Source organism: Vombatus ursinus, unplaced genomic scaffold (assembly GCF_900497805.2).
Source record: "Vombatus ursinus unplaced genomic scaffold, bare-nosed wombat genome assembly UNPS02009573.1, whole genome shotgun sequence".
Classification (NCBI taxonomy): domain Eukaryota; kingdom Metazoa; phylum Chordata; class Mammalia; order Diprotodontia; family Vombatidae; genus Vombatus; species Vombatus ursinus.
Window position 1 is genome coordinate 27,337,324 of NW_020949351.1, and position 72,089 is coordinate 27,409,412.

General features: G+C 36.5%; 2 protein-coding genes and 1 pseudogene across 3 annotated transcripts in view; all 3 read left to right on the top strand.

Annotated features, from left to right (window-relative positions):
* LOC114036049 (glyoxylate/hydroxypyruvate reductase B-like) overlaps positions 1 to 4,046 on the top strand; it is a 21,316-nt gene extending 17,270 nt beyond the window's left edge. Inside the window, exons 5-6 of the mRNA XM_027852432.1 lie at positions 454 to 550; positions 3,234 to 4,046. Coding sequence (XP_027708233.1) covers positions 454 to 550; positions 3,234 to 3,390 — 254 coding nt within the window. The 3' untranslated portion in view covers positions 3,391 to 4,046. The remainder of the gene's footprint in view (positions 1 to 453; positions 551 to 3,233) is intronic.
* Positions 4,047 to 6,428: 2,382 nt separating this feature from the next.
* On the top strand, positions 6,429 to 14,897 carry LOC114036016 (annotated as a pseudogene).
* Positions 14,898 to 16,719: 1,822 nt separating this feature from the next.
* Positions 16,720 to 45,132, top strand: RBFA (ribosome binding factor A). 2 transcript variants are annotated; one of them, XM_027852306.1, is made up of 7 exons: positions 16,720 to 17,009; positions 19,392 to 19,434; positions 20,131 to 20,307; positions 21,621 to 21,733; positions 30,275 to 30,359; positions 35,558 to 35,628; positions 44,685 to 45,132. In XM_027852306.1, the coding sequence occupies exons 1-7, from the start codon at positions 16,765 to 16,767 to the stop codon at positions 45,124 to 45,126; spliced, it is 1,176 nt and encodes a 391-aa protein (XP_027708107.1). In that variant the 5' UTR covers positions 16,720 to 16,764; the 3' UTR covers positions 45,127 to 45,132. The 2 variants fall into 2 exon arrangements, with proteins under 2 accessions (XP_027708107.1, XP_027708108.1); XM_027852307.1 differs by lacking the exon at positions 16,720 to 17,009 and adding an exon at positions 17,162 to 17,187.
* Positions 45,133 to 72,089: the final 26,957 nt, after the last annotated feature.

Here is a 72,089-nt window from a genome sequence, read left to right on the forward strand (position 1 = left end):
TGAATCCTTTCTTACTAGAAAAGGATGAGCTCCTGGGAGAAATAGAAGTTTTTCTCTTAGGGAACTTAAAACAAAACTGAACCATCCCTTTATTCTCCCCTCCCACCCCAACAGATGATTGAAATAATAATTTTATCACTCTTTTAAAAAAAGAAAGAAAGAAAAAAGTTATGTGGCCAAATTTATTGTTTCTTTGGCTCCATTTTTATTTTTGTATCACAATCATTTGATTTTATGTAATTTGATATTTATGTGTTCCCGTCATTTGATCAGTTAGAACAGGAGTAACTGTGTAGTTTTAAAGTTATTGAAAGAGGTTGAAATGTGGACATTACTTCTCTATTACATACATATATAATATATAGGTTCTCTATATGTGTTATATATAGTCTAATTATGATACTGACAAAGATTAATTATGATGGTGACAAAGATACTGTTCCATTAATTCAGGCCAATTGGTTGATCAAGATGCCCTAGTTGAAGCTCTTCAAACTGGGATTATTAAAGCTGCAGGACTGGATGTGACTGACCCTGAACCCCTACCAAGGTAAAAAACAAAAATTAAAACAAAAAAAACTGTTCCTGCAAAAAAATTTTAAACAAAAACAGAAGCACAGTTTCCAGCCCACGTTTGAGGATAACAGTTTTCTTTGCTTGATGTCTCAGTCAAAGACTCACAGGGTTTTAGAGGTCTTCTAATCCTGGTTTCCTACTTGGCTGCCATCTTTGGGCCTTCTCTGACTTCTCCTTCATGCCCTCAGATCAAGTACCTTTTCCCTCCCTCCCAAACATACTTTCTATCTTTCTTTTCTTTGTTATCTTCCTCCAGTAGATAATTAGTTCTTTAGGCAATGGACTTTCTTTTTTTCCTCTTTTTATCCCCAGCACTTAGCAGAGTACCTGGCGCATCGTGGGCATTTAATAAATGTTTATTGCCTTTTGACTGTCCAATCTCCCAAGATTGGATAATCTTCCTATAGTATCACTGAGAATTATTTGCCCAGCTTATAATTGAGTATCTACAGTGACAGATTGTTTGGTACCCCTCTGAGTCAGTCTATTTCATCGTTGAACAGTTCTAATATTTAAGCAGATTTTAGTTCAATATAAGAAGGAACTCCTCATCACTTCTTCCCAATGGTCCTTGTTCTGCCATTTTTAGCAAAACAAATCTATCACTTCATCTATATACTCTTCAAATTTATGAACTCAGATTTTGTTTCTCTATTTAGCCTTCTCTTCTCCAGGCTGACTAGCTAGTTTCCTCATCTGCAACATGAGGATATTTGACTGGATCAGTGTTTCTCCACCTTTTTGGTCTTAGTGCCTCTTTACATGCTTAAAATTATTGAGAGTTTTATATATATACATATATATATATATTTACTATATTTGATATTAAAACTGATAAGATTTTTAAATATTTATTAATTCACTTAGAAATAATAATAAACCCATGACATGTTAACACAAATAACATACTTTTATAAAAAATAACTGTGTCTTCCAAAACAAAAAATTTAGTGAGAAGAGTGGCATTGTTTTACATATTTTTGCAAATCTGTTCAATGTCTGACTTAATAGAAGAGAGTTGGATTTTTTTTCCCTTACACCTCCTTTATCAATTCTCTACATTACTTATTACAGCAGCAGTTCCAAACTTAATCATCAGAGAGCTAGATTTTTATGTCTTTTGCTGTATTCAATATTTTGTTTGGTTGCTCCTCACGTATATGGAGTTGGAAAATGGAGGAGTACTTTAACAGACAAATAAACATCTTAATATTCGAATAGTTGTGTCCTTCTTTCAAACAAGTCTCAAGAACCCTCAGGAGGTTTTTTCGCTAGGTAGGAAAATCTTTCAGGTCCTGTCTGGTTGTAAGATTGGATGATTCTTCTATGAATCAAATAGAATTTTCTTGAATTCTTTTTTTATCTTTGTATTAGTATAAAACATGTAACTACACTTTGATAATAATTCTAAAAGAAACCAATAAAAGTGGAACAGCCTTTTTCAGTGCAGGATATTTCAGATCTCATCTCTTGTTAAAGGTAACAAAATTGATGCTAACACCTCATGTTTGAGCTCTTCCAACTCTACATCTCTGATTAACGTTTAACAGACTTGTCCCTTCCATCTATTGGTCTTGGCTTTGCCATCATTAACAACGTAAAACAAATGCATTACTTCATCTATTAATACTATAAATATTTGAAGTCAGATTTTGTGTCTCTATTTAGTCTTTTCTTCTCCAGGCTAATTACCTGCATTCATTTTAACTCTTCCTCAGGTGATAGGTTTCAGACCCCTGGCCCTGCTGGTCACCATGCTCTGGATACAGTTTGGTTTGCTGAAGTCCCTCTTAAAATTTGGCAGCCAGAATTGAGCATGTGAAGTGTGACCAATGTACTGTATGACAGGATGATCATTTCCCAGTGCCTGGCACTATATTTCTATGAATGAAGCCAATAATTATATTAGCATTTTAAAAAAATTATAAAAAGCCACATTACATTGTTGGCTTATTGAACTTACGGTCAACTGGAACTAGAAGTGGAAGCTCAGGTTTTTTCTTTTCTTTTCTTTTCTTTTCTTGCTTTTTGGTGAGGCAATCAGAGTTAAGTGACTTGTCCAGGGTCACACAGCTAGTGGGTGTTAAGTGTCTGAGGTCAAATTTGAACTCAGGTCCTCCTGACTCCAAGGCCAGAGCTCTATCCACTGCGCCACTTAGCTGCCCCTCTAGGTTTTTTCTTATGAACTCTTGACAACCTACATGTACTTAATCTGGTCTTGTGTAGTTGATTTATTGAACCTCAATGCAGGCCTTTACATTTAATTCTTTAAAATAATACCTCATTTTCACTTGGTGTTCTATTTTTTTTTTTTGAGGTAGTTTTGAAGACAGACAATGTGGTGTATCAGAGCCCTGTATTGGGAGCCAGGAGTCCTGGGTTCTAGTACTAGCTCTCCCATTAATTCATTCTGTGTCCTTAGTTTGGGCCTCTAGTTGCCTCATCTTTAAAATGAGACTATTGGACTAGACATTGTTTAAGTCCTATCTGGTTATAAAATTCCATTATTCTTCCATCAATGAAATGGAATTTTCTTGTATTATTTTTTAATCTCCTACAAATTTTTATCTTCTGTCAAATATAAAAGTGAAACTACAGTATAATAATTAAAAAAATAATGAAAACTGAATAATTGTTAAAATTCAATTCTATTTCAGATCTCATCCTTTGTTAAAGTTAAAGAATGTTATTTTAACACCTCATATTGGAAGCGCAACTCATCAAAGTCGACATCTCATGATGGAAAATATGGTTGAAAGCCTTCTGGCTGCTCTCAGTGGCCTTCCTATTCCTAATGAAGTACATCTTAAATGACTTGTTTGGGTGGAAAGTTCAGAATGATGGAAACTTGACAGACTAAATGACAAAGGCTTATTTTTGCTTTACATACTTTATACATGCTGGTACTTCTCTTCATGAAATTAAAAACTTATAGATTTTCATTTTATTATGTTTGAAGAGCTCCCAAAGAATATGTATTCCCAAGAATCCTTTATAGTCTAACACCACATGAATATAAGTAATATATCTTTGGTAGTCTTGTCTGTTATTTTCTTTCTGGATTAGGAAAGGAACAATGAAACCAAAAAGTGGAAGGAAATGAAAAAATGTTTGTTAAGCATTGAGTAGTTCAGGTGGACCTCTAAACAAAATTGCAGAGTAGGCCAGTATTTTTCCATTCTTATTTCTGCCTTACATGCTTTGTTTTATTCACCCTGCAGTGCATGGCCCTCATTTTGCCTTTTGGCTATTGTGGAGGACCCCTCCCAATTGTATAATGAGAATAATTATATTAACTTAGCATAACTGACTCAATTTTAAGTCTCTATTTTGTGATTGAGATGTTTTGAGTAAGCAGTTTTGCTATTAGAAATACTTTTCTGTACTGTAGATTGTTTATCAATAAAAAGATTAATACTTGTGATATAGTTTGGTCAACAACATTTGTGTTTCCAAACAAGTAATAAACAATATGTAAACCTTGAAATACGAAAACCCACTAATAAAGATGTTTTAACCTATTGTATCAACAACTTATTTAATTTTCTAACAACCAAATTATATGGGAAACTCAGTAATAAAGCCATCAGAAGTTCAGTATAACCAACTAACACCTCCCTCTACACCACTTAACTTTGTGATCTCATCAGCTCCCATGGATTTTATTACCATCTCTATGCTGACAGTTCTCAGCTCTATGGGTAGATTTTCCTGCTTCAGATCTCTCTCTATTTCAATCCATTCTCCATTCAGCCACTAAAGTGATTTTCCTAATGTACAGGTCTGATCATGTCACCACTTCCCTCCACCACACCATAAACACCAGTGGCTTCCTATTGCCTCCAAGAGCAAATACAAAATGCTCTGTTTCCCATTCAAATCCCTTCATAAACTAACCCCTTCCTGCCTCTCCAGATTCCTCATACGTTACTCCCTGATACATGCTCTTTGTTCCAATGATGCTGGCTTCCAAATTGTTCCATGAACAGAACACTCCAACTCTAGGCTCTGGGCATTGTCTCTGGCTATGTCCCACGTCTGGAATACTCTCTCTCCTTTGCTCCAACTACTGACCTCCCTGGCTTCTTTGAAGTCCGCATTAAAATCCCAACTTCAATAGGAAGTCTTCTCCAATCCCTCTTAATACTCATTACTGTTAATTATTTCCTATTTATCTTGTAGATAGCTTGCTTGATATTTGTTTCCATGTTGTCTCCTCCCTTAGATTATGATTATGAGTTCCTTGAGGTCAGAGAGTGTCTTTTGCATCTTTTTGTATCTCCAGTGATTAACAGAGTGCCTGGCACATTATAAGTGCTTAATAAATATTTATTAGTTGAATGATTGGGAAACTCTCATTGTGGAAATGCCCTCCAGCATGCAGTTGAACAATATGGCTGCCAAACAGAGTCACATGGTATACCGTGGTACTAGACGTAGCACTGGAGGTCTGGGCTTCTAGTTCTGAGGTTAGTTCTCGATCCACTGTGCCATGATGGCAGTTGCAGGCAGGATCCTGGAGGACCTGGAAAGGCTTGTTTTAATCTCTCATATGCCCACACCAGCCAGACACTGTTATGAGCAAGTATGCTGATGTGTAGACCTGAAGCAATTTTTGTTAACTTTGCCCTGAGGTGAACTGATCTAACAGCACTCTAAGGGTCTTGGTACAAGAAGAATATAAAAGTGGTCTTTAGTATTTGGCAAGGATCTCCTGAGTCAGAGAATCACCTTGCTGGTGGCCTTTATCTGATCTGCTTTTACCTGGGGTCATTGAAATATGCTTTTAATAAAAGGACTATTAATCTAAACTCTCAGGCTCTAAATGATCCATTGTGCCACAGGTAGAACAGGGATTGGTATACTGACTCTCTCATTTATGTTGTTCAGACTTTTTTCAGTCAATGTTTTCTTTTCTTTTTATAATTATCTTTTTGAAAGTAGGAAAAAAAACAGGGTAATCTTTAAGCAGTCCAAAGTACAAGACATAATCATTGCAATCACTTGTAAATACCTACATTATTACTTAGTTAAGCAGAAAGAATAAGTACAATTTTTTTCTTTTAAGTTTTAACAACATAACACAATGTCTCATGAATGAATGCCCTTATCCTTTGACTGTTAAAAAGTGACTGTATTTACTTTTACATATTGTTTAGCGCCCATTATTGAGCAGTAAGGAGACCATTGTTTACAGAGGAGAAAGACTTTCAGTCCAGTGGCTGAGCCAGAAGCCATATTGAAAAAGGGTGAAAAAATAAAATTAAGGGATGAGAAAGAGGCATGCACTGGGAGAAGGAGAGAGGTAGAATGAAGTATATTATGTTTCTATTATCTTTATCTCATGTACCCCTGTTATGTAAGATAATACATTTTCTTATTTTCCTCATCTTCCCATTATATTCTAATTTCCTTCTTCTGTTAAGTATATCAGAAGAGAATGAAACCATTCCCTGGCCCTTTGTTTATCTTATTTAAATTTCTCTTTGACTTTTAAAGAATTTGGTGTTCTGGGAGGATAGATGCTTGCTTATTTTCTTCCTGTTAGAATGTAAGAACATGTCATCATCCTAGAGTTCCATCAAGTTGTGAAATTGTATGTATTTACCTATACTTCTCATGGTTCCTGAATTTTCATTTCAAAGATTCTATTTAGCTTCAGTCTTTTCATTAGGAATCTTAGACATGTTCTATTCCATTAAAGCTTCATTTTTCTCCATAGAAATATACTCAGTCTGGCCAAATAGGTTATTCTCAATTGTAAGTGGTTAGTTTCTCCCTTTTGAAATATCATATTCCATGCTTTTCTCTCCAGAATTTGTGGTAACTGCTAAATATTGTGTGATCCTGCTATGGCTGCCTGGTACTTGAATGCTTTCTTTTTGATTTTTGTAAACTCAGGAGCAGATCTGGATCATCTACACCTGAACCCAATTGCTAGCTTTGGCGTGAAATTGGCCAACACCCCACATGCTGTTCCTAAGAGCATTGTAGATAGGGGAATGACCTTCTTTCTGGCATCAACCTGGAGAATACTAGAAGATCCTTTTAGGTCATTTAATTTCATGATGATTCATAATTGCAGCCTTTATTAGTGAAAATAGGGCTTTTCAAGTTGTCCTGATTCTTAGATAATGTTTTCCATTTTAAGTTAGGGATTTATATTATTCAGAATAAGAGAAGAATTTCACCAGAACCTGATATGACCTATTTTAAACAAATATGCATGAATATATTTTATTATTTGGCATCAGACATTTTTCCCTTATGCATTTCACTTATTTATGTAGAATCAATATGATGTAATGCAAGATGACAACCAGATGTTATAGAACTTAGTTCCAGTTTTGTCACTTATCAGCTATGTAATCTTAAGTGAGGCACTAAAGCTTTTCTTAGTTTCACCTTCTTCATTTCTAAATTGGGAATAATAAATATTACTTACCTATCTTGTCTACCTCATAAGGTTGCTTTAAAGATCAGATGAGAAAATATATTTGAAGGTGATTGGTTAATTGTAAAGTTTCTTATATTGTAAGGTAGTGGTGGTTCTTAATATTTTTTTCATTTTTGCAGAACAGTGAATACATTTTAAAATATTTTTGTCCAAATAATTTCCAAACCATTACAGAATGCTTCCAGGAGTTAAGTAGATGCTAGTAGTTTGGAAAGCAACTGAGGAATACATGTGATAATTGAGCCAAAGGTATCCTGGGCACGTGAATAGTGTTCCCAAGCACATCTGGACATATTCTGATGTTAGGTAAAGTATTAGTAGAAGACACCTTTCATCTTCCCACATTGGAATGTTGAATAGGGGTAAAAACTATATCTTTTTGTATGTTTACAACAACCTCGCTGTAAAGCACAGGTTAACTTTTTTTTTGGTCGTGAATTTCTTTCATAATCTGGCAACGTTTATAGAACCCTTTTCAGAATAATGTTTTTAAATGAATGAATTAAAATACATAGGATTGCAAAGGAAACCAGTTCTATTGAAATATAATTATCTAAATTAAAAAGGTTAAGAACCCCAGCCTTATTGTGACTGAAGATTGCTAGTTTAAAATAAATGTTACAATGTGACCCTCCAGGATATTCTGGTTTATACTATGAAGAAAACTAATACTTGTACCCATATGTTATGGTTTATTTCTTGCTGAAGCTTTTGTTCTATTTCATGGAGAAATGAATGAGTCATGTGTGTTCCAGGACAAGACTTCTCAGAACGACTCATTTTATCAGAGATTGTAAAGCAAGACGTAAATCACAATTTGTTCCTTCATTTCTTTGTCTTAAAAACATGATAGAATTGTTTGTGGAGACAGTTTCATGGTTCACTTTTGCATCTTGGACTTTTAGCAAATGAGGTAGTTGTTTCATCTGACACTAAGTATTTTTCTATCAATTGGTCAACAAGAAGTGACCAGATCTATTCTGGGCATCACAGGTATGGGCAAGATTGGCTATAAGGTTGCTCAGTGAGCCAAAGCATTTGAGAATGAAGATTCTGTATCACCATGGGAATCGCAGATAAAACTTCCAGAAAATGAACTTGTCAACTTAACTGAAGCTAAACCTCTTTAAATGAAACCCATGATTGCATTCCCTGCCATGTCACAGGGTAATGATACCATTCCTTCTGTTTCTCCCTCCATAGACCTTCAGTCAGATGTTCTCCATTATGCTTTTCTTCTTTCCTTCCCCATTCCAATTCCTGAATTTTCCCTCAAAAGTATATCTTCTTATTATACAGCGTTACTTCCATCCGTCTTTACCCATCCAGTTTCCCCTCCAGATAAGTAGTTGTAAAAAGAGAGGAGTATTTTAATAGGCAAATAATGTCTTGTGAAAATAGTTTTGACTTTGTGGACCCCTCCGAAAGGGTGTTGGGAATCTCACAATTTCTACAGGCCACACTTTGAGAACTGTTGCTCTAACTATAACTATAATATCTATCTTGGTGAGTATACATAGGCTGTTTTCTCTCTCTCCCATCTTTTTTATTTTTAAAGTCCCTGTGATTTACAAGACACCAATTGGAGCTAGTATTTGAACACAGGTTTTCCTAACTCTAAATTCAATGCTTTTTCTTCTATACCACACAGCTTCCAAGCTTTTTAAAATCCAATTTAAATTTAATTGACTGCTCTTCACCTAAATAATATGTCTGAATTATTTTGCCTTGTTTTAGGTTTTTCTTCACTGCCTTTTTCCTGGATTTTGTTCTTGGTCTCTAGAAGTTTCTTTGGGCATCTTGGGCTATTTTTGATCAGGAAACTCATTTTTTCTTGGTTTACTCTGGCAGGAAGATGGAAGAGGAACAGGCAATTGGGGCCTATTACTGTGTTTGCTGCAGCAATCACACTTTATATTGCTGATCCCCCCTCTTTGACACCTCAGACTCATAAATTGATTGGAAAGAGGGAACTAGGACTAATGAAACCTACTGCTACTCTTATAAACATTGGCAGAGGTAATGAATACTAGAGTACACGCCTACCAAACCGGTATTTTCACCTTTCACTGAAAAGACACAGCAATAAATCCCACACAATTGACATTCTCTATCAACTTCATTGGAAGGTTAAATATTTTGGCCACCTAATGAGAAGATAGGACTTATTGGAAAAAATCCTGATGTTGGGAAAGATTGAAGGCAAAAGGAAAAAAGGGATGGCAGAGGATGAGATGGATAAACAGTATGATGGAAATAATGAACATGAACTTGGACAGACTTTGAGAGATGGTGAAGGACAGAAAGGCCTGGTGTCATGAAGTGTTGGATACAACTGAATGACTGAACATCAACAAAATCAACTTACTTTTTTTGCAGGTCTAATGGTTTAAAGAATAACACAGATTGGTAAACAAGGGAGTTTAAATTTACCTTCTAAATCCAAGTGTTCTTTACCTTTTGTGAATATCTTTTTAACCCAAGTTTATAAGTCAGGAAGAACAAAAATGTTATTAATTCAAATTTTATCATGCCTTCTGTGGGAAAGAACAGTAACACATTGGGTACTTTTTAAGTTCAATTCATTTTATATTTTATGATTATTTTCTCATAAAGTCTTTCTATTTTTCTTCCTTAACATATTTATAATGCCTAATTTAAGTATCTGCACATAGTAGTTATCCCTTTTTCACTCAAAAGTAAGTCATTGAATTGAACATAGAATTTATAAAACTTGAGAACTATAACAGATTTTTGTACAGAGTGATGAAATTCCTCTGATACTGAAATGACCTGACTGAAATGAGTGGATTGCATATGTCATTAATAATTTACTGATGATCAAAGAGCAGATAGTGGAGTTTAGGTGCCAGAGTTCTACAAATGGCTTTATTACTAATTAACTATGGCCTTGTGTAATCCTTGTGCCTTAATTCCTTTGTGTATATAAAATAAAGATAATGTCTGGGATTTATAACTTATGGGTTTTATGTAATAGAGCTAAAAGTGCTTCAGAAAAGTAAGAATTCATATTTACATGCAGCATTGCCATTCTACAGGATATATCAGTATTTCCCCCTAGTGCTAGGGTGACCATCCTGGGGATCCTAATCCCCAAGGCAGATGCATTAAAGCACCAAGGTTTGTCCTTTGATAGCAGTGGCACTAAACTCTCGACAAGTAGATAATTCCTGTTCTAGAGATTAATATGACAACTAACAAAAGAACAGTATTCAGGAATCTTTTTTCAAAAATAAAGTATTCTGGGGCCAGGTACATAGTGCAGTGGGTAGAGCACCGGCCCTGATGTCAGGAAGACTTGAGTTCAAATGCAGCCTCAGAACAAACACATGACACTTACTAGCTGTGTGACCTGAGCAAGTCACTTAACCCCAATTGCCCCCCAAAAAAAAGAAAGAAAGAAAGAAAATATCCTTAGGAGAGCATCACACTAAGTTAGTTTACTCTAAGTTCTAGAGTTAGGAATTTACTGAATATTGATTGATATTTAGAAAAAGCATCATAAACCTTTCTGCAATTCTGTGAAGATTCTGAGTATAAAGGAGAAAAGTTTCTTTCTCAGCTTAACCACTGCTTGAGGGGACATGGGCATGTAATTTTTAACCTGAAATGAAATCAGAGGCTTCATAACCTAGTGGACTTGGAGTCAGCAAGACCTGGGTTTAAATCCTGTCTCAGACACTTCCTGGTTGTGTGACTCTGGGCAAGTCACTTAACCTCTTTGGCCTTCAATTTCATATCTGTAAAATGAGGTGGTTGTACTCTCTGACCTTTGAGATCTGTCCCTCCAGCTCTAAATCTATCTCATTTTATCTTCCCAACAATCCTGTAAAGTGAGTTTATTTATGGTTATTTACCTGATTTTGTTGATAAGGAAACTGAAGACCCAGAAATTAAATGACTTGTTCATTGTCACAAAGCTAGCAAGTTGAGAAACTGAATCAAAACCCAAGTCCGTCATTTCTTAGACTGATCTTCCTTTTACTCGAATAGCCTTCCTCTCACCTCAGCTTTGTTAAGTTTCTCTTAAATTATAAAAAAGTATTCCTTTGCACTGAAAAAAAAGTGATTTGGCCATACCTAATGTTTTCTAGGCTCCATTTTTGATTTTACATTGCCATCACTTGATTTCACGTGATTTGATATTCGTATATTTTGGTCATTTGAACAATGAGAACCAGGGTAACTGTGCAGTTTTAAAGAAGTTGTTGAAATAGTTTGAATATGAAAATTACTTTTCTATTGTATACTGTTTAATTGTGATAGTGACAAAAATACTGTCACATTGATTCTTACCAAATGGTTAATCAAGATGCCCTAGTTGAAGCTCTTTAAACTGGGATTATTAAAGCTGCAGGGCTGGATGTGACTTACCCCGAACCCCTGCCAAGGTAAAGAACTGATCTTGCACATTTTTATTTAGATAAAAATAGAAGCAAAGTTCCAAGTCTTTGTTTGAGGACAAAGGTTTTCTTTGGCTGATGTCAAGGTCATAGAATTACAGAGTTTTAGAGGTCTTCTAATCTATTCTCCCACCCAATATAGAATTCTTCTTATAAAATCGCTGAGAGTTATTCACATGGCCTGTGTTTGAATACCTACAGTGACAGATTGTTTGGTACCCCCATCAGGCATTCCCTTCCATTACTGAAATTTTCTACTAGTTAGATTTTGATTCAATGTAAGAAAACTTCACGTCACTTCTACATAGAAGTCCTAGGTCCACCATTTTAAGCAAAACAAAGCAAAGCTATCACACTGTCTACATATTCTTCAAATGTTTGAAGTCGGATTTTGTGTCTCTATCCAGTCTTCTCTTTCCAGGTTGACTACCTAGCTTCCTCATCTGTAAAATGAGGATATTGGACTAGATCAGGGTTTCTCACACTTTTTTGGTCTCAGTATCTCTTTACTCCTACTAGTCCTGGGTTCTGGCAATGGCTCTGCCACTAATTCATTGTATATCCTTATTCTGGGCTTCTAGTTCCCTCATCTGCAAAATGAGAATATCAGACTAGAGAATCTTTAAGGTCTTGTCTGGTTCTAAGATTCTATTCCTCCATGAATCAAATGGAATTTTTTTGTATTCTTTTTTAATCTCCTACAAATATTTATATTCCTATAAATGTAACAAAAAAGAAACTTTAGTATAATAATTTTAAAAGTAATCAGTGAAACCTGAATAATTTTTTCAACGCATTTGTGTTTTAAATCTCATTCTTTGTTAAAGAATGTTACTTTGACACCTTATGTTGGAAACACAACTCATCAAAGTCTGCATTTAGTAATAGGAAATACGGTTGAAAGCATTCTGGCTACTGTCAGTGGCCTTCCTGTTGAAGTACATCTTAAATGATTTATTTGGGTGGAAAGTTCATAATGATGGAAACCTGACAGATCACAAAGGCTTATTTTTACTTTTTATACTTTATATCTGTAAGTGCCTGTCTTAGTGAGATTAAAAGCTCATAGATTTTCATTTTTTTTTTCCAATAGCTAACAGTAAATAAAGTAAACTTCCATTCATCCCTTCATGTGTCTCCCATAATGGCCTCCTGTTATGATATATGACAATTATAACTATGTCCCTCTTTTTCCTTTTATAGCAAATTTCTACAATCAAGAAGTTGTGTAAGTACTATACTAAATCTATTAAATAAATGATTGATATTGGAACATCTCTGAGTTACTATAATAGGAGGAAAATATGAATATCTTACAATTTTAACCTATATTTGTAGTCAAATTATAATGTAGGGATGATATTCTCCTAAGGGGAAAATGATATAATGTTTTCAAAGTAAATGGAATAATAAATTTTGAGAAAGCAACAGGAGTAGACTTTTTCTCTAAGAACTGTATACAAATGTGTATGACTGGCTTCCAAAATTTATGATGGAAATTCAGGCTTTGAGTATGTTTTAGTAATAAGTTCTCAAAATTGGATTAAGGATTTATTAATTAAGGATTTTACACATAAATTGTATTGATAATGGTAAAGAAAGTGAAATTATTTTCCCATTTTTATAGTATCTGATAATTTTAAAGGCAGAAGAACAGATCTTAAATGAGCTTCCTAAGAAAAAGCATTAGGACCAGACAAATTTACAAGTGAATTCCATCAAACACTTAAAGATCAACTAATTCCAATATTAAATAATTTATTTGGAATAATAGGTGAAGAAGGGATCCTACCAAACTCCTTTTATGTAGCAAATATAATTCGGATTCCTAAAACCAGGAAGAGTAAAAACAGAGAAAATAAATTATTGACCAATTTCATTAATGAATATGGATGCAAAAAGATTACACATATACATTATGACCAAATGGGATTTATACCAGGCATGCAAGGATGGTGTAACATAAGGAAAACTATTAACATAACTGTATTAAAAACATTTGAAAGTATAGATATAAATTGTTTTTTCCTTAAATTGATAAAAATCATGTTTCTATAAAACCATCAGTCAGTATCATTTGTAATGGGGATAAGCTAGAAGCCTTTCTAGTAATATCAGGTGTGAAACAAGGATGCCCACTGTCACCAATATTATTCAATATTGTGTTGGAAATCTTAGCAATAGCAATAAGAGAAGAGAAAGAAATAATAAAAATAGGGAATGAGGTAATAAAACTATCTCTTTTTGCAGACAATATGACAAACAAAACCCTTCAAGAAGAGATAAGAGATGCTCCATTTAAAATAACTCTAGACAGTATAAAATACCTGAAGTACATCTGCCAAAAAAAACCCAGGAACTATAGAAGATTTAAATAATTGGAGAAATATAAATTATTCATGGGTAGGCAGGACCAATATAATAAAAATGAAGAACAAAAAGTCAACAGTAGCAAAGGAACTAAAAAAATACATATGTAAAGGAAGGAGGTTTAGTAGTATCAGATCTTAAACTATATTATAAGGCAGTAATTATCAAAACTATCTGGTATGCTGGCTAAGAAACAGAAAAGTAGCTTATAAAATTTTTTTTTAAAAATTCTATATCAGGTACAGGATTTAGGTAAGAATAGAAACAACAAATGTTATATAAACTGAAATTCTCTGAAGTTTCAAAATTGGAGAAGCAAATTTAAGTGATTGTACTAAATTATATTAAGTCAGAATTATCTAGAAACCTCTAGATTTGGAACCAAAAAAGCAGAGCCCTGAGAATAAGCTTATTGTCCAAGAAAAGATATTTAGGGACCAGAAAACTACATGAGACATCTGGGACTCAAAATGTGCTGATTAAATGGATATTTAGAATAGGTTACTAGGATACAAGGAGACTTGATGTCAGTTAATATTGGTGATAAATTGTACTGCTTTAGTCTTTTGTTTTAAGATGCTTATGTTTAAGTTTTCTTGGATATCTTGGTGACATGTAAATATCCTTTCTTAAAAGTAGTCCTTTGTGAGCCAAGTAGTCTGATCTGTACCTGACTTAAAGTAATTATGCTCTTATGGGAATTATGAGAAAAATGTTATTGCATTGTTTGAACCTAGCCCTGTGTGGCTGGGAAACTGGATCATCTCTACGCATTGTTTAGAGACTCTTAACTAAGGACTTATGTTATGCTGACCAGAAATTCAGATCCAAAGATTCATGCAAAGAGTTTTCTTATTTGAAAACTGGCCATGTACTGATCGATCAGTCATTGTGTCTGAGATCCCCTACCAGGTTCTTCTGACTACTCCTACAGCTGCCAAATTTGTGGGTGTGGACTCCTGAATCATCTGAAGAAAGTTCCTGCTCCTAAATGGATGGCAAAAACCCTCCAGGAACCTCAAGCTTCCTCTAGTGCAGACCAAGAAGCAGCCACCATCCAGATGAGATAGCTGTCCCATGATTTTGGATGAGGGCTGAGTACACTGTCCTAGTGTTTTCCTCTTTCTTTTGGTTATGTTCCCAATCACCAAGGCCCTGATTCAAGCATGTGTTGGCATTTTCTCCCCCTACATTCTTGGCCCTCCTCTCTTTCTGCTTATAAGCAAACAATGGCTAGCAATGATACCTGGGACACACTTCTGCCATAGGTCCCCTCAAGGAACTAACCCTCTGGGCAATATCTTGTCCTGACCCAAATGGCCTCTTGTGGCATCTTGGCTTATATCTGACTCTCCTTTATTGTTTATTAGGGTAGGGGTTCTTTCAGACCCATCACCCCCTTTGACCAAAAGGGGGAAATGTCAAGATTTTAGGAGACACCCTGTTTTCCAGAGCTAAGGCATAAGCCCTGAGCTTGGCATAACAACAATCCTTTGTGGCTTATATCAGGCCCAGCAAAATCCCAGAATTATTTCACACCAGCATTAGGGGGTCTCTGAGGTCTCTTGGACAAGCACCTGTAGTGCCCATATTCCAGACATGAAGTCCTGCTATGAATCAAACTTGTCACATTGTTGCTGTTATCCCTCATTGTCAGGGCTATATAGCTCACTTTCCAGCCATTGGTATAAGTATTGAGATCTCCCCACACTGCCTCAGAACTGCCCCTCACCCCCACCCCAACATGCACACATACACACACACTAGGGGTAGAACTCTGGCACATGTCCTAGTTTGCAAGCCTTTCTCTCACTTTGAAATTAAACTGCTATCTGATTCCTGACCTGCCTGTCTGTAACCTGCGGTGTGTGACTCTGGCACACAAAAGGTTGACTTCAAGGATAATCAACAGAGGGAAGTTCTGACTAAGGTTAGATTGGAAGACAGAAGGCTTTTTGCAGAAGGTGGAGTGTAATTGAGATTTGAAGAAAGCCAGGGAAACCAGAGGGAGGTAAGGAGGCTGTGTTTCAAACATGGGGGACAGCCAACAAAATACTCTGAGTAGGAGTTGGAAGATGGAGTGTTCTGTGCAGGGAATATACAGAAGGCTAGTATCACTGAGTTTGAGGTGGGCAAAGGGTGTAAGGTATAAAAAGACTGGGAAGGTGGGAGAGGTCCAGGTTATGAAGTGCTTTAAAAGCTAAACAAATTTTGTATTTGATCCTGGAGGTAACAGTCAGCCACTGAAGTGAATCGGGAGTTGTGTGGGTGGATGTAACATGGTCAGGGAGGTAATAGGGAGCCATCAAAGTTTGTGGAGCATGTGTGATTGGATGTACCATTGTCAGACACGTGCTTTAGGAAGATCAATTTGACAGCTGGGTGAAGGATGGATGGAGAGAGACTTGTGAGATGAGAGGGTGCATGAGATGGTGCACCGGGTTGGTGGCCGTGTCAGAGGAAAGGGGGCGCAACACCGAGATGTCACAAAGGTATGAAGGGCTTGCCATCACCATCCCTGTTTTTAACAACTTTGCAGCCCCCTAGTAGAATAAAAGTTTTTGTTCTGTCTTTCCATTAGGTATATTCTCTTCTTTACATCATGACCCTGGGAATCCGATTCTCCTTAAAAATGTGGAGGAATGGGGTTTTAAAGGTGGAAAAAAGCCCTTGGGCTTTTGGGAAGGCGGCCTGGGAGGTAGGAGGAGTGACATCACCACTTTGTGACCAGGTGGCACCTCTTGCTCCGCGAGCCCTGAGGCGCTCTCACCTTCGTAAGGCGGTGACGTCACCAGCGCGGTGGGCGGGGCCACCTTCGTCGCGGCCAATCGCCGCGTGGGGGAGCTGGCGTCTCGCTGCCGGAACTTCCGGGACTGCCCTGGGCTGGGTTTCTAGCGCGCTCTTGCGTTTGTGGAGCCTGCGGGGGCGGTCGGAGCCATGTGGGTCGCGTTGGGGCGATCCCGCTGCTTCTCCTGCAGGGAGTCGGAAGTGGCTGCTTGGAGGGGGAGCGGAGCCGTGGCGGCCGGAGCCCGGAGTCGGCGGCTGAGCCCTGAGGCCGGCGGAGGCGGCGACCCCGCAGTGCCCGGCCTCCTTCCGGGCCGGCCCCTGGGCCGGGGCCTGCACGGGTCTCCCGTCGCCTGCGGCAATAAGAATTTGATCAAGAAATTTGCTTCGAAAACCAAGTAAATGGGCTTCGGACGGGGAAGGAAGCAGCTCGGTGGTGCGGTGGGTGGAGCGCTCACCGTCAGCCCCCGTGGCCGACGGATCCTGGGCATGTCCCTCCCTCTCCCGCAGCCTCAGTTCCCTGCAGCACCTCTAAAGTGCTTGTCGATTATCGACGGACTCATGTATGAAATGGGGGTAATACTGATAGTAGTAACAATAACGGCGCCTGCCTTACGATGGAGGGAGATAATCGACGTAAAGCGCTTTGCAAACGTTAAAGCGTCCCGTCAATGCTAGCTGTCCCTTTTTTCCGAAGGGGAGATGTGACATCCAGGGACTGTTGGGGTTGGAGTTGCTGTGGAGCTCCATCTACTGACAGTTTGAGACTCATCAGCTTCTGGCTGCTTGATCCCCCAAATCATAGGCTCTTCAGTTTAGAGCTGCAAGCGAGCCTAGAGGCTATCTAGTCCAACCCACTCCCTCTTCCCATTTTACAGATGGAAAACCGAGGCCCAGAGGAGGTTGAGGAACTTAGGGTGCCACAGGTAGTAGGTAGAGAAACCAAAGTTGAAACGAAGAGTCTCTGATTGCAGGTGTTATGTACCCTTTCCATATTGACTTACTGAGCCCCAACAATAGAACAACAGGTAGCTTATTTGCTTACATTGTATTAGGACAAGAAGAGAAAAATGCTCAAGAGGGTGGCTTGGGGGGTGAGGGCTCCACCCCTTTAAGTTCCATGGAGTCTTAGAGCTGGAAAGGACTTCTAGAGATCATCTTGTCCAGCCCTGTCATTTTATGAAGAGTATTCCTGATGATGATTTATCAGGTCGTCAAAAGAAAACGTCGTAAAATTCTGGGTAATAATGTGGGAAGTATTGAATTTTGAACATTTCTGTAAAATGGAAAAGTTTGAATGTTTATAGTGGAAAATTTCAGTAGGCACTATTGGCGCATTAACCTGTGATTTATAGCTGTGCTGGGATTCTAGTATTAACTCTAAACTCTGACTTTTATATTATATGAGATTAATAAAAGAATAGCCTAATACTTTAAACCAGTAGTTCTCAACTTCTGGTCTGGGGACCTCTGAAGGCATCCTGACACCCTTTCAGGCACTCTAAGAGTTCAGAATTATTTTCATAATTTACTAAGATGATATAATTTCTACTACAGTAAATATCAATACATGTAAAATCCATATAAACAAATTTCTTTGGAGGGAGAGTCCTCAATTTTTAAAAGTGTAAAAAAGCCCCAGAACTGTTGAGAATCTTTGCTGTGTGTTATAAAAACCTTGGCCTGTGCTAACCCGGTTAGGAACTTTTCACTCCTCCTTCCTACCCCCAAGAATATGGCATTTCTGCTTTTAAGGTTTCAGCATTTAAGGAGCAGTGTGAAGGAAGACAGATTCTGTCCTTAGTACTTGAAGTCATCCAAAGTGTAATTGATTGGACAGAAAGATTATGTACTAGTTGTTTCTAAACAACATATATTTGTTGGGGATTTCAAATGAGCATTTGTATAGCTTGGGGAAACCTAAGTGCTTAAAAACATTTATGGTATATGCAGCACGTGGGAAGTTTATCGGGTTGGTCAAGTTGAAAATCAAGCCCTTGTATCTAGAAGAGAACAGTTGAGTATGTCTGCCTCTGGACTGGCACGAGGGATGGGTAGGAACCACTTTAGGGTGAGTGAGTGGCTTGGGATAAATCAATGTCTTGAGTTGTCTCCTCTCTGAAATATGGCTCCTCCTACCAATCTGTACCAACTTCTTAGAAGTAGCAGTTATGTTATTGTTAAAACTGTAAAACTGTCTCTAGGGTAACAAGATATTTACTGTTTTTGCATTGATACTTCTGGACACTATGCCCATTCATTTTTATGGAGAATAGTTTTATAGAATCAAGTGAAAAATCCCTTTCATTTTAAAGGTAACATTCTATGGATCCTAATAATGAGGTTTCAGACATGGCCATGAATATTTTAGGTTCTTACTTGGCTTTTAAAAATGATAAAAAAGTATGTAGCTGCATTTAAAAAAAAAAACCACCAAAAACTTGATTGCCACAGAACTACTAATGCCACTGACTTTTTTAGTGTTTATGAATACAACCCAGATACTTTTGGGTAGTTTGGAAGAGAGGTTTTTGAGAATTTTTTTCTGCCTTTATACAGTTAAACAGAACAAATTTTAAATTCTTGAGACTTGAATTGACTTTATTTTCTCTACCCACTATTTTGTAAATTGTTTTTAATTAGATCCTTAGTAACGTCATGTCTAAGTGTAGTGCTTTAGTTACAAAGCTGTGGTGTCCTCAAGAGTCTAGGTAGATAGTTATAACTGTTTTCTTCAAGTTACCATCAAAGCAAATGTAATCTTTTTGTTTTCCCCACAGAAAGAAGTTCTGGTATGAAAGCCCTTCCCTGGGACCTTACCTAGTAAGTAAAGTGTGATGCTGGTAACATTTGAGTCCTAGAATCTTTTGCTAGGTAAGCCTGGACACATTTGTAAGCATGTCATTCTCATTCCTCTGCAGGGTTGGAGAGAAGATGTATTTATTAGAATAAGGTTCCAAAAAGGTTGCCAGTCATCACTATATTACCCACTTGCCTCTTTTATAAGACAGGAGTATCTTTATATAAGTAGGGTTAGTTGTTACAGATAGCAAAAAGAAAAGGAAAATTTGCTCTTTTTGCTGAGAGCACAGGATTATTTACCAGCACTGTTTTCTGAAATTTGTCTGTTTACAGATTAATGGAATGTGACTGATTCAATTTATAGCTACCTCAAATGCAGTCATTGCACACACAAAAATCTATGTGGACTGCTAGTGAATTTAGATTTACAGATATAGATATGAAAGTAAATACACAGTGTTGGTAAATGCTTCTAACAGGGTTAGTAACAGGGTTACTATATTAATACCAAAAAAGTCACCTGTAAAACAAACAATTAGCATTTTCTCACTAAAAGCCAAAACAACTGAGACTGATTTTTGTGGGCTATTTACATTTATGGATGTGGCTAGATGCCATCTGAACAATTCTTGATATCCTTTCCTTTAAATTTTGTTGGAGTTGAATGTACCAAGGTATTAGTAATTTTTAACCTATGTGTTATTTTACTCTCTGAAGACACACAATACATCCAGCTGGGAAAATCTAATGAAACATACTTCAAAGAAGACGAGGAAAGAAGATAGTATACGCAAAAGGGCCCTGGATGGCATTCTTTATCAAGCATTGTCAGACTTGATCTCTACCTCTGAAGTGAATCAAGATGTCTATGATCTGAATGTGGAGTTTTCTAAGGTAAATTATAATGGCCACAGTTTCTGAAGAATTGTGCCATTGGAAGGTTCAGGACTCATGTAGATTATGCATGAGGAGTCCTCTCCTGTCACATTGACAGTTACCATTTCATGCCCAAAGAGTAGTTGTAGGTTGTGGGGGTAGTATTAAAACTTAATATTTTAAAAAAGCTAAAAGGTAAAATAAGAATGTGCAGGTGCAGGCAAATGCATAAATAGAAGGATAGACTGCTAGAAGATGTGAGGATGAGATGAGTAGGTCAATTGTTTTTGTTTTTGTTTTTGTTTTTTAACCTCAAGTAAACTATTTCCTGTGTGCAGCTAGGTGGTACAGTGGGTAGAATGACAGACCTGGAGGCAGGAAGACCTGAGGTCAAATCCATCCTCAGACACTTACTACTTGTGTGACCCTAGGCAAGTCACTTAACCCTGTTTGCCTCAGTTCCTCATCTGTAAAATGAACTGGAGAAGGAAATGGCAAACCACACCAGTGTCTTCCCAAGAAAACCGAAAGGGTCACAAAGATTTGGACACTACCAAAAATGACTAAACAGCAATAAAAGCAATTTTCCACCATCCTTTTAAAGTGAATTCGCCCATATCAGGAAGAACACTGGAAATAAAACGTCTGCATGGTGGTCTTTTCTTCCTATTACTAGGTTGAGTACCAGTGGGGTGAGTGTACTAAGTGTCATGGGAGCCAAATATGGAGGTAATTAGGGGGTTTGTAGAAACATAGTAGTGACTGTATTAGATGATTTCTTAGTATCTTTCCAATTCTGTAGTTTTTTGATTATAGCGAAGATGTGGTTCTGAATGATGACCAGACTAACAAACATTGTTTTTTACTATGTGCCAGGTACTGAGTGTCCCTGGGGCTACATAGACCAAAACAGAGTGGTCCCTGCTCCCAAGGAACTTTCTCTACTGGGGAGACCATTTGTCTGACTACTTGTCAGATCTGTTGTAAATGGGATTCTTGTTCAGAAATAACTTGGACTAGAAGGGCTCTGGAGACCCTTCCAATTCTTGAGGTTCTGTAAAATGTTGAGGCTTTGTATATTTCATCAACTCTACTTTCCCACTCCTATAGCAATAATTGCATTGTTTACACTCTAGGAGAGTGGGACCCCTGGGGATAAAGCACTGGCCACAAAGAGTTGGGGTGTTTGTTAAGTTGTGAAGAGTTACATACTAGTTTTTGTCATTTATTCACTGAAAGAATTTTTTGGATACACAAAGCTTCGGAGAACCGATACCTGATTAACCTGATAATTTTTTTTTTTGGTTGGGGGTGGGATGATGGTATTTCAGGTGTCTCTTGCCCCAGATTTCTCAGCCTGTCGTGTGTACTGGAAGACATCCCTCTCCGCTGAGCGGAATGATCACATAGAAACAGTTTTACAGAAGAGTGCTTCACGTTTCAGGTGCTACCATTTTGCTTTCTAAATGATTCTATATTATAGTTTTCATCCTGTACTAAAGCTTTCCCTCAACATCCCAGTGTTTTATTTGTAGTTAAATTTTCTTAGATTTTCCCTTATTAATTACATTCCCTTTTATGGAAAGTGTTGAGTTGTTTTCTAAGAAATTCATAGCATATTTTGGCATTTCACAGAAAGTACTTTCTATTTAGTGCTTGCAAGATTCTGTTTTCCTCAGGCTAAAAGTACACAAATAATGCCTCATTAACTGAAACTCAGTTCAATTAAACATTTTATTGATTTGAGGAAGAAACAGAGTTTAGATAAAATAGGGTCTTGTTCATCTCAACTAACTATAGACTTCAGTTAATCAAAAATTCCCTATTTTACACTGTACTTTTAGATGAAAGGAGCAAATTTCAAGGACATAAGCTCATATAAAGAATTTAATTTTTTAAAAAGTAACTTATAGGCAACTTCCTAGGATAAGCACACTGTTGTTCCTCAGTTGTTTCAATTGTGTCTGACTCTTCGTAACCCTTTTTGGGGTTTTCTTAGCAAAGATAGTGTGGTGGTTTGCCATTTCCTTCTCCAGCTCATTGTACAGTTGAGGAAACTGAGGCAAACATGGTTAAGTGACTTACCCAGGGTCACACAGCTAGTAGGTATCTGAGGCTAGTTTTAACCTACTTCTTCTGCCTACCTCCAGGCTCAGCACTCTATCCTCTGCAGCTTTTAGCTGCCCAGAGGGAAGCACATATTTTTGCCCAATCTTCTTTATCTGTATTAAAATGCCATGAAAATTGGTGTGTATAATGATGGTTTTGAAGGTTTTATGCGATCCCAAAACACAAATCCCAGAAAGGTTAAATTATATTCTCTATAAAAATAAATGAAGGGATATAGAGCCATATTTTCTAAAATGTTTTATTGATGATCTTTTGATGTATTATCACTTCCCATTGACTCAAGTAGAACATTCCTGCATAACAATCAATAACTTAGTTTAGCTAAATGAAATGATACATATTAACACATTGTTGTTTTGTTGTTCAGTTATGTCTTCATGACCTCATGGACCATAGTGCATAAGGTCCTTTTGTCCTCCACTGTCTTTCAAAGCCTGTCCAAATTCTTGTTTATTGTTTCCACCATACTCTGTCCATCCCAGCCTCTCCCTTCCTCTTCTCCTTTTGCCTTCAGTCTTTCCCGAAATCAGGGTCTTTTCCAGTGAGTCCCATCTTCTCATTATGTGGCCAAAGTATTTAAGCTTCAGCTGCAGTATTTGACCTTCCAACGAATAATCTAAATCAATGTCTTTAAGTATTGAATGGTTTGATCTCTTTGCTGTTCAAGGGACTCTCACAAGTCTTCTCCAGCACCACAATTTGAAAGTGTCAGTTCTGCAGCACTCAGCTTTCCTTATAGTCCAACTTTCACAGCCATACACTGCTACTGTAAAAACCATAGCTTTGTGGACTTTTGTTGGCAAGGTGATGTCTCTTTTTAGTATGCTGTCCAGATTTGCTATAGCTTTCCTTCCAAGGAGCAAGCATTTTAATTGCTACAATCACTATATGCCATGATCTTTGAGCCCATGAACATAAAATCTGACACTGTTTTCATTTGTCCTCCCTCTGTTTGCCAGGAAGTGATGGGACCATTTGCCATGATCTTAGTTTTTATGTTTAGCTTCAAGCTGACTTTTACACTCTCCTCTTTCTCCCTTATCAAGAGGCTTCTTAATTCCTCTTCACTTTCTGCTATCTAGTATTGTCTGCATATCTGAGGTGGTTGGTATATCTCCTGGCAACCTTAATTCTGGCTTTTGGTTCATCCAGCCTGGCATTTCACAGGATGTACTCTACATGTAAGTTGAATAAATAAACTGACAGTATACAGCCTTGTCGTATTCCTTTTCTGATTTTAAACCAATCAGTTCTATGTTCAGTTCTAACTGTTGCTTCTTGGCCCTCATTCAGGTTCCTCAGGAGACAAGTAAGTTGATCTGGTACTCCCATCTCTTTGAGGACTTAGCATATTTTGTTGTGATCCACGAAGTCAAAGGCTTTAACATAGTCAGTGAAGCAGAAGTAGATGTTTTTCTGGAACTCCCTTGCTTTTTCTATAATCCAGCAAATGTTGACAATTTAGTCTCTAGTTCCTCTGCCTCTTTGAAAACCAGCCTGCTCTTCTGGTAATTTTTGGTTCACATATTAGTGAAGTATAGCTTGCAGAATCCTAAACATAACCTTCATGGCACATGAAATGAGCACAATTGTATGGTAATTTTAGCATTTCTTGGCATTGATTGCCCTTCTTTAAGATTGGAAAATAAATTGATCTTTTCCAATCCAGTGGCCACTGTTGTGTTTTCCAAATTTGCAGGCATATTGGGTGCAGCACTTTAATAGCTTCATCTTTTAGGGTTTCCATTGGAGAAGAAATTGGCAAAACACTCCAGTATCTTTGTCAAGAAAAACCCATAGACAGTAATAAAATGATAAAAGAGATGACATTGGTAGATGAGAAGATATTTAATACTTTTCTAGGGAAGATAGAGGACAACTACAAATAGCTCCAGTACTAATGAAGTGACTGGGGCAAAGCCTAAAGGAAGTTCAATTGCAAATGCTTCTGGTGATGAAAGGAAAATCCAACGCTGTAAAGATCAGTATCACATAGGAACCTGGAATGTTAAATCTGTGAACTAAGGAAGCTGGATGTGGTCAAACAGGAGATGGAAAGATTTAATATTGACATCTTGGGTGTCAGTGAACTTAAATGGACAGGAATGGGTGAATTTAATTCAGATGGTCACTATATATACTACTTCGGGCAAAAATCCCTTAGAAGAAATGGAGTAGTCTTCATAGTCAATAAAAGGGTGAGAAAAGAAGTACTAGACTGTAGTCTCAAAAGTGACTGAATGGTATCTGTTCAAATCCAAGGCAAACTGTTTAACATCATAGTAATACAAATCTATTCTCTAACCACTGATGCCAAAGATGCCAAAGTTGATAAGTTCTATGAAGACCTACAACAGCTTCTAGAAATAACAACAAAAACAGCATCCTGTTCATCATAGAGGATTAAAATGCTAAAGTAGGAAATCAAAAGAGAATTGGAATAACAGGCAAGTTTGGCCTTAGCGGACAAAATGAAACAAGGCAGTTTTGTCAAGATAATTCACTGGTCAAAACAAACACTCTTTTACAACACTCCAAAACCGACTCTACCCATGGACATCACCAGATGGTCAACATAGAAATCTGATTGATTATATACTATTGATTATATATGCAGCTGAAGGCAGAGAAGCTCTATACAGTCAGTTTAAACAAGACCTAGAGCTGACTGTAGCATAGATCATGAGTTTCTTATTGCAGATTTCAGGCTTAAATGGAAGAAAGTAGGGAAAACCATTAGACCATATAGCTGTGACCTAAACAACATCAACGCATTGGTCATGTCTGAAAATATATACCTTATTCTGTAGCTATATTCTACCACCTCTGGTAAGAGGAGCAAAGCAGACTTTGAAATCACAATTGGTTCAGTAGTGTTTTCTTTTGGATTGTTGTGATAATTGGGTAAATTATTCATCTGATCCTGCTTACTTCACCCTGCACAGTTCAAAAGGTCCTCCATCATTGGATCGGAGACATGTTAAAACTTAAACCAGGGGTGGGGAACCCGCGGCCTTGAGGCCACATGTGGCCTTGAAGCTGCAGGTTCCTCACCCCTGATAAACCATCCAAAACTGAACAGAGCATCTTTTACCTTATCCCACCTTCTCTTGCAAACTTCATCATATCTGACTAAGGTACCACCATCTGCTCGCCTAGGTTTATCACCTCAATATTATCCTGGATGCCTCAGTCGCCAAATCTTCCCATTTTTCTATCTCTACAATATCTCATATGCAGCCTCTTCTCTCTGCTTACATAATGACCACCCTAATTTAGGCCCTCTTCACTTCTTCGTTGTATTATTTCAACAACCCCCTAGTTGTTTTCCCTCCTTCACCTGTCTCATTCCTCCAGTCCATCCTGCATACTACATAGTGATTTCTTTAAGCACAGATCTGGTCACGGGACTCCCTTACTCAATTAACTCTAATGGTTTCCCCTAGAACTTCTCTAGTTGGCTTTTAACGACCTAGACTATCTGACGTTGACCTGTCTTTCTAATCTCCCTCTATTGCGCTCTAATTCAGCTAAGCTGACCTCTCTGTTCCTCACACATAAGACTTCATCTTCCATTTCCCTGTCTGTGCAGGAATCATCCTCCATGCCTGAAATACACTCTCTCCTTACCATCCCTTCATAGAGTTGCCTTCTTCCTTGAAGATACAGCTTAAGCATTGTCTTCTATCAGAAACCTTTCCTGATCCCCTTTTCTCTCTCCCATACTACTTTGTACATACTTATATCTATTAACTTTATGTTTATGTTGTATATATTTTCATGTTGTCTCCTTCCTCTGTTAAAATGTAACCATCTTAAGAGTAGAGATAGTTTCATTCTTTGTGCTTGTATCCCTGGAACCCAACACAGTGCCTTGCACATTACAGTATTTACATTACTTACAACAATAAGTAAATACTGTAAATAATGTCTTACATATAGTAAATAATAAATATTTTGATATTTGTTTATTGATTCCTGTTTGTCATTTCTCACAACACAATTTGTTCTGCCCTTCTCACTTTGGTCCCTATTTTGTTTGGTTGCTATTATAAAAAGTGCTACTGTAAATATTTTTGTGTATTTGTGATCTTTCCTTCTCTTTTACCTTGGAGTATGTGCTGGTATTGCTGAATCAAAGAGAACAAATAGGGATTTTTCTGGCATAATTCCACATCATTTTCCACAATGGCTAGACCAAGTCACAGTTCCACCTCAGTGCATTAATGAGCCTGTCTGTCCACAGCACCAATATTGTTTAACATTTTCATCTTTTATCATCTTTGCTCATTATGGTTGTGAAGTAAAAGTTCAGAGTGGTTTTGATTTTTCTTATTAGTGATTTGGATCATTCTTTCATATGATTGTTGCTAGATTGAATTTCTGATCCTATCATTTGGCCACTTACCTAGTAGGGAATAGCCCTTCTTCTATAGAAGGCAACCTGATACTGGACTTGCTTTCTTAACCTCAGTTTCCTTGTCTGTAAAATAGAGATCATAATAGCTCCTACCGTAATAGCTCAAGTTTGTTGAGTCTCAAGGTGATTTGTGTAAAGTACATTGCAAACTTTAAAGCTCTATATAAATGTTAGCTATTATTAGCAATTATATGTTGGTATCACTTCCTTATATATCTTGAATGTCAGACTTTTTTCAGAGATAGTTTTAGCAAACTTTTTTTTCCCATTTCAGTTTCTTATTTTTTTAATGCAAACTTTAAAAAAAATTATGTAATAAAATTATTTTATCTTTTGATTACTTTCATGCTTTGAGAATTTTTCTTCTGGGGCAGTACAAAATACTTTACTCATTTTTTTGTATGATATGATTTATATTTAGGTCTTACCTCCTTTTGGAACTATTATTTCACATGGTGTAAGATGTTGCACTAAATCTCATTTCTGCCAGACAGCTCTCTAGTTTTCTTACCAATTCTTGTCAAATATGGAGTTCTTACCGTAGTAGTTTGTGATTCTGGACTTATGGAACACAAGGCTATTCTGTTAAGTTGTTTCACGGTCTTGTTTACCTAATTAATATTTTAGAAAGATTTTCAGTAACGTAATTTATCTTACTAACTTTGAGAATATTCTATTCCTTTGACCCAGCAATTCTGCCATTGGACATATACTTTAAGGAAGTCAATGGTAGAAAACAAGGTCCAATATATTCCAAAATATTCACAGCAGCACTCTTTATGGTAGCAAAAACTCAAAATAAAGTGGTTGCCTCCTGTTTGAAGAATGGCTGAAAAACTGTGTTATGTGGATCTAATGGAATATCATTGAGCAATAAAAAATGATGAATATGGTGAATTCAGAGAAACATGGAAATATTTTATGAACTGGTGGATGATGAAATAAGTACAATCAAGAGAACAGTGTATGTAGTGACTGCAATAAAGTAAATTAAATGATCCCTAAAAAGTGAGCTTGTTAATTAACCTTTGAAAATCTAGGTGAATGCATACCTCAGTACATACAGAACCAAGAAACCTGTAGAATAGAATATTGCAAGAGTTACAAGATGTGGTCAGTGTATTAAATGTTTTTGGTTGTTTCTTAGTTGTCACTAGTGAAGATTTAGTCTAGAGTGGGGGTAGTTGACTGTTGTAAGGACAAAAGGTTTAAGTAAAAGTATTTAAAGAAAATGTTCCTCTCCTCAAGCTTTTGAATATTTGAGATTTTATTTTATAGTAAAGACTGTATTATATCTTTAAGCACTAAGGAATTCCTATTTTTACATATGTATTCTCACTACAAATTTAAATATTATCATCATAATCTTTTTTATGAAAGCTAAACCTGTATTATATGAAAAAATTATATATCAGATATAATGCTTGGCAGTATTCTTAAAGAAGGCATGTAGGTAGCACAGTGGATAGAGTGCCAGTCCTGGAATCAGAAAGACTATCTTCCTGAGTTAAAATCCAGTCTCAGATACTTACTAGCTGTAATCCTGGGAAATTAACTTAACCCTTTCCTCATCTGTAAAATGAGCCGGAGAAGAGAATGGCAAACTCCTCCAGTATCTTTGCCAAGAAAACCCTAAACGGGCTAGTGAAGAGTCAGACATGACTGAAAAATGACTAAACAACAGCAAAAGTATTTTCAAATTATGTATAATAATAACAGGATAGGGAATGGTAACTTGTGGTATAGGGAGCTCTCAGATGAAGAAAATCCCTCTACAAATGCAAGTTGACACCTTTTCTGCAACCTTATAGTCTTAGAAAGTTTCCTGGAGCATTGAGAGGGTAAGTGACTTGCCCAGGGTCGCATAGCCAGTATGTCTTAGAAGCAGGACTTGAATTCATGTCTTCCTGGTTCTGAGGTCTGCTTTCTATATACTATGCCATATACTACCTTTATGTAATATTAGCTAACATTTATATAGCACTTGAAGGTTTGCACGGCAGTTTACATGTATTATCTCATTTGATTACTAATAATCAGATAGGTATCAGAATGCCTACGTTCAGATACCAGCTCAGCTATTTATTCAACAAATATTTATTAAACACCTACTATATACTAAGTGCTTATTAAATACTAGGCACTGAGGATACAAAGACAGCATTTAAAGCAGTCCCTGCTCTTGAATTTATATTTTCCTGGGGTAGAATAATAAATGAATGGAAAAATAAATTCAATAAAATTGAAGGAGAAAGTACTAACAATGCTAAGGGAGTCAGGAGATCCTGGATATCTGGATATCTGTGATCCTGGATGAGTCTTAGAATTGTTGTGAGAATCAAATGAGATAATATTTCTAAACTGTTTAGCACAGTGCCTGGCACATTGAAGCTATATAAATATTATGTGTCACTTGAGTTGAGCCTTAAAGAAGACTACATAGCCTTAAGCAAGTCATAAAACTTTTTTGGCCTCATCTGTATAAGGGAATTGAATTATTTTTCTGGTCCCTTTTAGGTCTAAATTCTGTGATCTAGTGAATTCTGTATTATTCACTTAATTTTGAATAATGGAGTTTTTAAGTTGAGTTTTACAGAATCATTGCCAACAAATTTTTCACTTGGTAATATACTAATTAAAAGGCACAGTTGATCAGAAAGCTTGTGAACTTTAAACAGCTAGGTGGCATAGTGGGATGAGGTGCTGGGGCTTGAGTAAGGTAGACCTGAGCTCAAATCCTGCCTCAGAAACTATCTATGTGTGACCCTGGGCAGGTGGCTCAAATGCCCTCTGTTTAAGATTCCTCAGCTGTAAAATGAGGATAATAATAGCACCTACCTTGCCAGGGTTGTTGTGAGGTTCAAATGAGATATTTGTAAAGCACTCAGCACAGTGCCTGGCGCACTGCTTGTTTGTTTCCTTTCCTCCTTAATACAAGTCAGTATTCAAAATATTATGATGTAATAGAAAGAGCCCTTGACCTGCAGTTAGACATCATTTTGAATATGGGCTTTGAATTTTCCTTGCTCTATGTTAATTGCTTTACCTCTCTGAGTTTCTACATCTGTAAAATAAGGATAATACTTGCACTAATTATGCCTCAGAATTGTTATAAAGAAAACATTTTCACAATCTTAAAATATTATAGAAGGTATGAGTTTTTGCTATAAAAATACTTTAAGGGACCTAATTTAAAAAAAAAAAACCAAAAACTAGTGTAATTATGACTCTGCATTGTAATCTTTTTTCTCATGTCACAGTGGACTGCAGGAGACTTTTTAGCTTGACATTTTAGTTCTAGAAGGTTAGATTTCTAAACTAGCTACTTGCCTCTGATTGTAAGTCATAATGTGTTTTTATTTTAACATCATCACACCTCTTCAGTAAATGTCATGGTAAAGCTGAGTAACTCTTGGGGCCTTCTGTTCCTTTTAGGCATCTTTTGATTACCCGTCAAATCCTAAGAAATGTTCCTCCAATAGTATTTATTCGTGATAAAGAAAGTGCAGCAATAGCAGAGGTAAGTAAATCTTAATATCTGATGCCACATATAAATAACATTAGATTGTTGGTGTGAATTTTATTTTGCAGATGTATTATTTTCCTCGCTAGGAAAATGTTCTTTTTCAGTCTTGCCTTGGAAAAGGAATTAAAGTGTAGGGATAGGAAAACTTCATATGAACATGTTGAAAGAACTTGAAATTGAATCTATTAATATTTAAATTATTATCCCCAACCTTTTCCAGATAATAGATTTAGAACTAGAAGGGACTTTTATAGCCTACAACCCTCTCATTTTTCAGATGAAGAAACTAAGGCACAGAGAGGTTAAGTAACTTGCTTAGGGTCATACAACTAGTAACTGTCTGATTTCCTGTCCATTTACAATCCAAATGTAAAGGAGCCCTGTCCTTTATACCATATTGTCTCAATTAAATGAGGATCTAGTTTTCATTTTCTTAAAGTCTCTTCTCATTCATTTGACTAGCTGTTATTTTTTTAAATTTTTTTTTATTGATTGCTAAGTATAAAATACTGTCTTGGAGTTGAGACAAGGGGTACTGCCATTGCAGCTTATGTAGGGAATGGTAGAGCTGGAGGCATTTTCTGATCACATTTTCCTCTTTACTGAAATTGCCCTTCAGCCATAGGAAAAAGAAAATGACAACCTTTCCTGCCCATCATTACACTATGACATTTGAACTTGTCAATGATGACTGGTGAAACAACTAACCTTTTAAAGCTTGCAGATCTTCTGGTCAATCCTAGTTCATTCTTTAGAGATTTCTGTAGAAAATTCCAGTTTTATTGTAGACTTATACAGTTTGTGAGATTTGTGCTAAAGGTGACAGGCAAGATAATTTTCAGTGATGTGACCTTTGGCATAGTTATTGAAGTAGATGGATTTTGCTTTTGATAATCTTCAACCCTCCCTTTGCTAACCCTATTTCTCTCTCAATCCTGTCTTCTCTTTCTTGTATCTTACTTTTGTCAGTTGGTATTTAGCTAATAGCCGGCTAAGATACAGAGACAGAAAAGACCTTCAGAATGGAGTCAAAGGGTCTATGTCCAATTCCTTTAGCTTTATCCTTGGGTATTACTTATTTCCTTTGGGCAAGTTGCTTAATCTTTTTGACCCTTTGTTTTTTCATATGTAAAATAGAGATAGTAATAGTAGATACATCCTTTCCAGAAATTTTACATTTTAAAAAGGAGAATATGAAGGTGGTAGAGCTGCCTTGCTTTCTCCACTTGAAAAAATGGAGACTTTTAAGGATTTAGGCTATTAGTTATTTAATGATACTTCAGGGATCTGGGATTTCATTAGTGTGGGTGTTCTTCCACTTACACCAATTGCAACTCCTTTATAACTTAAAATGGTCCTTAAGAGTTGTTGGCCACCCTAGAGTTGGCCAACTAAACTTCATTGGGTTGGTTGTCATCTAACAGACACATGAACTATCATCATCAGAACTGTATTTAAAGCTTTTCCAGCTTGTGAGGACCTGGCAGAATTTGTGCTCCATTAGCATAGCCTTGGCCTTTGGAGAATTCAGAGTCAACTCCATGTCAAACATGTCAAGATACAGCATTCAGATAGGTCTTTAGTGGAAGTTGATTATAGCAAATGAAATAAATCTCTTAAATATTTTTTAAAAAACCATAATTGTCAAACTCCAAAAACATTACTTGGAGAGAACAACTTTGATGAAATGTGTTTTTCCCAAGAAATGAAACCTGAAATCTTATGGTTGGTTTGGCATTTGTTAAGTAATGCTGAGATATTGATCTAATTCAGGCATTTTCTGCTGTTAGAAATATTAAATTCATGGAAAATATCTCAAAAGGTAGATTGCTATAAAGTGAAACCCTGTTGTTAGATTTGGACATCACTAGAAACTAGTGGGGAAAGGTGCTGAAAAGTGACATAGGCCTTTTTATTAGGCATCCAGTGAAAGCACTAGTGAAATGGCATAAAGTAATCTGCCTCTTATCCTTTGTCACCTTAAAATACTTTACAAATGTGGTCTTACCTGTGTGTGGTCATTGACTGCCATCTTTCTTCCTCGTAGTTAATTTATTCCTTCTGTTTTAGGTCAAGACTACACAGCAAGTTGGAGATAGCACTTTAGCATAAAAGTCATATTTTGATGCCTCCATAGTCATTCATTTGCATTGCTTCTTTTACAAGCTACTCAACAGCCTTTCAGCTCACAAGAGAGGATTGGGGGATGTTATAAAAAGGAAGATTTAATAGCAGTATTTGAAGCATTTTTCAAAAATACTTTAAACACCCAAGAGAAATACTTATGGAAATGAATCACAGCTGCACATGAAATCAGTTCAAATGGTTCAGCACTTAAGAGAAAATACTAAGTAATCAATAAACATTTATTAAGTGCCTACTTTGTGCCAAAGATTCAAGGAAATAGTTTGAAAAACCTGACCGTTCCTCACAATATTGTGACATATAGATAGAATCTATGTAAATGCAAGTTTTAACATCAGCACTTGAGCCCATTTTAGGCTTACCAACATTATTAAAATTTGTAAATATAATTTTATCAGGGGTGGGGATCCTGCGGCCTCAAGGCCACATATAGCCTTCTAGTTCCTCGGGTGTAGCCTTTTGACTGAGTCCAAGTTTTACAGAACAAATCCTTTTATTAAGAGGATTTTTCCTGTGAAGTTTGGATTCTGTCAAAAGGCTGCACTTGAGGACCTAGAGGGCCACATGCGACCTCAAGGCCACAGGTTCCCCATCCCTGTTTTAGGTAATAACTTATCTCTGTATGATACTTTAAAGTTTATAAAGTACTCTTAAGACAGGTGGGATTGTGCAGGTATTGAAAGTATAAGGATTGCCATTTTGATGATTAAGAAACTCAGGCTTTAGAGATGAAGTGATACTAAAGGTGATGCAGCTAGAATTATGGAATCCTAGAGTTACATGGGACTGACCTCATTCATCTTTTCTAGCTCATACCTGAAGAGAAATATCTCCTTCAATATCCCTGTGGAATGATTACCTGATTCTTAATGATCTCCAGCAAATGGGACTCACTATCTTCTAGGACAGCCTGTTGTCTTTTTTTTTTTACAATTCTTATTTAGAAATTTTTTTCTTGCCTCTAGTCTAAACCTTCCTTTCTGCAGCTTATACTCATTGTTCTTTTGGCTCTGGGACCAAGCAAAATAAGTCTGATCCCTGTCTATAGGGAAGTCTTTTAGATATATGAAATGTCCATTAAATCCCTTTTAAGTTTTCTCATCTTTAGGATAAGCATCCTCAGTTCTTTCTATCAATCCTTCTATGATATGATCTTCAATATTCTCCCTCGTCACGCACTTTTGGACATATTCCAGCAGGCCTTAGAGTGTGGTTCTTGGATCTGCATTTAGTGTTCAAACATAGGTGTTTTCTGACCTGTGTAGGGTACAGAAGGATTTTCACATCCCTCTTTCTGGATACTATGCTTCTCTTAAGGCAACCTAGGAGCATTTGCTTTCTTTACTGCCATATTAAATTGTTGACACAGAACTTGTAGTCCACTAAACTTTCCAGTCTGTTTCAGACTATTCCCCCGTCTTGAACTTGTGAAGTTTGGTTTTTTTTTAAACTGAAGCATAGGACTTTATATTGATCTCTGTTAAATTTCATCTTATCAGATGAGGCTAATTGTTCTAGCCATTAAAAACCTTTTGGGTCCGCCTTTGTCATCTGCAAATTTGATAATCATACCATCTCTGCCATTGACCAAATCATGGATTACAATACCATCATAATACTACAAAACAGCCTAGGGCCCAGAACAGATCCCAGGGGCATTATTTAGAGATCTCTTTTCAGTTGACATTGGCTTGTCTTTTTGTTGGATCCTTCAGCCAGTTCCAAGTGGTATGTAGGGTGTTCTGGGGGGATGAGTACCTCTGATTTGAGGGCTTGCCTTCAAGCTCTTTTTAGGGTTGCTCATCCACTTTTGGTATCTACTTGTCACCCAGCTCTCACCTGTGACTTCAAGAAACTGTAGCTTGCACAGTAGCCACACTTCAGTAAAACCATCTGGGTAGACAGGCTAAAGCAGGTTGAGGGCAACTGATAGGCTTCAAACCCCTCTGAATTAGGGGGATGTCTACCCCAAGCATGTTGAGACTTCCCCTGGCAGAATGGTGGGATGAGAACAGTTTGTTCCAACAGCCACGAAGGCGGCTGAAGCAAGTGCTGTGAAGCGCTTAGAGCTTAGTCAGATATAAAAGATGACAGGGTCGTTAACTGTGTCCTGGGCCATTGCCAGTCATCTTGATTTTTGTCTTGCCACTGGACTTTAGTGACTCTGGAAGAGAGTGTGAGGCTGATGACTTTGCGCTACTCTGCCTCCCTTAAATCCAATTCCTGATCAAGTCAAGACCTCACCCTTGTGATGTCATTGGTCCTCTTTGAAACAAAGGATGAACAACAACAACATGCTAGAATTTTGTCAGAAATTGAAGTTCAGCTTTCTAGGCTATATAACTTAACTTTCACCCTTCTTTAAAAAAAATTAGGACATTTGTCCTTTCCTTCCCACTCCTTCCAGTACTCTCTCATCTTTCAAAGATTGTTGATAGCCATTCAGCAGTCATAACTGCCAGTCATTTCAGAATCCTTTATGTAGGTTCTCTCCCAGCTCCACTCCTGATTCTAAACTTTTCTACCTCCTAACTAGCAGTCTCTTAATCTGGTGATGTCTCCACTCCTTTGGTCTCTTTCTCTGATTTATGAGTTCCTGCTTGGGGAAGCACTCAGACTATCTGTGTTCACTTCTCTCCTGGCCCCACTCCTTATTCTTTGTACTTTTCTACCATTTGTCCCTCTTTCCTGCTCACTCTTATCAGTTGTCTTCCCCTGTTGAAACACAGATTAAAAATAATGGTTGAATAGTTCTGCCATTTCTCCATTGCCTGTTCTCTTCATCTTGTCTACCCCAAGCAGAGGTACTAACCCTGCTTTGATCTTCCTGTTAATTAAAACACAAACCAAAAAAAGTCACTTTGATTTTTCTTCAGGTAGTAAGTGAACTGGTCTTGGGTATATTAATAGCAATAAATTTGTTAAGTATTGTAGCTGAGACTTGAACCCAGGTCTCTCTTAATTGCAAGTTTAATGCTCTTTTCACTAGAGCTTTATAGATGTAAATGCTATCAAAATGTAGGTAACTATTTTAATTTATTTTTCAGGTAAATCGGTTATTGGAAATTGCTGACTTTGGACCCCCTGATGAAAAAGATTTGGCACAAAGTGACTCAAGGTAAATAGCCTGATATTTCCTCCCATGCTTAGCCTCAATTGAAGGCTGCTTTTATGTGTATGTGATGTTCCTAACACATGGTATAACTTCCTGTTGTACCAGAAGCATAATCAGAACCCTCTCAGTTAGCTATCTATCGTATAAACTTTTCAAGGCTTATGGTTTTATGGTTTTATATGATCTTGATAATTTTGCTACATTTTTAATATTTTGGTGTGATGTTCTTTCCATTTACATTGTTAAAGTTATTATGTATATTGTTTTTTGGCTCTACTTCGCCCTGCATCAATTCCTGTAGATATTTCTATGCTTCTCCACATTCATCACATTCAACATTTCTTACAGCATAGTAATATTCCATTGCATTCATGTAGCCATTCCCCAGTTGATAGGCATCTACTTTGTTTCCAGTTCTTAGTTACCACAAAAAAGTGCTGCTGTAAGTATTTCAGAATATATAGGGACTTTTTTCTTATTGATCACTTCCTTGGGGTATAAGCCCAGAAATGGAGTCTCTGGTTCAGAGGATATGGACATTATAGCTCTTTATTTGCATAATTCCAAATTGCTTTCCAAAGTGGTTGTACCATTTACAGTTCCACCAACAATGTATTAGTATACCTATCCTTGCACAACTCCTCCACCACTGACTTTTGCCATTTTTGTAATTTTTGTGAATTTGTGGCATATGAATAACACTTTTTTGCTTTGTTATTTCTTCATTTGTTATCTAATTTTTCTCTACATGGCAACAATTTAAATCATTGCTATATGTAAAAAAAATAATTTCAAGTAAGGTGAAGATATGCATGTGTATGTATTTACATATATACATGCATATATATGAAGTGGTATAGATTTTTTAGTTTAATAATTTATTTTTCCCCAATCACATGTAAAGACAATTTTTAACATTTTTTTTTTCAAATTTTGAGTTCTGAATTCTCTTCCTCTTTTCCCTTCCCCCCATTGAGAAGGCAAGTATTTTGATTTAGGTTATACATGTGTAGTCATGCAAAACACATTTCTATGTAAGTCATGCTGTGAAAGAAATCAGACAAATTTTTTTAAAAGTAAAGAAAAGTATCTTTGATCTGCATTCAGGCTGTATCAGTTCTTTCTCTGGTGATGGACAGCACCTTTCATCACAGATCCTTCAAAATTGTCTTAGATCATTGTATTGCTGAGAAGAGCTGAGTTGTTCACAGTAGATCATCATACATTATTGCTGTTACTGTGTACAGTGTTCTGGTTCTGTTCATTTCACCTTATATCAGTTCATGTAAGTCTTTCTAGATTTTTCTGTGAGCATCCTACTTGTCATTTCTTATAGTACAATAGTGTTCAATCACAATCATATACAACAACTTGTTCAGCCAATTGATGGACATCACCTCCATTTCCGATTCTTTGCCACCACTAAAAGAGCTGCTGTAAATATTTTTGTACTTATTTTTGTTTATCTCTTTGAGATACAGACCTAATATTCTAAGGCTATGAATATGCAGTCAAAGAATATGCATGGTTTTATAGCCCTTTGAACATAGTTCCAAATTGTTCTCCAGAATGGTTGAATCAGTATACAACTTCACCAACAGTGCATTAGTGTTTTAGTTTTCCCACATCCCCTCCAACATATATCATTTTCCTTTTCTGTCATATTGGCCAATTTGATAGGTATGTGGTGGTACCTCAGAGTTGTTTTAATTTCCATTTCTCTAATGAATAGTGATGTAGAGCATTTTTTCATATGACTATAGATAGTTTTTATTACTTTGTCTGAAAACTGCCCGTTCATATCCTTTGACCATTTATCAATGAGAAATGTCTCTTATTTCTATACATTTGACTCAGTTTTCTCTGTTTGAGAAATGAGGTCTTTATCAGAGAAGCTTACTGTAAAAAATTTTTCACTGTAATGATTACTAACTATATATTTCCCTCTATCCTATTTTGCCTCTGTTTATCCTACCCTCTCCTTTCACCCTGTTCATTCTCAAAAGTGTTTTACTTCTGGCTTTTACCTCCTCCCTTCTATCAGCCCCCCTCCACCATCATCCTTTCTCTTATCACCTTCCCCTCTTATTTTCTGTATGATAAGATAGATTCTATACCCGACTGAGTGTGTATGTTATTCCGTCTTTGAGCCAGTTCCAATGAGAGTAAAGTTCATATGCTTTCTCCCTCACCCATCTTCCACCTTCTTCCCCTTCACTGTAAAATCTCGTTCGGGCTTCTTTTATGTCAGATAATTTACCCCATTCTGTCTCTCCCTTTCCCTTTCTCCCAGTGCTTTCTTCTTTTTCACCCCTTAATTTTATTTTTTTAGATCATCATCTCATCGTATTCAGCTCACACCTGTGCCCTTTGTCTATGTATGTTCCTTCTAACTGCCATAATAATGAGAAAGGTTTTAGGAATTACAAGTATCATTTTTCCATGTAGGAATGTAAACAGTTTAACCTTAGGACAGTGAATTCGTTTTGATTTCTCTTTCCTGTTCACCTTTTTATGCTTCTTTTGAGTCTTATATTACAAAGTCACATTTTATATTCAGCTCTGGCCTTTTCATGAGGAATGCTTGAAAGTACTCAATTTTGGGGGCAGCTCAGTGGCACGGTGGAAAGAACACGGCTCTGGAGTCAGGACGATATGAGTTTAAATCCGGCCTCAGATACATAATACTTCCTAGCTGTGTGACTCTGGGCAAGTCACTTAACACCAATTGTCTCACTGAAAAAAAAAAAAGAAAAAGAAAGTCTTCAATTGCATTTCATTATACCTACTTTTTCCCCTGAAGGATTATGGTCAGTTTTGCTGGGTAGGTGATTTTTGGTTGTAATCCTTGGTCTTTTTGCTCATATCCAAGCCCTCTGATCCTTTAAGGTAGAAACTGCTAAATCTTGTGCTAGTCTGAGTGTGGCTATACAATATTTGAATTGTTTCTTTCTGGCTGCTTGCAATATGTTCTTCTTTATGTGGGAGCTCTGGAATTTGGCTATAGTATTTCTGGGAGTTTTCATTTTGGGATCTCTTTCAAGAGGTGATTGATGGATTCTTTCCATTTCTATTTTGCCCTCTGGTTCAAGGGTATCAGGGAAGTTTTCCTGAATAATTTCTTGAAAAATGATGTCTAAGGGCAGCTCAGCAGATCTACAAGGATCAGAGCATAATCCTACTATGTGCCTAACACTTAATAGTGTTCAAAAGATGGATTGGGGGGTAGCTAGGTGGCGCAGTGGATAAAGCTCTGGCCTTGGAGTCAGGAAGACCTGAGTTCAAATCCAGCCTCAGACACGTAACACTCACTAGCTGTCTGACCCTGGGCAAGTCACTTAACCCTATTACCTCATCCAAAAAAAAAATGATGTCTAGACTCTTTTTTTCATCATGAATTTCAGGTAGTTTGATAATTCTTATATTATCTCTCCTGTATCTATTTTCCAGGTTATTTGTTTTTCCAGTGAAATACTTCACATTTTCTTCTGTTTTTTCATTCTTTTCGTTTTGTTTTGTTTTTTGATGTCTCATCAAGACATTAGCTTCCGCTTGCCCAATTCTAATTTTTAAGGAATTATTTTCTTTAGTGAGCATTTGGACTTCCTTTTCCATTTGGCCAGTTCTACTTTTTAAGGAGTTCTTCTCTTCAGTAAATTTTTTAATGTCTTTTTCCATTTGATCATTTCTACATTTCAAGATATTTTTCTCTTCTTTGGGTTTTTGTGCCTCTTTTACAATTTGGCCTATTGTGTTTTTTAAGGTATTTTTTTCTTCAGTATTTTTTGTGCCTCCTTTACCAAGCTATTGACTCTTTTTTCGTGATTTTCTTGCCTCACTCTCAATTCTCTTTCCCATTTTTCTTCTACCTCTCTTACTTGATTTTTAAAATCTTTTTTGAGCTCTTCCATGGTCTGAGGCCAATTCATAGTTTTCTTTGAGGCTTTGGATGTAGGAGCTTTGACTTCGTTGTCTTCTTCTGAGTTTATATTTTGATCTTCCCTGCCCCCAGAGTAACTTTCTATAGTCAGGATCTTTTCTGCTGTTAGCTCATTTTCCAGCCTATTTCTTGACTTTTAACTCAATGGCAAAGTGGGGAACTGCTTCTCAAGTGGAAGGGTCACTGTCCCAAGCTTCAGGTTTTTTATGCAGCTGCATTCAGAGGTAATTCTGGAGACCTGTAAGTTTTTGGTTCTTCTAAGGAGGTATGATCTAGGGAGAGGTGTGTTTACTGCTTTCCTCTACTGTGCATTACTCTGTGAGCATCCACAAGTACTCTTTTCCACCCTGGAACTGTGACCAGGGTTCCAGCTCTTCTATCATCACAAACTCTGGTGTAGTAGTACTTCTCCTTGACCTGGGACTGAGATCCAGGACTGTGACCCAGATCCAAATATGGGTAACGTAATAGAGTCCTGCCCCTGGTGCTAACAAAGGGACCCTTGTAATCTTCTGACCAGTTGTCATCAGACCCCCTCACCGTCTGTGGACTGAGAGGTCCAGAAACCACCAGTGCTGTCATAGATTGAGTTGCCCTGAAGGCGTGCTCCTGATTTGCTGGGGCCTGCTTTGCGCTAGCACAGCCTGTGTTGGACTGCACTCCACTCTGCCTTGGTACAACAGATCTTTCCTGCTGACCTTTTAAGTTGTCCTGGGCTGGAAAATTTTTTCAATCTAACCTTTTTTGGATAGTTTTATTAATGGGTTCTGCTGCTCTAGAATTTGTTTGGGGAAATTATTTAAAGGTGTTTGGAGGGATTTGAGGAAGAGCTCAAGTGAGTCCCTGCCTTTTCTCCACATTGTGACTCTGCCTCCCTTCCTGATCCCTTGAAGTGATACAGATTATGATCATGGACTGTCATAAATGTGCAAGAGCTGATCTACAAGGATCATAGCATAATCCCACTATGTGCCTAACACTTAATAGTGTTCAAAAGATGGGTTAGGGGGCAGCTAGGAGGTACAGTGGATAAAGCTCCAGCCTTAGAGTCAGGAGGACCTCAGTTCAAATCCAGCTTTCAGACACATGACACTTACTAGCTTTGTGAACCTGAGCACGTCACTTAACCTGGATTGCCTCACCAAAAAAAAAAAAAAAGTTGGGTTGGCTGCTTGGCCAGGGTGGGAGATGATAGATGGACAGCCAGATGCATAGATCTACTCTACTTAGCCTCTCAGTATCAGGAAAAATTAAGGATTGTCTCTAGTACATTGAGTAATTCTCCGTTGTGAATGTGTAAGAGAACATAGATATAGAATTGCACAGGAGATAGATATGGATGGGTTGTGATCTGCTTTGTGGGTGGAAGTTTCCAAGTCCATGAAATCACAGATCCATTTGAGTCTATGCTAGACACTTGGGATACAAAGAGAAAAATGGAATAGTCACTCCCTTCAATGAGTTTGCTTACATTCAGTTTGGAGAGACAACTTGTACATATATAGGTATAGATATAGATATAGATATAAATTAGACAAGGTGATTTTTGGAGAGAGGGTATTAGGAGCTAGGAGAATTAGTAAAGGCTTTATATTGAAGTTATCATGTGAGTTGCCTATTTTTCTTTGGCCAAAATAATTTTTTTCTATTTTTTAAAAATTACATTTTAATTTTTTTCAATGATAGTCTGCCTTCTTTCCTTTCTATCTCATTCCCTTCCCACTCCCATTGAGAAAGAAAAACAAAATCCCTATTACAGACGTGTATAACCAAACAAAATAAATTCCCTTATTGGCCATATCCAAAAATATGTGTCTCATTCTACACTTTGAGTCTGTTACCTGTTAGGAGGTGGATAGCATCATGAATCCTCTGGAATTATGGTTGGTTATTGCATTGATCAGAGTTCTAAAGTCTCAGAGTTGTTTGTCTGTACAATAATGTAATTTGTATAAATTGTTCTCTTGACCTCCTCTACATAACTTCATAAAAGTCTTTCCAGATTTCTCTAAAACCATCCCTTTCATCATTTCTTGTAAGTCCAACAGTATTCCATTACATTCATCTACCATATCTGGTTTAGCCATTCCCCAATTGATGACCCACCTCCTAGTTTCTAGTTCTTTGCCATCACAAAGAGAGCATCTATAAATATTTTTGTATATTTGGGTCTTTTTCCTCTTTGCTTGATTTTTTTGGGATATGAACCTAGTAGTTTTATTAATGAGTCAAAAGAGTTTACACAGTTTCGTAAGTTTTGGGTCACATTCCAAATTTTTTTCTGGAATGGCTAGACTAGTCCATAGCTCCACTAATGGTTCATTAATGTGTTTTTCCACAGCCTTGCCAGAATTTTTCATTTTCCATTTTTTGGTCACCTTTGCCAATCTGATGGGTGTGAGGAAGAACCACAGAGTTGCTTTAATTATGCTTTTCTAATTATTATTAGTTTAGAGCAATTTTTATGTGGCTATAGATAGCTTTCTTTGAAAAGTGCCTGTTCACGTGTTTTGACTATTGATGAATGGCTCTTATTCTTATAATTTTGAATCAGTTCCCTGTGTATCTTAAAAATGAAACCTTTGTTAGAGAAACTTACTGCAAAGATTTTTCCCCCCTTACCTGATTCACATGAGTTATGTCTTAAAAAAAACTTAGGGATTTTAAGACTTAAAGTGAGGAGGAGTATGCACAGGCTTGGAGACAGGATATGATGCAGTGTGTCTTGTGATAGAAAAAAGTCAGTTTGTTTTGTAGAGGGTGTGAAGGAGAGTAATGTGTAATAAGACTGATAAGGTAGACTGGGGCCAGGTTGTGAAGGGTTTTAAATGCTAAATAATTTATATTTACTCTTGATGAATTTATTGAGACCAGGCCTTTAGGAAAATCACTTGAACCTGTGTAGTGGATGAATTAGAGTGCTGTGAGACTTATCTGGAATTTTTTTTAAAGCTTTTTGAAAAGACATTTATTCAAATGGCAAGCATAGAACAGTAGTTACAAAGTATGCCCTCTAAACATCCATGGAGGGTGAAGTAGGGAGAGTGGGCACAAACTTAATGTGATGCAAGTGAGGAATAGTCAGTCAACAAGTATTTATTATGGGCTTACTTATTATGTGCCAGGTATTGTGCTCAGTTCTAGGGATACAAATATTTATTTATTTTTTTTGGTTAGGCATTGGGGCTAAGTGACTTGCCCAGGGTCACACAGCTTCTAGGGATACAAATAGAAGCAAAAAAGAAAGCTGGTCTCTGCCTTCAAGAAGTTTGCATTCCTATGGAGGAAGACAACATATAAAAGGGATATGAAAAGCAAGGATTGGGGAAGGTAGAAAGGGTGCATTGGAGGGGGAGGGGATGATCTGCATAAGGGTATAATGGCATGGCTGCAAAGTCCAGAAAGTCAGAAGCAAAGCCAGGATTTAAATGAAAGAAGCCTGGCTTGGGCCCCTCCCCAAAATGTATATATACCCTGGGGGGAATTCACTAAAGGGAACAGGAGACTTGCAGGGGTAGAGTTCCGGGGTCAGAAGGAAACTGAGGCAGAGGGGCCACATGTAAAGAATCTGAAACAGAGGGAATAAAGGAAACACTTATAGGGAACCTAGGTTAAGGTACCTTACAACTCTAGAATAGCAGGGCCTCCATCTCTTTCTTTTTCTAGGGAGCCCTTACAAAGGGCATACCCTTACAAGGTTGCCCTTACCCCATATGGACAATCAATGACTTTAAGCTACATTTTGAACATTTTCCTTTTTTGTATCTCATAGATTGTTAATAATGATGTCTAGGGCAAGGAGTAAAGTACCCATTCCTTCCTTTATTCTAGACTTTCCTAGCTAAAGAGAAATAGCACTTTACAGTATAAGTAACCTCCTACAGATCTTGTGGCTAAGGCTGATATTTTTAATGGCACCATTAAAGTGAATCCAGTGGATTTGAGCTCAGTAATAGTGTGTATTCTGAATAAAGACAGGACGGTTTCCAGTCAATTAAAGAAATTTATGTTAAGAGATACTGACCTTCATATATTATTATAATATATGGTACTTGGCAACAAACAAAACAATACCAGTTGGCTTTCCATGATACGTTACTTGCTGCAATACAATTTATAACTATCAAATGATAGAGGAAGGAAAATAAGAAATCAATTGCTAAAGAGTTCTGCATCTAGGTTTTTTCAAAATGTATATTAATAGCTTTTGTTTTTACTTTGTTTCTGAATATGTCCCTTTCCCGTTTGCTACTGAATGACCTATCCCTGTCACAAAGAGAAAAGGAATTGAGTTCTGCAAAACTAATCAACACACCAACGAAGTCTAGCAGTATATACAGTTCCATGCTCATTTAGTCTCCCACTATGCCTAGAAGAGTAGAAGGTATATCTTCTAGTATAAAAGGGACTGAGTGCACAGTTTGGGATTGGGGCTGCTTTCTGTTTATCCTTTCTGTCGTACCACATGCATATGTGGGTGGCTGTGTTGAGCCCTTTCCCTCTGACTACTAAGAAATGATCTTTTCAGCAAAAAAGAATCAAATAATAAACACCCTTAAACCACATGGAAAACACATCCTACAATTACAGTCCAGTGTGTTTTTTCTTTTAAGAGCAGAGCCTCAATTCTGTTGGTGATCAGATGAGATACAGTTTGTTTGTAGCGAATTTTCTTTCACGTCATGTCCATGTAGCAGAGGACTTAATGGCTTTGAAAGGGAAGACAACATTGTCCCTCTTTTTCTTAACTGTTCTTGGTTGAGTACCCTTAAAGTTAATGGGTAGTTCAATTCACTTGATTCATCTGGCATGTATAAGTACAAAAAATTCATTTGGAGTGCGTTTAATGAGGTATTGAGTGGCTTTGTAGAAATGTGCTCAACAAAATCACGTGTATGGTCATAAAGTGCTCAGGCTGACTAATTCTGAAGCAAAAGTAATGGCATAAAAATTGTTAGCTTTCTTGCTACATTTTTGGTTCTTCATTATAACCCTAAGTAGTGTTTTATGAAGGTATGTGCATAAATGGGTTAATATATAGAGTATTTTAATGTAGAGATGTTTAAAGAGGTAGATTATGCTGTTGATTAATGATTTCTTTTTTTTCTGAAATTCACAGTGAACATAAGGCTTCAGCAGCTTTTGTATCATCTCGTGTGTCAGAATCCACCGTTCAACCAAGTCTCTTTGGAATTGACCATGAGGCACTCCACAAACAGATAATGGAGTACAAAAGAAACAAAGGGAAAGGGCACGAAGGTGTAAGCATTGCGAGTGCAGAGCAAGAGCAGGAGCAGGTAGCCATGCTGCAGAAGCAGGTGAGGAAGAAAATGAAGAAGGCAAAGCATCCCATGGATGATGACATTACCCCCCAGGAATATTTCCTCAACAGATATTATGATAATCAGCCGGATAATGATGATACACTTTTTGAAAAACATAAACCAGAGTATGAATTGCAGGAAGCATTAGAGAAATTGGAGTTAGAGGATAATAGTGTTTGTAAAGAACAAAGTTCATTAACTATAGTTCTTGGAGAAAATAAACTTAAGAAGTGTTAACTTTTCTGACAGTTTTTTTTTTAATTTGGTTTGGTTTGCTATTTAACATTAAACTGGTCCTAAAAATCTACTCCTGTGCTATCATTGTGCATTTTATTATTATGCTCCTATTTTGAAAATTAAAAGTACATTTCTCCATTTTCAAAATTGGGAAGTCAGTTAAGGAGACACATCAAAAATTTCAGGGAAGAGTAAATATGAGTTGGTCAAGAAAAGAAATCAGTTATTTCTTCTGATCTAAGCTGGAATCTGGTTTATTACCATCCTGCTATAGATTTTCATTAAATGTCTATAGCTCATTTGTGGATTTAAGCCTGCTTTACTGTGTAAGGAAAATTTGGAAGATTGCTTTCTCTCCTTTTCCCTCTCTATTGTCTTAATCATTGCAATTGAAAAGTATGTTAAGTGTTTGGTTATGTATAGTGCTAGGCAGAGGGTATTCGCCAGAAGAACCCTAGCCTTGGTAAGAAGCTTTCTTACTAATACAAGAACTTTAAAGAAACAACTCTGCAGGTGTTAGTATAAACACATGGAGTCAAAGATGAGCTGTAGCAGAAAGAAATGATAAACTTGGAATGTAGTTCTCTGTGACCTTGAGCAAGTTAATTCACTTCTCTAGGCATCATTTTCCTCAGTTGTAAAATGAGGGAGTTGGACTAGATCTCTAAAAGCTCCTTCCAGCCTAAGACCTTTGATCATAGAGAGTATTTTAATCCCACTTCTCAATTGAACTTTCCAAGGTGATTAATGTATCTGCTGAAGCTCTCTTAGAAAATTCTGTTAACCTTTTATCGTGGGAAGAGAGGGGGAGCCAAATTCTCTTGCCTCAAAATAAAGTTATAGGGGGCATTTGGATTTATGTCACCCTCAACTTAGACTGGCTAGTTGGAAATAGGGCTTAACTGATAATAGTAAAATTGATTAATAGATAATAATTGGAAGAAATAAAAATAATAAAATATATCGTCTAGTATAAAAGAAACTGAGTGCAGAGTTTGGTAGGCTTTCAAGACCACTTCATTGCTGTTCATCTGTTCCTGAGAAGTATCTCATTATTTTAAGCCATGTGCCCTGAAAATAATCTGTCATTTATAGTACATTGTTACTCTGAAACTTTAGAGTAAGTTGCCAAAATATCTATTACATGTTATGAGTTCAGGTATTGTATATGCTTTGAGTGTAAACTTAAACGTTCTCTTAATTTTTATTGCCTGACTCTCCAAACTTTCACATTAGCCTGACTTTGCATTTAATAAGATGAGATATTGATGGTAATGCACAGAATTGATAGTAGCCTCAGAGGAAATTCAGGCTCAGGCAAAACATAGTTATCTTCACATATTTAAAGGGTTATCACAGAAGGATTAAATTTATTCTGTTGGGCCCCAAAGGGCAAAACTAGAGCCTATGAATGAAGATAATGGATAGATTATTTTAACTCAATACAAGGAGAAACTTTATAACAGCAATTCAAAAATGGAATGGGTGAGGCTTGTAGGTAATGAGTTCCCTGTCACTGTGTATGTTCAAAAGTGGTTGGGTGATCACTCATTTAAGATTCATATCTAGAAACCCATGTAGTTAAAATTAGAAGAGAAACATAACTGGGGAGAAATTTTTTGCAGCAAGTTTCTCTGGTAAAAATATGACAACCAAGATATGAAAGGAACTGATTGAAATTTGTAAAACTAAGCCATTCCCTAATAATCACCAAAGACATGAACAAGCAGTTTTCAAAGGAATAAGTCCAAACTATCAACAAACAAATGAAAAAATGCTCCAAAGCACTAATTATCAGAGAAATACGTATTAAAGAAGTTGGTTCCACCTTATACCCAGCAATTTGGTAAAGATGACAATAACTGAAAATGACATGGTTGGGGAGGAGTGGGGAGACCAAGAAAACAGGTGCACAAATGCCCTGTTTCTTCTACAGGAGCCTTTCCAACCCTTTTTAATTATAGCAACTTCCCTCTCATTTACTTTCTATTTATCCCATATTGTAATTTTTTTTAGGTGTATACATTTGCTTGTTTTCCTGTTAAATTGAAAGCCCTTGAAGGCAGAGATTGTCTTTTTGTGCCACTAGCACATAGCACAGTGTTTAGCACATAGTGGGCATTTAATAAGTTTATTGACCATTGGTAGAGCTGTGAATTGCTCCATACTCAGGAATTTGAAACTGCCCCAAAATAGACTAAATTGTGCATACTCATTCACCCAGTTATGCTACTACTAGGCTTATAACCCCAAAGTATATTTTGAAAAAGGAAAAGGACCCATATGTACAAAAATTTTTGTAGTAGCAAAAAACTTGAAACTAGAAATGGGGAGTACCATCTATTGAAGAATGGCTAAACAATTTATGGTATGTTAGTATAATCCAACTGTGCTAAAAGAAACGACTGAATGAACAGTTTCAGGGAAAACTGGAAAGACCTGTATGAACTGATGCAGAGTGAAGTGAATAGAACCAGGAGAACAGTTTATACAATAACATTATAAGGAAAAACAACTTTGAAAGACTTGAGAACCAGTGCAATTCATGTAGTTTATAACATCATAAAGAAAAATAACTCTGCAAGAATTGAGAGTTAATGTGACAATTTCAGAGTATTGAAGATAACAGTATGCCACCCACCTGATAGTTAACTCAAGATGGAGAAACATAAAGCTCATATGGGCAGTGAGTACTGGAATTGCCCTGAAAGTTCCACAGGCAGCTAATTGTGCTCTGTACTTCTCTATTTAACACACAGTCTACTGGAACTTCTTGATCTGTGGATCTCTAAAGGACTCCATTAGTTCTGTGAGTTTCTGTTTTGTGTGGGGGAGTATATAGGTGATTCTTTACATCATCTAGTAGGAGGGCAGAGCCAAGGTGGCAGAGTAAGACAGGGACTTGCTTGAACTCTCCCAAATTCACTTCCAAACAACTATAAAATACTACTTCAGAATGAATTCTGGAGTGGCAGAATCAACCAAAGAACCGGGTGAAACAATATTCCAGCCCAAGACAACTTAGAAGATTGGCAGGAAAAGTCTGTCTCACTCAGGTAAAAGGAGAGCACAGTACAGCGCAGGCAATGTCTGGGCAAGCCAACAGCAGGCTGTGCTCCAGCAAGCCAGTAGTGAGGCCCTGAGCCATGGAACAGGCCAGCAATAAGGCCCCTCAATCCTGATGAACAGAGCTTAAGACAGTGCCCATTCAACCCCAGGAACAGAGCCCAACTTTAACATAAAATTAAAACTCATGGAATAGGCTATAAAAAGCAAAAAACAAAAAACCAACAACAAAAAAAACCTGACAATAGGAAGTTACTATGGTGACAAGGAAGATCAAAACACAAACTCAGAAGACAGTATTGTCAAAATAGTTGCATGCAAAGACGCAAAGGAAAATGTGAATTGGTCTCAGTCCCAAAAAGAATCAAAAGAGTTCAAAAAGGAATTTAAAAATCAAATAAGAGAGGTAGATGAAAAAAAAATGAGTGATGCAAGAGAATTGTAAAAAAAGTCAACAGCTTGGTAAAGGAAGCAAAAAAATGGGGAAAGATTTACAAAAATTTACTGAAGAAAACAGCTCCTTCAAAAGTAGAATTGGCCAAATGGAAAAGGAGATACAAAAGCTCATTGAGGAATAACGCCTTAAAAATTAGAATTGGGCAAGGGGAAACTAATGACTTTATGAGGCATCAAGAAACAATAAAACAAAGTCAAAAGAATAAAAGAATTAGAAGAAAATGTAAAATATCTCATTGGAAAAATAACTGACCTGGAAAATAGATCCAGAAAGAATTATTGGACTACTCATAGCCATAATGAAAAAAAGAGCCTTCATATCACATTTCAAGAAACTATCAAGAGGAACTGCCCTGATATCCTTGAACCAGAGGGTAAAATAAAAATGGAAAGAATCCACTAATCACCTCCTGAAAGAGATCCTAAAATGAAAACTCCCAAAATTAATTTTAGAGTTCCCAGATCAAAGAGAAAATACTGCAAGTAACCGGAAAGAAACAATTCAAATTTCATGGAGCCACAGTCAGGATTACATAGGATTTAGCAGCTTCTACCTTAAAGGAACAGAGGGCTTGGGATATGATATTCCAGAAGGCAAAGGAGCTAGGATTACAACCAAGAATCACCTACCCACCAAAACTGAATATAATTCTTCAGGGAGAAAAATAGATATTCAATGAAATTGATGATGTTCAAGCATTCCTAATGAAAAGACCAGAGCTGAACAGAAATTTTGATTTTTTAAATACAAGATTCAAGAAAAGCATAAAAAGATAAACAGGAAAGAAAAAACATAATGAATTCAGTAAGGTTAAACAGTTTAAATTCCTACATGGGAAGATACTTGTAACTCTTAAGAACTTTATCACTATTAGACCAATTAGAAGGAGTATCCATAGACAGAGGGTGGAGGTGTATGTTGACTATGATGGGATGATGTCCAAAAAAAAATAAAATTAAGGGGTGAGAAAAGATTGCACTGGGAGAAGAAGAAAGGGAGAGGCAGAATGGGATGAATTGTGTCACAGGAAGAGGCACAAAAAAACTATTACAGTGGAGGGAAAGATGGGGATGGCAGTGGTGAGCGATGCTTGGACCTTACTCTCATCGGAATTGGCTCAAAAAGGCAATAACATACACACTCACATAGAAATCTCTTACCCTATAAGAAAGTAAGAGGGGAGGGGATAAGAGAAGGGGGGGAGACTGATAGGAGAGCAGACTGGGGAAGATGGTGGTCAGAAGAAAAGCATTTGTGAAGAAGGATAGGAGCAAAGGAGAGAGAGAGAGAGAGAGAATAGGATGGAGGGAATACACAATAATCATAACTCTGAATGTGAATGGGAGGAACTCAGAAAATGGAAGTGGATGGCAGAGTGGATTAAAAATCAGAATACTACAATATGTTGTTAACAAGAAACACACCTGAAGCAGAGAGACATATATAGAGTTAAAATAAGGGGCTGAAGCAGAATCCATTATGCTTTAGCTGAATTTAAAAAAAAAATAATAAAGCAAGGTTGGCAATCATGATCTCAGAGAAAGCAAAAGCAAAAATAGATCTAATTAAAAGAGACAAGGAAAGGAGCTACATCTTGCTAAAAGGTACCATAGACAATGAAATAACATCAGTACTAAACATATGCATCAAATGGTAGAGCATCCAGATTTTTAAAGAAGTTAAATCTATTACAGGAGGAAACAGTCAATAAAATTATGCTAGTGGGGACCTCAACTTTTCACTCTCAAAGCTAGATAAATGTAACCAAAAAATAAACAAGAAAGAAGGTAAGGAGGTGAATAGAATTTTAGAAAAGTTACATGTGATAGCCTGTGGAGAAAACTGAATGGGAATAGAAAGGAATATACCCTTTTTCTCAGTGGTACATGGCACCTACATAAAAATTGGCTATTGGGGCATAAACACCTCACAATCAAATGCAAAAAAAAGCAGAAAAGTAAATGCATCCTTCTCACATCATACTGCAATAAAAGTCATATTCATTAAAGGGCCATAGAAAGAAAGTTTAAAAATTAATTGGAAATTAATCTAATTCTAAAGAATGTGTGGGTCTAAGAACAAATAATAGAAACAATCAATAATTTCATTAAAGAGAATGTCAACAATGAGACAATATACCAAAATTTATGGGATGTGGCCAAAGCACTACTTCAAGGAAAATTTATATCTCTAAATGCTTACCTCAATAAAAAAGAGAAAGAACAGATCAATGAATTGAGCATGAAACTAAAAAAAAAAAACTAGAAAAATAACAAATTAAAAATTCCCAGTTAAACACCAAATTGGAAATCCTGAAAATCAAAGGAGAGATTAATAAATTTGAAAGTAAGAAAATGATTGAACTAATAAATAAAACTAAGATCTGGTTTTAAAAAAAACAACAAAATAGATTAACTATTAGTTAATTTTATTTTAAAAAGAAGAAAACCAAATTACTAATATCAAAAATGAAAACAGTGAATTCACCACCAATGAAGAGGAGATGAAAGCAATTATTCAGAGCTGTTTTGCCCAATTATAAGCCAACAAATCTGACAATCTAAGTGAAATGGATGAATATTTACAAAAATATGAATTGCCCAGATTAACAGAAGAGGAAACAGAATGCCTAAATAATCCCATCTTAGAGAAAGAAATTGAACAATTCATCAATGAACTCGCTAAGAAAAAAATCTCCAGGGCCAGATGGATTCACAAGTGAATTCTACCAAATATTTAAAGAACAATTAATTCTGTTACTGTATAAACTATTTGGAAAAAATAGGCAAAGAAGCAGTCCTATCAAATTTCTTTTATGACACAAACATGGTGCTAATACCTAAATTAGGAAGAGCATAAACAGAGAAAGAGAACTACAGACCAATTTACTTAATGAATATTGATGCAAAAATTGTAAATATTAGCAAGAAAATTATAGTAATATATCAGAAAGATCATACATTGTAATCAGATGAGATTTATGCCAGGAAAACAGGGCTGGTTCAATATTAGGAAAACTATCAGCATAATTGACCATAAAAATAACAAAATCAACAAAAATCATATGATTACCTCAACAGATGCAGAGAAAGATTTTGACAAAATATAACATCCGTTTCTATTAAAAACACTAGAGAACATAGGAATAAATAGAACTTTCTTTAAAATGACAAATAGAATCTATCTAAAACCAGCAGTAAGCATTATCTGTAATGGAGATAAGCTAGAAGCCTTCCCAGTAAGATCAGGGGTGAAACAAGGATGCCCATTATCTCTACTATTATTCAATATTATACTAAAAATGTTAGCTATAGCAATAAGAGAAGAAAAAAATTAAATAAAAATAGGCAATGAGGAAACAAAATCACTGTTTGCAGAAGATATGGTATACTTGGATAATCCTAGAGAATCAACTAAAAAACTAGTTGAAATAATTAGCAATGTAAGCAAAATTGCAGAATATAAAATAAACCCACATAAATCATCAGTATTTCTATATATTACCAACGAAGTCCAGCAGCAAGAGATAGAGAAATTCCATTTAAAATAACCATAAACAAGTATTTTACCTGCCAAATGTATCTGCCAAGATAAACCCAGGAACAATATAAATACAATTGCAAAATACTTTTCACACAAATAAAGTCAGATCTAAATAACTGGAGAAATATTCATTGCTCGTGAGTAGGCTGAGTCAATATAGTAAAATGACAATTCTATATAAATTAACTTACTTATTCAGTGCCATGTTTAAAAACTACCCCAAAATTATTTTATACAACTAGAAAAAAATAACAAAACTCATCTAGAAGAACAAAAGGTCAAGAATATCAAGAGAATTAATGAAAAAAATAAGAAGGAAGGTGGTCTATCTGTACCAGATCTCAAACTACATTATAAATCAGTTATTAAAATAATCTGGTACTGGCTAAGAAATAGAGTGGTGGATCAGTGGAAGAGATTAAGTACATAATATGCAGCAGTCTAGTATTTGATAAATACAAAAACCTAAACTTTTGGGACAAGAACTTACCACTTGACAAAAACTGCTGGGAAAACTGGAAAACAGTATTGTAGAAATTGGGTAGAGAACAACATCTTCTACCATATACCAAGATAAGGTCAAAATGAATAAATGATTTAGACATAAAAGGTGATTCCATAAGCAAGTTAGGGTAGCATGGAATAGTTTACCTGTCAGATCTATGGAAAAGGGAAAAATTTAGGACCAAACAAACAACACAGAGCATTACAAGATGTGAATTGGATAATTTTGATTATATTAAATTTAAAAGGTTTGGCACAAATAAAACCAATGCAACAAAGATTAGAAGGAAAGCAGAAAGCTAGGGAAAAAATTTTTACAACAAGTATTTCTGATAAAGACTTATTTCTCAAATATATAGAGAACCGAGTCAAATTTGTAAGAATACAAGTCATTTCCCAATTGATAAATGGTCAAATGGTATGAACAGGCAGTTTTCAAAGAAATCAAATTTATAGTTACGAAAAAATGCTCTAAATCACTATTGATTAGAGAAATGCTAATTAAAATAACTCTGAGTTACCACTCCATACCTATTAGATTGGCTAATATGACAGAAAAGGAAAATGATAAATATTAGAAGATATGTGGGAAAATTGAGACACTAATGCGTTGGTGTTGTGACCTGATCCATTCATTTTAGGGAGAAATGTGGAACTATGCCAAAGGCAATCAAACTGTGCCACATCCTTTTATCTAGCAATACTACTATCAGGTCTGTATCCCAAAGAAAGAAATGCAAGGGGGTGGGGAGAAATACGTATTTGAACAAAAATATTTATAACAGCTCTTTTTGTAGTGGTAAAGAATTAAAAATTGAGGAGATGCCCATCAATTGGGGAATGGTTGAACAATTTGTGGCATATTATTGCGATGGTATATTATCATGCTATAAGAAATGATAAGCAGGATTCTTTTAGAAAAACCTGGAAAGACTTACATGAACTAAGGCAAAGTGAAGTGAACAGAAGCAGGAGAACAATGTACACAATAACAGCAACATTGTGATATGATCAACTGTGAATGACAGCTATTCTCAGGAATACAATGATCCAAGGCAATCCCAAAGGACTCATAATGAAAAATGCTATGTATCTCCAGAGAAAGAACTGATGAAATCTGAATACAGATTGAAGCATACTATTTTTCACTTTCCTTATTTTTTTGTTTTTTTATGTTTTCTTTCATAACATAACTAATGTGAAAATACATGTTACATGATTACACATGTATAATCCATATCAAATTGCAGACTGCTTCAGGGAGGGGAGAGGGAAAAGAGAATTTGGCACTCAAATTTAAAAAAAAAATGAATGTTAAATATTGTTATTACACGTAATTGGGGAAAAAATATCATCTAGTAGAATAGTGCATCTCTAAGCCCCTATTGAGTATCTTCCATTTTTCCATAATCTCTCCTTTCCACACATGAGGTCAAATAGCTTAGCATCCAAACACTAAATAAGGGAGTTCATTGAACTGAAGGGAGAAATAGTAAAACTATAATGCAGGCGTCTCAATAGACCAGTTTAGATCTAAGCAAATCTAACCAAAAGATAAACAAGAAAGAAGTTAAAGACTTAGAAAAATTAGAGATGATAGACCTCTGGCAATTATTGAATGGGATTAGAAAAAGAATTTACATGCTTCTGAACTGATAAAACATCTTTACAAACACTGACAGTATATTGGGGTGTAAAGACCTTATGAAAAAAGTAAGTACTTATAATTTGACAAAAGCTACTGGGAAAACTAGGAGGCAGCTTGACAGAAATTAGGTATTGACCAATATTTCATGCCATATACCAAAATAAAATTGAAATGAATATACAATTTAGCTATAAAAGGTGACATTATGGGGCAGCTAGGTGGCGCAGTGGATAGAACACTGGCCCTGAAGTCAGGAGGACCTGAGTTCAAATCCGGCCTCAGACCAAACACTTGACACTTACTAGCTGTGTGACCCTGGGCAAGTCACTTAACCTCAATTGCCTAAAAATAAAATTTAAAAAAATTTTTTAAAAAGTAACATCATAAACTGATTAGAATAGTAAAAAAGAAATTACCTTTCATATCTATGAAAAAAGTGTATGACTCCCTCCTAGTGGAGAATGACTAAATAACTTATGGCATGTATATGTAATGGAATGTTATTGTATTATAAGAAATGATGAAATGAGGGGCAGCTAGGTGGCACAGTGGATAGAGCACCGGCCCTGGATTCAGGAGGACCTGAGTTCAGATCCAGCCTCAGACACATAACACTTACTAGCTGTGTGACCCTGGGCAAGTCACTTACTTGCCTAGCCCCCCACCAAAAAAAGGAAGAAAAAAAAGAAATGATGAAATGAATAGTTTCAATGGAAACTGGGAAAACCTCTATGAACTGATGCAGGATGAAATAAACAAAACTAGAAGAACAATTTATACAACGACAACAACTTTATAGAGAAAAATTATTCTGAAAGACTTTTGAACTGCTATCAATGCAATGATTAACCTTAAGTCCAGAGGACAGAAGATGAAAAAATACTACCTATTTCTGGCCAGATAGACTTAAATTGAAGAATGGACATGGCCAATATGGGAATTTGTTTTGCTGAATTATATATATTTGTTATAAGAGTTTGGGTTCTTGTTGTTGTTGGACTGCATGGCACAGTAGTAAGAAGAAATAATAAATGCTTGCAAAAATAAATATTTTTAAAAGGAAATAAATGCTAGTTAATTAAAAAAATAAAGAATTTGAGAATTTGAAAAGAATTTGACTTCTTTTAAAAATGTATATAGGATCATCCATGCTTTAGATCAACTCTCTGAATTAAAACAAGGCACATCTCAACAAATACCATGAAGATTAAATTCTGGGTCTGTTGCTGATGATATATAACAATCTCTTTAGCAGATTCTCCAAAGGCTTTTATAGTTCATGTTAATTCAGCAACATTATTCTGGGTTTTTTGTTTTTGTTTTTGTTTTTTTGCTTACTCAGTCATTTAGGAACAAGAAGATAGAGGATTATGCGTTTTCTCTCATCTCTAGGACCTCTCAGACCTCTTCCGAAAAGAAATTATGGACCAAAGGTCTCCATGGTCTAGAACAATCAGAATCCATAAGAAGTTTTTTAAAAATCACATGATTTGACTTCTACATGAATTGAGTTCACTTAGCACCCGACCTTCTACACTGCCTTAGCTGACCCAAGGACTGGACACATGGGATTGCAAGAAACACAGGAGAAGGCAACTGAATGGGAATGCAAATAAACAGAAGTGAAGAACAACCTAAGAGAAGCAAAAAACCAATAACTTTAAAAGAAAATATGCTCATTATGCAAGTAAAACATACTGATCTCAAAAACAAGGTGTGTAGAGACAACCTAAGCATCATAGTTCTTCTGGAAGAACACAAGAGGACAAAAAACTTTTTAGCACCATAATGCAGTCAGTAATAGAAAAAACTACCCAGACCTTTCTTCATAGATAATGAAATGTTGACTAAAAGAATTTTTGATCACTTCTAGAAAAAAAAAACAAACCCAAGACACAAAGTCCAGAACACAGTGGTTAAAGGTAACAATTCAGGGCAGCTAGATAGCACAGTGGATAGATCACCAGCCCTGAAATCAGGAGGACCTGAGTTTAAATCTGGCTTCAGACACTAAAAACTATGTGATCCTGGGCAAGTCACTTAACCCCAATTGCCTCAAAAAAAAAAAGTTAATAATACAATTCAGAATCATCAAGTTCTGGAAGCTATCAAAAGGAAGACCTTCAAATACAAAGGAAAGGAAATTCAAATAACACAAGATTATTCTCCACCCACCAGAAAATGTAGGAGGGAATGGAATAATGTGTTTCAAGAAGCAATGGAGCTCAGGATGCAGCCCAGAGTGACCTACTCTGCAAATCTGAGCATATTCATTATTGAAAAGGATGGATATTCAGTTTAGTAAGATAAAGAGATATTTTAAATATTCTTAGGAATATCAGAACTAAAGAGATTATTTGCTTGTCAAATACCCCAAACAACAGAAATGAAGGCGGAGTGGGTATATTTCTCTGCATTTTTTTAAACTGTCCATGTACTAGAGTACAGAAATGTTGCACAAAATGTAAAAAAGAAGAAATAATGAATGCCCTCTACAGACTGTAATTCGATAAAAACAGTAATTGGTTCAGGAACCACAAACAAAAGATAACAGATGCAAATGGTGACTTAACAATGAAATTCTAAATAATGAGTAGGTCAAAAACAAGTCATAGAAATAATAACTATGTAAAAGAAAATTATAATAATAAAACAACATATGAAAATTTCTGGAATGCTGCTAAAGCAATCTTCAGGGAAATTTCATATCCTTACAAACACTCATTAACAAAATAGAAAAAGAGAGGATTAATGAACTGAAGATGCCTTAAAAAGTAACAAAGCCAATAAATAAACCTAAAATAAGCTCAAAAGAGAATATATTAATAATTAGAGGGGAAATGGATAAATTGGAAACAAAAAAATAGAATCAATAAATAAATCTAAAAACTGGTTCTTTGAAAATACTATTAAGATTGATAAACCTTTTCCCCTTCAGTTCTGATTCTTCTTTCTTCTTCTTTCACAACAAGACTAATATGGAAACATGTTTAATATGATTGTATAACTATAGCCTATATCAGATTGCATGCCATCTTGGGGAGAGGAGAGGGAAGGTAGTGGGAAAAATTTGAAACTCAAAATCTTATAAAAGTGAATGTTGAAAACTAAAAATAAATTTTAAAAATCAAGAAAAAGATTGATAAACCTTTAGCTAATCTGATTAAAAAGAAGAGATCAGGAAATGAAATTAAAAAAATAACAAATGAAGGGGCAGTTAGGTGGCCCAGTGGATAAAGCACCGGCCCTGAAGTCAGGAGGACCTGAGTTCAAATCCGACCTTAGACCAAACACTTGACACGTACTAGCTGTGTGACCTTGGGCAAGTCACTTAACCCCGATTGCCTCACTAAAAAAAAAATGAGCAAGGTGAAATCACAACAAAACCAAAAAAAAAAAATCAGAACATATTATGCCCTGTTATATGCTAATAAAATTAAAAACACAAAAGAAATAAAAGGATATCTTCAAAAATGTAAAATATTGAAACTATTAGAAGACCAGATAGAGATCTTAAATAACCCAATCTCAGACAAGGAAATAGTTCCAATTGTAAAGGAACTACCAAAGGAAAAACTTCTGATCCTGAAAAACTTAAAAGAGAATTCTATCAAAAATTTAAAGAACAATTAGTACAACTACTTCACAAATTATTCTCAAAATTTGAGAAAGCACCCTACCAGACTCTTTTTATGAGACATAGTCCTAATACCTAAACCAGGGAAAGATAAAACACAGAAACAAAACTATAGACTGATATCATTAATTGAGGTTTACTGAAAAAACTGTTAAACAAAACAGTGTCAAACAGAATACAGCAATTTAACCAAGAAATCTTTCATTATAACCAAGTGGGATTTATACCAGTGATACATGGATAGTTCAACACTAGGAAAACAATATAATTAATCATGTTACTTTGGCATTTAGCATTCCATATAAATTTCAGTAGTCATTTCCCCATGAATAAATGCATTTTTCTTTGCATTGCTCTGCTCTCTCAAAATTGGGAATGGCTGGTGATGGGGGAAAGCAGTTGTGTTATATACCTTTGCAAATTATATTCCTACTTGGTAGCTTATGTCTGTGTTAAACTGTATTATTTTGTTGTTTAGCTATGTCTAAGGATTTTTCGAAAGTGTTAATTGTGCAGTATCATGAATGTCATGTTTTTACTTTGCCCATAATTTTTAGAATTAAAAGAACTAAGTGGATCCCTGTGAATGAAAATGCAATTTAACTTTCCTCAAATGGCACAACTTCATGAATAACATGTTCATTGAAATACTTGTCAAGTTCTCAGAGTAACTTCTTTGCTCCTTAGGTTTCATACTGCTAATACTTTTGAAGCTGGAAGAATGAATAGTATTCTCACCTTTCATGTTGGGGAAGCCTTAGCAGTTCAGATGCTTGTGACACAGCTGAACAAGACTTGGTCTTTTTCTAAAAATAGAGTTATAAGGTACTGGGTAATATAAAAGCATTATTTCTTACTGTTTCTAAGAAATGGGAATAAAATACTCTTTCTTCCCTTCTGCACTCGGCATTTAGTGAAGATGAATGTAATTTGAATTCAGAGGTTCCTAGCCTTCTCAAGTTGACATCCTGTTGTTTGACTTTGTGACACATTCTTCTCTTTCTCCACATACCCTTAAAGTGCTGCACATTTAAAAAAATTTCAAGTGAATAAAAGTAATTGGATTTAATAATGCTGATACCCTTCGAAGATAAAGGGAAACAGCTTGGGGTGTTGTAACACTGGGGTTTATGAGCTCTGCTCTAATTGCTGGAAGTGAGAGTGTCTTTGTCATTGCTCCAGGCAGGCTCAATTACCTGTCACTATGACCATTCCCCAAGTCACTGTGTGATCTGAATTCATAAAGATGCTTATTCATTTGAGAGGTAGCCTCCTGTTGTGGAGTGAAAGCTAGCCTTGGAGCAGGAATATGTGAAGTCAAGTGCTGGTTCTGACACCTATTGGCTAAGTGACCCTGGATAAGTTGTTTAACCTCAGTGCTCTGGTCAACCCTCTCAAAATGATCCACAGAGAAAGTGTCACCCTTCACTAGTAGAGAGTGTGCTCCTCTGGGAGTGTCCTATGCCAATGAAATCATGGGTCCTATCCTTGTCCAGTTCAACAATGGAGTAAACATTTAAGGACTTACACGGTACAGAGCTCTGTGTTGGCTGCTGAAGGACATCAAATAAATAATATGCAGTACCTGTCTGAGAGCTTAGTACAGTGGAACAGTGGACCTCAGTTCCAATTCTGGCTTTGCCATTATGTCTTGTAACCTTACATTAGTTACTTAACCTCTATATGTCTCAGTTTCTTCATCTGTAAAGTAAAGGGGAGGAAGGGGAAAGGGATTGGATTAGATGATCACTAAGTCTTCCAGTTCTAGACCTAGGACACAAACACAAACGATAAACAGAGATGAAAGCAAAGGATTCCTGTGAGGTCCAAGGAGGAGGACGGATGTGAAACTAGACAGTATTTCATGCTTTTATTATGTCACCTTTGTGCCTAATCTTGTATTCCCCAGAGGCCACAGGAAATCTTCCCTGCCACCTATACTGTCAATCCCAGATGGAAATACTATGGGAATGTCTGTTAGTCTCCTAACAGATAATACAGTTGCCCTGGTTTCACAACAAAGTCCTGGGCCAAATATTCCCAGGTAAATGGATTGGGGGTGAGGATAGGGGAACCAACATATGATCTCTCCCAATGAGACAGGATTTGGTATAGAAGCCTATTTTACTAATAGCACCCTCCTCCATCCCCAGCTGTCCAGATCTGTGAAGGAGGGGGATAAGAATGACCATTCCTGGCCAAGGTTAAGGGGTATGTAGGTGTGATCTCTTGATCTCAATTGCAAGGCTTTAGGGACTTAGATCTACAAAGAGACAACAATGACTCTGAAAATAGTCCAAGTCTGAAACATTGACCTCCGTTTCATCAACAGCCCTGCCCTTTTTACGGTTAAATCTACTTTTTTCTGTATTAATCCTGATGAAAGCATTAGCTGTATCTTCTGGGAAACTCAGAAAGCACACTTGAGAAAGAAGATGAAGCTCTTTCCTTTCAATGGACATTTTCCTCTAAACTGGGGAAAGAATATAAATCACCACAGAGAAACATCTCTGTGGGCAAAGCAAAAACAATAAGAACAAAAACAAAAACAAAAAATGTCAGTGAAGTGTATTCAACAATAAATTGGAATTGGACGCTCTCTATTGCAGAACAAAACTACTTGTTTTTTTTTAAGCCTCCCCATTATACCAAATTCACTACCTTTCAGTCTTTGTGTAGAAGATTACATTTTAATCATATAGGAAAGTGTCAAAAATTACTCAAGTCTCACTTGTCACTTTTTATTTCCCCTAGCCAAAGTAATTTTCAGCGTTTGTAGGGTTCGTATGCATCTGAAAACACAGCAATGTGTGGATATCAATTACTTCCAAAGAACAGAACAAAACTAGGAGGAATGAATCCCTCAAACAGCAATGCAATTGAGCCTTTGTCATTACACAGAATCAGAGATGAGTAGTAGCGTGGATAATTTGGAGGAGCAGAGAAATAACCCCAGGCTAATTTACACAGTTGCATTGGAAGAAATTGGTTATAGGTTGTAGGCATTAAGTCTCTTCATTTAAAAAGCCAAAGGAGAAAAACAGAAAGCATAACTGCATCCAGGTGTGCAAGCAGAAGGATAGAATATTAGAGGTTGTGAGGATGAGTTGGATAGATTGCATATTTTTTCCCAAGTAGGCTACTTCCTACTAACTAGTTAAAGTGTGAATTTATCCGTGATAATAAGAATAAAGGAAAGAAATAATATTCTTTCTCTGTTTCGTAAAGAGAATAATATTGAAGACCCAAAGGCAAATGGCCCTGTATGAAGTGTTTCTGGTAGTTTGGGTTTGGAGATAATAAAGTGGTTTGATTGGTGACCTATGAGATCCTTTCCGATTCAGCAATTGTAGAGTAAGGATGGTTCTAAAGGACAACCACTTATGTGATAGGCCTAGTATCTGTCCCTGTTTCTATACAACATGGGTAAGATTCACATTTCTCCCCTTCCCTCCTGTGTCAGGGATTAATTTTCCCTAAAAGGTAACAGAGCAATCTCTGGGACTTGATAGGTCCCTGCCTCCTTCAACATAACCTCCTGACCAGCTAGGAACATAAACCCACCTACTTGGAGTCCAGCATCTCAGGTTTGATAGATTTCTGAAGACCACACAAGTTACCATACTTTCCCCTGAGGACCATTGTACTCTGCCCCAATGACCAGATGAGTTTCCATGTGGAAATGAAGGGGGCAGTGTCCAGAGATGTCACTACATCCTTGTTGTGCATCCTTGCTATGCTAGAGCAAAGTAAACCTCCTTTAATTAATCACTTAATGAGACAGTGTTTTGTTTCATCCCAACACAGACCCTGAACTAAAGAAGTGCTGGGGTTAGGCCCACTTCTAATAACTTGTTAGGAGTGATAGATAAGGAATTCTTGTTAAGATAATGGTTAAACTGGGTTTTTTGAGGTCCCTTCTAACTAATATTCTATGAATGAAAACATCTTCATTCATTAATCAAGCAAGCAAGTATTTGTAAAGCACCTACTCTCTGCTAGTCACTATGCTAGAGTGAGTCCCTACCCTTGAGGAGCATACAATCTAGCTAGGGGAAACATGTACAATAGGCTTATATAATGGATGAAAAATAGATACAAGGTGATTTGGGGAGGAGGCACCCATAGGTGGGAGGACAAGGAAATTAGAGACTCTGAAAGATGGAGGCAAGTGGGAGTATATCCCCAAATGGTGGAAGATGGAGTGACATGTATGAGGAATAGTGAGAAGTAATAGTAATAGTAAGAAGGTCAATTTGGTTGGGCCATAGTGTGCTTGGAGGAGAGTAATGGGTAATAAGTTTGTAAAGGTAGTTGGGGACTTGATTGTGAAGGGATTTAAATACTAATTAAAGGCATTTATATTTGATCCTGGAAGAAACAGGAAGCTACTTGAATTTATTAAGTAGATGAATTACATGGCAAGATTTTCATTTGAGGAAAATTAGTCTAATATTTGTTAAGGGCCTAGTATTTATAATGGGTCATGTGCTATAAAACTGTGTAGTCCCTGACTCAAGGAACTTAGAGTATATGTAGAGAATAAGACATGGATAGTAACTTTTATAGCAGAGAGCAGGATATAAGGAGGGGCAAATGATGCTACAAGAGTACAGAATGGAGAGTGGGGGGGTGAGGAACCCAAGCAAACTGGGAAGTGAGAAGGGAGGAAGGAAGAAATAGCATTTGATTTGGACTTTGGATGATAAGCAGAAGGTGAAGATTGTGGAGGGAGAATTTCAAGCAGAGTAATTCCAAGCAATTCCCAAGAGATTCGTTGGGAACAAAAGGTCCTTTTAACAAAGCTGGTTGGAATTGTAGATCTGTGCTGGGTCTTATAGAAGTGACTGAAAAGGTGACAGTAGTGATGTCTTAAGGACAGGTCTTTGTTGGTGGGACAGAGTTCAGCTTTTTCTCTGCTCTCAGTCAAAAGCACCAAGTCATCTGGGAGGGTTATAGCTGAAGCTGACACTTTAGGTCGCTTCCACATTCTGCTTGCCTTACCTGAAGAAGAGAAAGGACGGGAGTACCCTTGTTGTGGCATGGAGTGGGGAGAGGGATTTGAGGGGAAGGAATCTACATTTGGAGTGTATATCTGTTTCTTATATAGTTTCACCTCAACTAATTAAGTTTTTGACTCTAAGACATGTGTTATTGGAATGTATCTTCTTCATTAGAAGGGATATTGCTGCACTAGTCTTTGAAATGTACTTTCAGGGGAACACTAAATTTACCTTTGTAATTATGCATTGCTCAATCTAATATTGAAGTTAATTAAGTTTACAGAGTACATGTTAGAAGAACACGTGTATGTGTATTTGGCAAGAGCAGGAGAATATTGAGTAATAGGGGAAATGAGTTTAAGATTTAAAATTTTCCATAAACAAAACCAAAAAATAAGTAATCTGAAATGTGGATATACTGCTAATTGTACTTCAGTCTCAGACAACATATACTTTTAGCAACAAAAAAATCCAATTAAATTTAGGAAATAGAAGTTAGCGTCACATTTGGCTGGCAACCCTGGACATTAAGGATTGGTATACAAATATCAAGTTTATTTTAATAACTCACTTCTATAAAATGGACCTTCATTTTTTTAGGGTTGGAAACTTCTATGACAATTTTGACTTAAAAGCCAAATTCAACATTTCTTAAATGTCTCAGTCTGCATATTGAATCCATCACCTCTCTGTCAAGAGATGGGTAGCATTCTTTGGGAATATTTATATGTATATATATATATATATACATATATATATATTTTTAGGCAATTGGGGTTAAGTGACTTGTCTAGGGTCACACAGCTAGTAAGTGTCAAGTGTTTGGTCTGAGGCCGGATTTGAACTCAGGTCCTCCTGTCAGGGCCAGTGCTTTATCCACTGCACCACCATTTATATTTTTACAAAATTAAGCTGGGATTGATATTTTTCTTAGGTCTGGGGCTCCAGAGCATGCACTGGAAAGGGAAGAAAAGAATCATGCAAACATAGAGACATGCCATTTTGCTTGCATACTCCAGCAGTGCTGAGACTTAGTTCTTCCATAACCTGGACATTGAATGAGGAATCTGGACAATATACATGCTTGGTTGGATGGGGTGCATTGGGAAAATCTGATTACAAAAGGACTTTTAAGTTCAGGCATATTATAAGCCATGAAGCTCCACTAAAAACTAGATTTTATTTTCTTTGGGTCATTCAGGTCCATCCCAACCACCTGCAGGGTAATCAAGCCCTGCAGTTTGGCTTTGGGAGAATCTTGTGGATTTTTTTTTCTTGATGATTGCTCTGCCTCTCATGCCTTCCTCTAGTCTTCTGGTCCCTGAGCTCCTGCCTTACCAAGTCCAATTTAGTCTGTCTTTTTTTTTTAATAGCTCCAGTGGAATTGTTTTGTACTTTCTTGTTTATCAGTCTAGTCTAGTGCCATCCACCAAGTTTTCTCACACACACTCTTTCACAGAGAGAAAGTTTTAATGTGATTCCCTCCCTTCTTTTTCATAAATAATGTATAAACTGTTTTGAATAATGCACACACTGTCTGAAGGCTGTATTTCTTTGTACATATATTCTAGCAGTTTTTTTTTAACCAAAATTTGTTTCCATTTCTTTCAAGCATCAAAATGTTCATATATAACAGTGATAGTCCACTAGGTTTGAGACTGGTCATTGGATTGGTCCAGGGTTCTCAAGAATTTCAATTTTTCTAGTCAGCTGACTGTTCCTGCTATTGACCTCTTCAAACAACTCCAACAAAGTTGCTTTTGGTCCTGTTCTTCAGTCTCAAACTCTTTTTCCTATCCCCCATACACTGCTAAATGTTAAATCAGAGCTTCCTGACTCTCAGTGACTCACTTTTTATGTAAAAGATTAAAAACTTACCAGATTTCCCTTAAGGAATAACATACCTTATTAATCATATTTTAGCCTACAAATATTTATGTGATTTCTCATTTTTAAATTTTATTTTCTTAAGTAATAAAATAGTTATATGCAAATGAACTGAGGGACTATGGTGCAGCTCTGAAGATCTCAACACAGACCAGCATCTAATTTTGTATCCATGAAACTGCCTGTCTTTGTACTTATAGCTTTCCAGTATTTAATAAATAAAAGTTCTTTCTCTGCTCTTTTAAACTATCAAATTTTTCATGTAAAATAATTAATTATCCTACATCTTTTCATAAGGTGATTTAAGTCTTTATATTTATGCCACAGTTCACTTTCTGTCAAAAATGCTCAAGTCATATCTGAAAGCTGTATTTCTTCATACATATATTTTAGCTTTTTTTATTCAACCAAAATTCTTTTCATCCTTCCAGGCATCAAAGTGTTCATCTATAACAGTGGCAATATCTTTACGTACTTTATGGATTTATTTCACTCTCTTCTTTTACACAAAAGTTCTTTTTTTTTTCCTGCTCTTTTTCAGCACAAACTGTTCCATATGAAAAGGTCTTTAAAGGGACAGTACCTTACACCAAAATCCTTTAGGCTGCTTCTGAAAGTCACCCTAGACAAAAAATGAATCACTGAGTTCTGAGTGAGGTTGTCTAGTATAGTTGTAGCCTTTAAGAAGAATGGAGAGGAAGTGTAAGACACTTGTTACCCAGCCCAGCCAGTAGCCTCTAAATTGTGGTTTATGGATCACTTTCTGGTGCATTTCATCTCCACATCTTGTGCTTCTCTTTGCTGCTATGTATAGATGGCATACTGAAAGGTCACTGCTGCTGGGTGGTAGATGAAAAGGAATATTGAAAGGAAGACTTAATAACTACCAGAATTAGCAAAAATATTTTGACTTGAAAATGATATGAAGTGGATTTCATAATCTTATGTAGAGAGAATCAAATTCTGAGGTATATTTCTATATTTCAGACTCAGGAATGCAGAGCACTGACAAGAAGAAAAATGCCCCATACATAAAGATGAATGAGATCTTAGAGGTCTTGTTGAACCCCTTGTTTTATAATCTGAGGCTCAGAGAGGTTAAATGATTTGCCCAAGGTCACACTTAGCAAAATGACAAACCTAGAAACTGAACTCAGGTTCTTTCCAGAGTACCATATGGTAGTGACCGCAAGAACAACCTTGATGATGAACCTTGATTCTGTCTCCCTGGGACCCACCTTTGAAATCATTACATATAACATGTCTGGACCTGGGATCAGGAGATCTCAATTTGAATCCTCATGCTGACATTTCTAGTACAAAAAATCATATTTCAATTAATGTCAACATATCATATAAAGACTTTTCTAAGAGAAGCTGTTAATGATTTTTGCATTTCTGAACCCCCTCAGTTCTGCTTATTAGAAAAAGTTTGTGAAGGAGATGAACCTGTCTGACCATGGACAAATCCCTTAACCTGTATGAGTTTCAGTACAGAAGGTATTAGCCTCACTGGGTTGTTGTGAATAAAGTACTCTATAAACATTAGTTTTTAATATTTCTCATCTTTATTTCCCAAATGTAAAAATACTTCAATCCTACATGTGCAGGTATAGTCTTGTGTAGAAATTATTAGCTTTTCCTTGCCTCTTCCTGGGAATAGTATACCATGGCAACCAAAGGAGGAAAGAGCAGACATATTTTCAAGGCTCCAGACATGTCAGGTAGCAGGACTTAGGGCCAAATTCATAAGCCAGAAGAGATCAGTGGCCACTGGAAAAAATAAGAGCAAATCCTCTCATGACCAAGTCAGAAATCCCCAAAGCTAACAAACACATTTTGAGAAAACTAATAGGAGAGAACTAGGGAAATCTATTCTGTGAGCTGAAAGGGACCTGAGAAGTTATTATCTATTCCAGTATCTGCTTGAAGGCTCCAGTTGCAAGGTTTTCCAATCCAGATTCTGCTTGAACTCAATGCCATCAGGATGCAAACTTCAAATGTTTTAACAGGAATATGGTCAGTATTCTCTGAGTAAATAATTTCTTTTCACAACACCGATTTATAACTTTCCTTCTCCTTGGGCAGTACTTAAAAATCCCAAATCCCAAATGTCATTATATTTATACTATTCAGGAATGAAGATAAGGCAAAATATCTTGATAGCACAGACTATGGTTTCTATTCTTCTACAGTTGAAGAAACTGAGGCAGAGGTTAAGTGACTTGCTTAAGGTCACACATCTATTATGTATCTGAGGCTAGAATTGAACTCAGGTCTTCCTGATGCTGGGCCTAGGGTATACACTGCAACCAATCTCTGTGCCACCAGATACCTCTAATTGAGAGGGATGTCATAGTGGATAGTGCTGGACTTGGTGTCAAGAATATCCAAGTACTGATCTCATATTGACTCTAGTTTTGTGGCCATGGATGGGCCATTTAATTCCTCTTATCTTCAGTTTCCTTATTTCTAAAATGATGACAATAGTGCCTTTTGCATCTACCTCATGGGGTTATTGTGACACTCAGAAAAGATGATGTATGTAAAGCCTTTGCAAACTTTGAAGTCAAATATAACTTTGAGTTATTACTAACAAATGTTTATTGAATGGCCATAATTTCAAGAAAAACATGAAGATTTTGACCAGGAATCAAAGCCAGATCCCTTCAGTCAATGTAGCATGTACCAAGTTCAGAGCCAACTTTTTCCACAAATTTCTTCTCAAATAAGCAGAAATATGAGGACTAAGAGAATATGTGTGTATAAACTGCTTTAAACCTGTAGCATTTGCATAAGACTCTCCTCATTGGTGGAGAAAATGATAACTAGATGTTATATATCTGCATGAGTACCTTTAATAGTATTGGCTAGAGAGTTTTGGAGAAAAGAGACATTCTTCATTCTTTTATTTGAGAGACAAACAATATGGTTCCAAATTCTCACCAGGTAGAGATATGTGGAAAAAGAGAAAAGACTTTGGGAAGTGGAATATATGTAGGGAAACCAGTAACTCAGTATATTCTTGATTTCCAGCTTTCCATTCCAGTGACTTTGGGGAATTTCTCCTCATCTTAAATTGGGTTCTTTCTCATTGTTGAACTAATATATCTTGCTCCCAATGGGAAACAGTATTTACTGTGTGTATTTTATGGTATATTCTAAGAGGAAGGAAGGAAGGAAGGAAGGAAGGAAGGAAGGAAGGAAGGAAACACACACATATATACATATGTACATACATACATACATGTATATGTTTCATTTTATACTCTGAATCTTTTACCTCTTCATTAGGAGGCAAGTGGTATATTTCATTACTAGTCCTTGGAATCATGGCTGGTCATTACAATGATCAGCATTCCTAAGTTATTCAATGTATAAATTGTTCTACTGGTCTGTTCACTTCACTCTATAGCAGCTCAAACAAGTCTTCTCAGTTTTCTTTGAAACTATTTCCTTCATCATTTCTTAAAACACAATAGCATTCTACTACAACTTACTGTTATTTATTTAAATTTCTTTTTATTTATATACAATAATTTGTTGATCCATTCCCCAGTTAATAGGTACCTCCTTCAGATTCCCATTCTTTGCCTCCTTTAATCTATCTACTCCCCCATTATCTACCCTCCCCCTTTTCCTCTTTCCTTCTTATTTCTCTGTTGAGTGAAATGCATTTCTGTACCCAACTGTGTGTTTATATTCTTCCTTCCTTCAACCAGTTCAAATGAGAGTGGGGTTCAAGTATCAACCACTTTTTTCCTCTTTCTTGTTTATATAGACTTCTACTGGTATACCCTCATTATGTGAAGCAATTTTCCCTAACCTTCCTTTCCCTTTTCCTTCTCCAGTATATTCCTCTTTCTCCTCTCTTTCCATTCTTCTCCTAAGATCAAGATATGACACAACTATTCCCAAGTCTTCTGTCTAATGAGTTTCCTTCTATGAACTTTGATGATAACGGGTTCAGAAGGGATAAATGTATCAACTTCCCATATTAGAATATAAGCAGTTTATACTTGGTTAGTCTCTTATGATTGTTCATTTGGGTTTGCCTTTTTATTTTTCTCTTAACTCTTGTGTTTGAACATTAGAGTTTCTATGCAGTTCAAATCTTTTTGTCAGGAAATCTTAGAAGTCTTCCATTTCATTGAGTTCATACACACACACACACACACACACACACACACACACACACACACACACCCTTGTAGGATTATACTAAGTTTTACTGAGTAAATTGTTCTTATCTTTAAGCCTATATAGTTGCCTTCTGAAATGTTGTATTCCAAGCTGTCTTTATAGTGGTGGCTGCTAATCATGTGTGAACCTGACTATGGTTCCTTGGTACCTGAATTTTTTCTTTCTGGATGCTTGTAGTAAGTTTTCTTTGATTTAGAAGTTCTGGATTTTGGCTATAATGTTCCTGGAAGTTTTAATTTGGGGGTTTCTTTCAGGAGAAAACTGTTGAGTTCTATTTCTTTTTTGTCCTCTGGTTCTATGAGATTTGGGCTGTTTCCTATGTATAAGGAAGGTTTTTCTAGCAGTTTCTCTATTTTCTTTTAATATTTTTCAAAATATGATATTTGACTCTTTTGGGGTCATGAGTTTCAGGTAATCCAATGATTCTTAATTTTTTTCTCCTTGATCTGTTTTCCAGGTCATTTGTCTTTTGTTATGAAGTACCTTATATTTTCTTAATTTTTTCCTTCAATATTTTGACTTTGTTTTAATATTTCTTGTTTTCTCATGGAGTCATTGGCTTCCCATATTCCTGTATTTGGGCCATCCTAATTTTCAGGGAATTTTGTTGTTGAGCAAGGTTTTGTACCTCTTGTGCCAAGCTGTTAGGTCCAATTCTTTCTTCTAATAGCTCTCCAATTCCTTCTTCCATAGCTCTCATTTCTTTTTTTTGTTGTTTGTTTTCTTTTTTCTTTTGTCTTTTTTTTGGCTAGGAAATGGGGTTAAGTGACTTGCCCAGGGTTACACAGCTAGTAAATGTTATGTGTCTGAGGTCAGATTTGAACTCAGGTCCTCCTGAATCCAGAGCCAGTGCTCTATCCACTGTGCCACCTAGCTGCCCCAATAGCTTCATTTCTTCTCCAAATTTTTCCTCTTGTACTTTCTTTTCATTTACAAAAACATTTTAAACTTAAAAGAAAGAAAATTCATGTCTTCCAAGAATTCTAGTTGAGTATTATGTGATAAAGCTGCCAGTTGGCACTCATTACTAAACCCCACATGAGGTAGCTGGTGCCTCAGTTAGGTCTAGCCCTCTTGCCTTTGTACACAGCCTCTCCCTGGGTGCTGGAATGTTCCACACAGTATGCTCCTGTAAAGACCCTGATCCCACTGTCCACAGTTCTCTCTGTTGTTTTTCTGTGCTTGCCTAGGCTGGTAAAATGATGCACTGTGTCTTTTTCTTCAATTTCCCTATCATGATTTGGTCTGGTATATTTTCTAGATCTATTTGGAAGAATTTTGGTAAAGAGATCAATCGGAGTTAAGTGACTTGCCTATGGTCATACAGCTAGTAAGTGTCAAGTGTCTGAGGCCAAACTTGAACTCAGGTCCTCCTGGCTCCAAGGTCATAACTCTATCCACTTCACCACCTAGCTGCCCCTTCCTCCTTCATTTTTTAAAGGAGTGCACAAAGCCTGGCCCCAATACAAAGTCTCAATTCAGAAAGATTTTCGTGACCTGGACCCTTTCTACCTCTCCAGTTTTCATCCTCCTTGTTTCAACTTGTACCAGACAAGACCTGTCTCTCCCTTCTGATCTCTGCTTCTTGGTTTCCCTGGCTTCCTTCAAGTCTCACCTAAAGTGCCATCTGCAACTGCATTGTCCTCTTTAATCTTAGTACCTTCCTTCTGAGATTAGTTCCTGTATATAATTGTTTGAATGTTGTCTGCCCCATATGAACTCCTTGAGAAAACTTTTGTGTGACTTTTAGAAGGTCTACTAAATTTTATTTGTAAGCCAATTCATTACAATAGTTTGATGGTATAAATAATAATCATTGTGTCCAGACCTACTGTGATTAGTGAGACTTTATTGTTTGAAGAGAAAGCTCTTTTGGGACCCTGAATATTCTTTTTGGAGTTTCATTCTTAGTTTTTTTTGTGTGTGTCCTTGGACTGTCCTTAAATTGGTGCTTTCAGAAGAACATCTGCAGTCAGCAGCTCAATGGAAGCAACATCTGAGATCTAAGGCTAATGAAAATCTGTCCCTGGAAATAACGTAGGGAGGTTACCTTGAGAAAGCTAAGGTTGGACTCTTCTTAATTCATTTTCCCATACAAGGTAGTGGTTCCATATGCTAGGCTACTTATAGTGGTACAGACTTTGTCTCTGGCCTGCTCTGTTTCATCATTCCCAGGTTAGAGACTGGCTTAGTAAAATTCTGTTAAAAATCTTAAATCAAAATCATTTGTGTAATGTTGAACTTAGGGATGAAAAAGTATCTACTCATCCTAAGTACTAGTCAAATTAAGATAAGTTGTGATTTTTCTGTGATGAATCTCTTACTGTTACCAGTGTGAGATTATAGTCAGTGCTCTCACCACAACACTCTTGTTATCTAAGATATGTGATTCATGAAAGCTGATTCCACCTGAAGTTCTGATTATTGGAACTTGGTATTTAAGACCTTTTGGGACTGTAACTTATATTATTCTGAGTCTGACTTCAGGTATGACCATCAAAGAATGCTATTGAGCCAACGAAGGATGCCAGCAACCCTATGGGTTTACATCTATAAACTACAGGTGAAGTTCTCCTAGGAAAGTCTGAGAGAACAACTCTTGGCATGGGCTGAGATAGGATTAACCTGACTCAATTTCCTCAATACAGAATTTCCTCTTGAATGGAAAATATCCCACTTGGCTCCATACAATTGGCTGTCTATATAACTATTGCCTGGAATTGACATTACGATAAGGGAACACTTTCCCTTATGTCCCTGTTCTTCTTTTATAGCAAATTTCTATAATCATGTCAGATTATGAACACAATATTAAATTTTTATCTTATAGGCTAACACTGGAGAATATCTAAGTTATTATAATAAGACGCAGGTATAAGATTTGGGGTATTTGGCCTGGAATTTTAGTCCTTTCTATATTCTAAACAATTAACTAATTATATAGCCTTCACATTTGTTACTAATTATATATTTCTGCGTAAGTTAATGTCCTTTAATTTCTTATGATGCAAAGAC

What these genes read in the sequence shown, in the direction of transcription:
- RBFA (XM_027852306.1), top strand. Translation starts at nt 16,765, where the DNA reads ATGTGGGTCGCGTTGGGGCGATCCCGCTGCTTCTCCTGCAGGGAGTCG. An exon ending in AAATTTGCTTCGAAAACCAA is followed by an intron (nt 17,010 to 19,391) that starts GTAAATGGGCTT and finishes TTTTCCCCACAG; the next exon opens with AAAGAAGTTCTGGTATGAAA. An exon ending in CTTCCCTGGGACCTTACCTA is followed by an intron (nt 19,435 to 20,130) that starts GTAAGTAAAGTG and finishes TACTCTCTGAAG; the next exon opens with ACACACAATACATCCAGCTG.